This window comes from Sceloporus occidentalis, unplaced genomic scaffold (genome assembly GCF_023333645.1).
Source record: "Sceloporus occidentalis isolate IW3139 unplaced genomic scaffold, rSceOcc1.0.p SCAF_72, whole genome shotgun sequence".
In the NCBI taxonomy this organism is placed as follows: domain Eukaryota; kingdom Metazoa; phylum Chordata; class Lepidosauria; order Squamata; family Phrynosomatidae; genus Sceloporus; species Sceloporus occidentalis.
The window spans coordinates 323,586-395,674 of record NW_028317052.1 but is presented as its reverse complement, the minus strand read 5'-3'; the positions used below and the strand labels follow the sequence as shown (position 1 = coordinate 395,674).

The 72,089-nt window shown below is 39.3% G+C and overlaps 4 protein-coding genes across 4 annotated transcripts in view; all 4 read left to right on the top strand.

Moving 5' to 3' along the window:
• Nucleotides 1-24,398, top strand: part of LOC149286047 (pirin-like) — a 25,689-nt gene extending 1,291 nt beyond the window's left edge. The window contains exons 2-9 of the mRNA XM_089494490.1: nucleotides 3,958-4,050; nucleotides 13,949-14,032; nucleotides 14,325-14,531; nucleotides 15,292-15,376; nucleotides 21,161-21,205; nucleotides 21,834-21,916; nucleotides 22,614-22,680; nucleotides 24,283-24,398. Of these exons, the coding sequence (XP_089350616.1) occupies nucleotides 3,958-4,050; nucleotides 13,949-14,032; nucleotides 14,325-14,531; nucleotides 15,292-15,376; nucleotides 21,161-21,205; nucleotides 21,834-21,916; nucleotides 22,614-22,680; nucleotides 24,283-24,398 (780 nt within the window). The remainder of the gene's footprint in view (nucleotides 1-3,957; nucleotides 4,051-13,948; nucleotides 14,033-14,324; nucleotides 14,532-15,291; nucleotides 15,377-21,160; nucleotides 21,206-21,833; nucleotides 21,917-22,613; nucleotides 22,681-24,282) is intronic.
• A 9,699-nt stretch (nucleotides 24,399-34,097) lies between these two features.
• On the top strand, nucleotides 34,098-48,301 carry LOC149286046 (vascular endothelial growth factor D-like). Its single transcript, XM_089494396.1, has 7 exons — nucleotides 34,098-34,175; nucleotides 39,384-39,585; nucleotides 43,334-43,524; nucleotides 44,076-44,221; nucleotides 46,749-46,852; nucleotides 47,217-47,388; nucleotides 48,175-48,301. The coding sequence occupies exons 1-7, from the start codon at nucleotides 34,098-34,100 to the stop codon at nucleotides 48,299-48,301; spliced, it is 1,020 nt and encodes a 339-aa protein (XP_089350522.1).
• Nucleotides 48,302-55,838: 7,537 nt separating this feature from the next.
• On the top strand, nucleotides 55,839-66,765 carry LOC149286045 (phosphatidylinositol N-acetylglucosaminyltransferase subunit A-like). Its single transcript, XM_089494395.1, has 7 exons — nucleotides 55,839-55,870; nucleotides 58,120-58,280; nucleotides 60,096-60,842; nucleotides 62,005-62,137; nucleotides 62,667-62,799; nucleotides 63,436-63,642; nucleotides 66,496-66,765. Exons 1-7 carry the CDS (start codon nucleotides 55,839-55,841, stop codon nucleotides 66,763-66,765), a joined length of 1,683 nt encoding a protein of 560 aa, XP_089350521.1.
• Nucleotides 66,766-70,240: 3,475 nt separating this feature from the next.
• The window catches only part of LOC149286044 (ankyrin repeat and SOCS box protein 11-like), an 8,808-nt gene continuing 6,959 nt past the window's right edge, over nucleotides 70,241-72,089 (top strand). Inside the window, exon 1 of the mRNA XM_089494388.1 lies at nucleotides 70,241-70,418. Coding sequence (XP_089350514.1) covers nucleotides 70,241-70,418 — 178 coding nt within the window. The remainder of the gene's footprint in view (nucleotides 70,419-72,089) is intronic.

Here is a 72,089-nt window from a genome sequence, read left to right as displayed (position 1 = left end):
CCCCGCAGCAATGCAGGGGACCTGGATCCTCCTGTGTTATGCCCCCCCAACTTACCTGTGCCTCTGAGTTCCCGGTGCTTAGTCCGTGCAGCGTGTAGAGCTCTACGTGATTCGCATAGACAACTTCCGCTGCAGCCGGGAGGAGGTGCGGTTAGCAGCGCAGGTTGTCTGCGTCCATCGCGCATCGGAAGTTGTCTACCCGAATTGCGCAGAGCTCTACACGCTGCCCAGACTAAGCACCGGGATTTAGAAGCACCGGTAAGTTTGGAGGAGGGAGGGAACTGAAATGCCTTATACCTCCCTATATGCCACTGTGCCCAATAATATGCCCTTTAAAAACCCCTAAATGCCATATAAGGCAATTCTGGAGGCAGAGTGGCACATAGGGGGTTAAAAGGCATATCATGGGGCACAGTGGCATTTAAAGGGTTAAAAGGCATATCCTGGGGCACAGTGGCATATAGGGGGTATAAGGCATTTCTGGGGCAGAGTGGCAAGCCTGGGGGCAGATGTGCATAACTGGGGGGGCAGGTTGAAAAAAAAGGAAATAAAAACAAAATATTTTTCTCAATCATAGCTTTTATTAAAAAAAAAAATAGTTGACAGTTTACATGAATTAACATTTACTGTTAACTTTTTTCCTATAGGGTCGTCTTATATTCAGGCTTTTTCTTTTTTTTTTCATAAATAAATATTCAGATTTTGGGGGGTTGTCTTATAATCAAGCAAATACGGTACATGCCTGGGGTGAACGTACCAGTCACAGTAGTTTAACAGTTTGGGAATTGAAAACAATTGAAATTATCTTTTAATGAGTATCCCTATAAATGGGCATGCTCCTTTCTTTCTTCATATAAAGTGGGTCAGATGGTCCGAGACTTCTGACCTCCTTTTTGCACGTCTAATTTAGGCTTAATAGTTTTTTTCACTTTCTCCCACCTTTAGATCTTTGAATACAATAGATTAGTTATAATAAAAGCTGTAAATGTGACTTTCACCCCATAATTTTGTACCAAGTGGCATATCTGTGTTCTGCTCTTTAAATCATCTGGGTGTAGAAAGGGAGTGGGACACCAGTGCGTTGCTATCAAACTTCAGCAGAACCTTTAACTCCATACATTCGTCCTATACAAACAGCACTTAACCCCCGTGTATATGGTATACACACCATTAACACATTAAGACCCTATGCACACTGCTTTTACCCCGCATATTATGGCCACCCCAACAGATTCCTCACGGGTCAAAAATCTGGAAGCTATTCTTGGGGATGTTTCCCAATTGTTGGGCAGAATTCTCTGCTTGCTGGAGACCTTATCTCTGTTCCAGGACGCTTGGTATGTATGAATTCAGGTGTCTCCAGGTGTGAGTGCCGCAGGGGACCTGGATCCTCCTCTCTGCTGCTGCCGGCACTTCCTCTGGGGGCTTCTATGACGGAGCGCAGGCGTCACATGACCTTCCGGTGCTCCACCATAGAAGCCCCGGTGAAAGTGCCGGCAGCACTGGCTACCCCACTAGATGCCAGGGAGTCTGAAGCACAGGTAACAAGACAAGGGATACACTGGTAAGTCGAAGGGAGGTTAAGAGTGGCATGGGGGGGATCAATGGTTTTCTGGAGGCAGAGTGGCATATAAGGGGTTAAAAGGCATTTCAGGGAGGCACAGTGGCATATAGGGGGTATAAGGCATATCTGGGGGGTGGCAAATAAAAGAAAAACGGGGGGAAAAATCCTTTTTTTTTCAATCGTAGTTTTTATTAAATATGAAAAAATAGTTTACATGTGAATTAATATGTACTAGTAAAACTTTTTCATATAGGGTAGTCTTATATTCAGGCTTTTTCTTTTTTTTCCTAAATATTCAAATTTTGAGGGTCGTCTTATAATTGAGCAAATACGGTATATATGAAGATCGCCTACAGAAAAAGGCGAGAAGAGCCCTGCTGTAATGTCATGCATAACCACTTGGAAGCCTAGATAATGTCACTTGCTATGGGACATCTATTAATGTAAGTGCAGTAACAGTGCGGGGTATGACTTTCCATGTTTTTATGAAGTGGGAGAGGACTGACAAGAAGCTTCAAACACGCCCTGTTGTCCTTGCATAACCTCACGTATTTCGTGCTTGTTTTTGTAGGCTCTAATAGTATTTTAGCTGTTCATGCGAGTGGCGTTCTGCCAGCTGCTTGTGCTCAGCAGGAAATTCTCTTTTCCGTGTGTGCTTGTAGGAAACAGATCTACTTAAATACTCGTAAGTTATGCAGATAGAAGAAACAAACAAAAATACCTGACTTATTAATGACAATGAATGATTATCCAAACAATATCACACACAAGGACATACAATAACCAGATAACAGTGTAAAGTGCTGGCCTGCGGTATGTGGAACATATCATTAGTTACTGATTTCCTTCTGTGAGCTTATACATCCTACATACTGCAGGGCAGCACTTTAAATGTACCGCTCACGAAGCACGTGAAATGCATATGTGTTTTAGAAATAAATGATCAAGTGACAAGCCGTGGGATGACGGCCCACGACAGTGCCCTTCAGCTGTTACCATAAGAGGGTGTGTATGTGTATGTACAAAGAAAACTACTATAATCAAAGCAATGTAAATATTTAAGTATTCCATGAGTATTTTAATATGCATGATTCAACCCGTTAATAATAATACAATTGACCGCTGCCCTTGCTGCTGGGTGCCAAATCCCAACACTCAGTCTCTTAATGGCGCTCATGGGTACGGTGTGCTATGGAGGCATGTGTAAATGGATGAGGTGTAACTATTGCAATAGGATAATCTGCCCCCAGACCTACTGGCTTTGGCCAGAATACACCACTGTCTTGTAGGTTGTAGTGGACCCCCCCAACCCAGGAGAAAACCAGACTGTAATATCCATGGAGACCAAAACATATCCTTTCTTCGGCCAGTATAATGTGATCTTCAACATGAGCCACCATAACCTGGATGCAATTTATGATGCCCATTATTATCTTTTATTTATATAGCGCCAACAATGTACACAGCACTTAATACAATACATAAATTCAAGGGATATGACAAGATCAGAATTGACAGACTAAGACAAACCAATACATCAGGTGGAGAGAGCCCGGCTCGCAAGCTTACAATCTTGAGGGAATGGGGTGACAAACATAAGGCACAGAGAAGGGGTGAGCGGTAGTGTGTTGGTCGTATCAATGACAAGGAAGATCTAGCAGCTGAGACGGCTTCACTGAAGAAGTGGGTTTTTAGATGTTTCTTGAATGTCGGGAGGGAGGGTGAATGCGGAAGGTTCGTTGGGAGTAGATTCCAGAGATATGGGGCAGCCCAAAGGAAATTTTGTAGATGGGAAAACTAAGAGGTGATAAGTAAGGAGGAGAGCCTTAGCCCATGGGAAGAACGTAAGGATCAAGTAGGGGAGTATTTGTTTATGAGGTCAGAAATGTATGGAGGAGCAGTATTATGAATGGCCTTATATGTTAGTACCAGGATTTTAAATTTAATTCTAAAGGTAATATGGAGCTGGTGGAGGGTTTCACAGAGTGGGGAAGCAGGAGAGGAGCGGCGTGCAAGGAAGATAAGCCTGGCACCAGCATTTAGGACAGACTGCAGAGGAGAGAGTTGAGACAGTGGAATGCCGACAGAAGTGTTGCAGTAGTCAAGATGGGAAATAAGTAATATAATAATGAACCATTTTTACGTATAAGTGCTTCCACTCAGGCTGCTAGAAAATATCACACATCAACTGTAAGACATCTCACAATTTACTTAATGATTATATGTGTAGAACATGTGTGCACATTGTGATATCTTAAGACTTCCTCTGTTTATCGGTGCTTTCCACGCGGGAGAAGTGCGTGTAATATACTAAAATATGAATATAGTATAATCTTATAAAAACTCATATTTTAAGGATATTTGTTGTTAATCACATTTCTTTTTTTTCATAGCTTAGAAATTTGGATCCATTCTTGATGTTGGATGAATTTAAAGGTGGAAAACCAGCTGGCTTCCCAGATCACCCTCACAGAGGATTTGAAACGGTGAGTATCCGCACGTTATGGATTTTGGGACAGGCATAGTCATAATGATAAAATAACGAAGCACTGCTTTTATACAAGGCTTGGGTTCAAGTTTGATATCTAGCACACGTTTTGTACATCGCCCAAACTGGATTATTTCAGACATCGATATATAGCCTGCACGATACAACTTGCTACATCAAGTAATAGCCTACCCAAAACTTTGAGAAGAGTTGAAATCCCTCTGCCAAGTGTCAGAATCTGGATTAGATTTTTAAAACAAACAATGTTGTCCGACATGTAGACTTTTACATCTAGCGAGCCTGCTTTGCATAACAAATGAGCGTGTACAAAAACACGTTTCCCCTGTGAACATCTCGTGTTGGAATAACTTATAATAACTATGTCTACTGTGTGTATTTGCAAAATGCTGCTAGTATGCACGGGTGGAACCTGAGTTTGAAATAACCATTACTTATCTCACTTATGTAAATGGGATGGGTTTCTACATGTTTTATTCTTGCAATCAGATTTCTTGAAGTTTCTACACCGTATCATTATTTCTCTTGTAATTTCTGATGAAAGTAATCAGTCATTCTTTTGCTTAAAACCCACAAAAGTTCTGTTAAGTACTTGCATAGCTTTGCGGTCAATGGCCACACCTGAGCTATAAATGTTATCTTCTTAATGTAGATTAGCTACTTTGTCCCAGCCCCACTAAAGAGACATGCAAATTGTGTGTGTGTGTGTGTGTGTGCTGGAAAAAAGTACAATAAAAATATTAAATTAATAAAACTCAACATATTCGCTGATACTTGGTATGCAATTTCTTTCCAATTCATTTTTGTTTTACTTATCAATTTTTTATTATTATATATATATGAATGTTAGTGCTAATATAAATTGCCTCACCCACGATATATATATTTGTTTATTACCGGTATGTAACAAAAGCAGGCTTTCTGCTATTTCAGAGTCTTATAAGGTTTGCACAGGATATTTGTTGAAAACTTCATTGTGAAATAGGTGCCTTGTATTTATTTGGTACATAATATAATGCCGGGATAACCTTGTTTTAAAAGGCAGCCATTCAGATGCGGCAAGCATGAGAAAAATTGGAACGTTGATGCAGCCGTTCCCAGGGTATATAGCTGTAGCGGTGAACTCCAACTCATACATCATTTCTATTGGTGAACTGAATGGATATTTAGCGCACTCTAGTGGTTGCATTTATATACAGCAGCAGAAAATACAATGGTATATTATACTTTTTGGTCAGACCGCCAGGGTTTCAACTTGTTGACTAGTACATCGGAAACGTCTAAGAAAATTGCGTAACAAGTTTAATGCATACCAGTTATCCACAATTCTAAGTAGAGTCTGTCCCAGACATTATGCAAACTTTATATAACACTCTGTGCAGTAGTATCTGCGTTTGGCACTAGTTGGCGATTGTCAGGCTCTTCAAGTCATAATGGATACTTGATAACATTTCACTTGCCTAGAGGGACAACCTGTGGTTTGATGCAGGACTGGGGGAAGGACCAACCTACCTTCTGAGTCCAGTCAGCTTGTGATGTATTGAAGCATAGTGTCTGGATATGATGTCACATGGTAGCCCTTTGCACGTTGGTGCTGTGATTGCAAAAACATAGACCTCAATCAATTTTAAAGTCGGGGGAGATCTTCTGATTTCCGCAAACAGCCTGTGATCGGCATTTTCTGCAAAAATGGGACATTGGGGTAGCTCAGTGGGACAGTGCCTGGAAATCAGAACTGTCCACCTTAAAACGGGTTACTTAGAAGTTATATACAGTATAGCAGTTTGAGTAATGGATTACACTTTAGGTTAAAGTATTTAAATTAAATATTTGCAAGACAAATTCCCTGATTAAAAAAACAAACGTCAAGCTATAGCTTTCCTTTCCTTTTCTAAAGTGTAAAGTGCTGCTATACGTTCTTGGGTAAATGGCTGGCTGCATCAGTTCTGTTTTCCACCAATTTACTTTAACCTTGCAGTATTGAGGTTCCATGGTAATTAAGCCCCAATTTAGTAAGGGATCAATGACTGTGCAGCCTGTTAACCAGCTGATATTGCCTATGAAATAAATCCTATATAAATTATACTTTTGTTTTTTTTTAGCTTATGTAAAACACAAACAAAACCTGCTCATTAACAGTAACTTAGCTTCTATAAATATGTCCACGCCTGCCCATATGTGCAAATAAGGCATTCTAATTTTTAGAGGGTTATTTTTTATTACATTTTTTTGACCGGCCGCATCTGACCCCCAGAGCTCACAATGCCCTGCCCTACTTCTGAAAATGTTCTTATTTTCCAGATAAGGGGTTATACGTGTATACGCAGGATGTTATGATGAGTTATATATGACATATTTACATAACTAGTCTATTTGTGCATTGTGTGCTGTAAATATATAAATCTGAGCATGTGTAATGAATCTAAAGGTCTACCCTATTACCTGCACTTCAGTGTATTTGTTCAACTTGCATACAAAGCTTATATCCACTTGTATGAGGGGTTGACAAATTTGATTTGGTTCTAGGAGCCAGACAAAAAAGTTAAGATCCAGCTTTTTTTTTTTTCTTCCCCCAATCTTGCTTTTATTTTCCTATATTACCCAACCTGATGCCTGAGGCTTGTTAAGCCTTGTCATACACTAACACACATTTACACACTCTTAACACCATCCAGTAACACACACGCTAACATTCTATGCTCACAAATATAAATTTTCACAAAGTCTGCTACCTCAGTTTAGATGATGGCAATTTGCTTAATCCCCCCCAAAAAAAATAAATTTCCACTGCATTTCAGTCTTGCCCCAAAAGGACTCACAGGTAAGAGTGTTGATGTAGACAAGGCTGGTTCTGCTGATTGTTAGAATAACTAAAAGGAGGGTGGTGCTTGAAATCATTGTTCTTCCTCTGTAAGGAATCACGTCCTGTCATCATTGCTTTGCACAAAAAGGGCCAGTAACATTGCACCTAAATCAACCGTTTATCGGATCATCAAGAACTTCAAGGAGAGAGGTTTGATTGTTGTGAAGAATGCTTCAGGGCACCTAAGAAAGTCCAGCAAGCACCAGGACTGTCTCCTAAAGTTGATTCAGCTGTGGGATCAGGGCACCACCAGTGCAGAGCTTGTTTGGCAGCAGGCAGGTATGAGTGCATCTGCACATACAGTGAGGCGAAGACCTTTGGAAGATGGCCTGGTGTCAAGAAGAGCAGCAAAGAAGCCACTTCTCTCCAGGAAAAACATCAGGGACAGACTGATATTCTGCAAAAGGTATAGAGATTGGACTGCTGAGGACTGGGGTAAAGTCATTTTATCTGATTAATCCTCTTTCCAATTGTTTGGGGCACACAGAAAAAAAGCTTATCCGGAGAAGACAGTCCTGTCATGCCAGCTGTAAAGAATCCTGAGACCATTCATGTGTGGAGCTGCTTCTTAGGCAAAATTGTGAGTGAGCCCACTCCCTTGGCTAAGAACACAGCAATGAATAAAGAATGGTACCTACACACCCTTCAAGAGCAACTTGTCTCAACCATCCAAGAACAGTTTGGTGACAAACAATGCTTTTTCCAGCATGATAGAGCACCTTGTCATAAGGCAAAAGTGACAACTAAGTGCCTGGTGGAACAAAACATCGAAATTTTGGGTCCATGGCCAGGAACTCCCCAGACCTCAATCCCATTGAGAATTTGTGGTCAATCCTCAAGAGGCTGGTGGACAAACAAAAGCCCACAAATTATGACATTCCAAGCATTGATTATTCAATAATGGGCTGCCATCAGTCAGGATGTGGCCCAGAAGTTAATTGACAGCAGGCCAGGGCAGATTGCAGAGGTCTTGAGAAAGAAGGGTCAACACTGCAAATATTGACTCTTTGCTTAATGTAATTGTCAATCCAAGCCTTTGACACTTATGAAATGCTTGTAATTATACTTCAGTATGCCATGGTAACATCTGACAAAAAATATCTAAGAACACTGAAGCAGCAAACTCTATGAAGACCAATACTTGTGTCATTCTCAAAACTTTTGGCCACGACTGTACACACCATACACTAATACACACACACTCTCTCTAACACTATTTGCTGACATACATACCCATGCTTATCCCATACTGTAACATAAACATCACCATAAACACTAGCACCACACTCTTATACACATGCACACACACACACACACACACACAGACACACACACGCTAACAATATATATATATATATATATACTGTATTAGACATACTGGCAGTATACATTTACACAAACCCACTGACTCTAGCATTATAGATATAGCGCACATACACACTGATACTACAGTATACACACACACTCACAGACTGACTCCAGCACTATACATTACAGAAACCTCAAGTATTCTTGGAAGGGCATACAACTCGCCATATGTCAAGAGAAAATGCGTTCGATTATTTAAGGAAAATTGTTGTATATTAAAACCAAGGTATGTGTAATAGTTATAAAAATACAAAGACAGTTTTTTTTTTTTTTAATTGAGCGTGAATGAAGTCATAAGGCTACCCACCTTCCAGCACGAGACATAACGCCAGGTCTAAAATGGGAAGCCAGATGTTGTCCATTGTTAATGGATAATAGATGATTGAGGATGATTCATGTTATTCAATCCTTTGTGTTTGTGATATAAATCCAATGAGATCATTGTCAGATACGCTAAAGGATTTTAAGCATATTTCCAATGATAAGAGGCCAATACAGATGTATTGTACTATATGCACTGATTATTAAATATCATACTCGTAAAACCCCCTCCAATGCATAAATTAGAAAATAATAATTCATAAAGACAAAGCTCCTCTGAAAAGTATGTGACTTTTAAAGATAAACATGTGTTTTTGTGCATGCTAGGATTTATTGTACCATGTCTGAGGAATTAGTATTGGTATGCTCCCAAATTCCTGGGTTACTACGCATGGACTGTTACATAAACTCTAAAAGCAATGTGCTGCATAATTTATCCACTATTAAAAGTGACTTTATTTTATACAGGATTATATGTAGTCTTCAGTTTAATCCAAAAGCATGCTTGTTCATTTGTCACCGACTAGGTTGCCAATGTAATAAGTGCCTCAGGTATTTAAATAAAGATAATCTAAAAAGTGCAGTTCTGTCTCCCTTTTTACAAATTTCTGCAGATTCTGTATTATTATCATACAAAATACGAGGGACGTTCGAAAAGTTTCTGTATTTTTTTTTAACTATTTATTTAAAAAAAAAATTACATCACTTTTCAACATAGTCTCCTTCCTTTGCGATGCAATCTTCCCAACATCGTACAAACTTTTCCCCAGAAGACGGTCAACATCAACTTTCCTGCCGACGGTTGCGTCTTGAATTTTTGGTTACAGGAGATGATGGATGCTTCCACTACTCTGCCGGTTACTTTCGGGCTCATAATGGTGGACCCATGTTTCATCAGCTATCTTCTGCAGGAAATCTTCACCTTCTTCACAATAACAGGCCATGTGCTGGGAACAGACGTCCATTCCAGGGTTCTTCCTTCATTCCCCGTGGTTGTGGTTGTAGCTGGACATCCAGAGCGCTCTGCCTCCATCACCAGTACGGCCATATTTGAGCTTTTCAATCCACTCATACAGGACTCTACGAGAGAGAAATGTCTCCCCATACTGAGCACACATGCAAAGATGAATTTGTCCTCCCAGCACACCTTCTGCCCACAAAAAGCTTATGACAGTACACTGTTCCTCTTTGGCGCAATTTATACGTTTCGCAGCCATCTTCACCGCAGGGTGAAAACTCTTATACTAAACTGCAAAGGCAGCCGGCTTGCCAGACACAACTAGTCACATGACTCGCTAAGACACAACCAATTACTACTCTCCCGCCTTCATTGTTTCCAACAAAAATATAAAAGTGCGGAAACTTTTGGAACGTCCTTTGTACCTTAAGTTGGAATGAAAGTGGGATAAGTGCCCCACAACCCATTCCATGCGCAGAAACAACAACAGAGGAAAATGAAGCACATGCATGCAGTAAAGAAAATACCCCATCCTCTTTCAAATTCTAAAAATTTAGTTTTTTTCTTTCTCTTAGCAGTTAGAAACTAATTCACCAGAGGTCGCTATCGTCTTAGATTAAAAATGCAAATTTTTGGTGTTTGGCTTATAAAACACAAATAATGCCATAAGTCAGGCATGTCCAAACTTTTTTCGAAGAGTGCCAGATTTGATGAAGTGAACATGTGCGAGGGCCGACCATTTTGCCTGACATTCTTTGAACCATTAAAAATAAATGCAAATTAACTATTTTATGCAAAGTTTATTGAAAACGGCATACTTTTCATTTTGTGACTTGGATGACAAATCTAACCAGGTGTTAAATCACTCTGCCTTTAATATATATAAAAAAACAGATCTATATTTGGGCAACTTATCTGTGGGGCCTTATCAGTCCAGAACGCGGGCCGCAATTGGCCCTCGGGCCGGACTTTGGACATGCCTGCCATAAGTAGTGCATTTTCTTATATTTTAAAATATTTTTGAGTCTCTTCAATATGGACAGTGTGGGGGGAAAAATACAAACTAGTAGTGGAAATAGGACTAACATGTAATACTTACTGTAAATTCTGTTTCTCTACATATTATGTCCTATTTACTCATTGCACAACACTATGGAAAATGCTAGTGCTATGAAAATGAATGTACAATAATAATGTTGTCAATGGGAAGTGTTGGGCATGCGTGGCGAGGCTTAAAGTCCAGCGCACTATTAAGAACCTTTGCTGTATGCATCACTCAACATTACCAATAGTTTGCAATGAACCTGTGTGAGATAGTATAGTGTCTGAAGAGAGAGACTGCCACATCTTTGTGTGCAAAGAACAGAGGTGCTGCTCAATTGTGTTTTGTGTGGAAGGGATTTGCATAATGTTGGAGAAGGGTTCTGGATGCCTTGTGGAACAGAGAAAGGTTGCAATGTAGTGGTGTTTGCAGGGAGGGAAAAGGTTTGCCTGATGTTGTGTTATGGTGGGGGCTGTTAAATTTAATCAGCAGGGGGTGCTCGTTGTGTGCAGGAGAGGGAGCAATAAAACAGAGAAGAAAATGGAGTGAGATGAAAGGGAGAGTAAAGAGAGTGCATGCCATGGAGCGTAGAGACAAGAAGGGAGGGAGTGCACATCACATGGATAGAAAATAGTGTACCATTTAAATGGCTGGCACGCTAGTAATAGTAAATTCATGCCCAGATATGGATGCAAGAAAAATTATCCAGTATGAGGGAAAGGTCTCCTCCCATAGCTGCTGCATAATGTTCGCTGAAACAAAAGCTGTGCTACTGCAGCAGCATCATTGACTAGCGTTTGTTTCCTGGACCCTGATTTTCTGTAATCCAAGCATCGTTTCACTGAGAGAGACTGATATATTACTTACCCAGCAGCAGGCATCGTTTATGCAAATAACAAACTGCATACCATCGTCTGTGCACACAAGTAGTATTAAAGTGATGAGCACCTTGTGACATTCTGTCCTATAACAATTTTTTCTTACACATGTCAACCACATGGGTTCGCAACTTGAGCCATGTTGCTCCAATTTAAATCCAAAGTGGTGTTATTTTGCTAGGCTCTATTTGACATCAAAAGGGAGAGTTCCTAGAACCACCTCAATAAGTGTCATTATGTAATTTGTGTCTTGGCTGTCAGTTTAAGGTTACAAAGTTCCTCAGTCTGTATACCTCCTCTGTCTACAACCTTAAAGTGCATTTATTATTACCATTAGGATGTAAGAGTACCTCCAGCGGAAAAGACTATGGTGCGTTGCTGTCCACCCACCGTCCAGTGCCAATCTAATAGAGATTGCATGCATTCACGTGACAAAGCACATTTTCTGAAACGTGAGTTTTCGTGGCGGGTATTTCCCTAATAGGGGTTTCCCCACTGCCTCCAAAAGTAGACCACAGAAACAATGCAGAGTGTGTTTATACAAAACAAAACAAAAAGAAGTAGAAAATACTTTTTCAGAAACTACGCAGAACTTCTCCATATGCACTTGCCTCTTTCACTGCCCCCCAGTGCGCGGGAGATGTTTGGTGGAGCCCACTGTGTTATGGAATATAAACTTGGATTACCAAGATATGTTGATAACTTTATCCTAACAATTCTATACATGCATGCATACATACATACAATGCTGTGGAAGTATTTACTCCCTGATTTCTTCTATTAAAATCTTAAATGTTTCTGATCATGGACTAAGGGGTTGAAACCACAACTCACTTGCAAACTCTGGTTCCAACTCTCCCTTTGACAAAAAAAACCCATTGACGCTACTAAACAAATAAGTAAACACAAAATACATTTTTTTGGTTTATGATTTCATGTACGGAAGAAAAAAGTTATCCAACCCTTCCTGGCCTGTGTGAAAAAGTAATTGCCATCTTAGATACTAAATGAACCAATTAACCAAATGTAATTGATTTTTTATTTCACTAGACACACCCAGGCATGACTGCAGTCAGTCCTGTTGAATCTAAACATTGAAGTAGGCTAAAATGTCTTAAAAGCAGAACATAATGTTGCAATCTAAAGAAAATTCAAGAACACATAAGAAACACAGTTATTGACATCAGTCAGTCTGGAAATGGTTACAAAGCCAATCTTAAGGCCCTGGGACTCCAGTGAAACATGATGAGAGCCATTATCTACAAATGGAGAAAAAATGGAACTGTGGCGAACCTTCGCAGAAGTGGACGGCCTGCAAAAATTAATTCTCATCAAAATAACCCAGACTAACTTGCCTCAGTTAAGGTTAGTATTCACAATTCCACAATAAGAAGGAGACTGTACAAAATGGCATCCATGGGAGAGCTGCAAGGCGAAAACAACTGCCGAACAAGAAGATCACTTGACTAATATTTGCCCAATAAAAACGGTGTAATACATAGTTAAAACACTAAGTTTTATTTCCCCAAATGCTCCTCCTCACTCATTATTCAGGGCCAGCTAAGCCATCCAAGCTGGAGAAGCCTGTTGGCGTTAGTCCTTCCTAATGAATAATGAACTGAGGGGTTGAAACCACAACTCACTTGCAAACTCTAATTCCATCTCTCCCTTTGGCGAATAGACCCCATTGATACAACTAATTTGCATAAAATCCAAAAATGCCGGTGGTATTTCCAAGTAAAATAGCATATTTTTTTTCTATTACTGATTTTTCCACCACAATAACATCTGTTTGCAAGAGATTAAGTTTTACCCAGCCAAACTCAACACACTGCAATTAAGAGCTCTTTCCAGATGTCTAACATTCTGCAGGCAAGGACCTTCTATGTTTTTGTGTCTGTAACAATGCGATTTGTAACAACCAATAAAGTAATGATTTAGTCTTTCTGTTCTTATTTATATTAATTCAAGATTTTTAAAGTAATGCTTGGCGGTTTTGCTTGGTGCAGATTTGACGATATAAAGATGTTTATACATAACTTTCAGTTGGATTGTTGTTTTTTTGCTTATTCTTAAAAAAACAGTATACCCAATATTAACAAAAATAAATAAATAAAGTAGCACCAGTTGACCTTTGTTGGGAGGAGAAGGGCATGGCCAAAATAAGGTATAGAGAAAGAAAGAAATGAGCAAACAGTGCCTCATTCGGGGAGTCCAGGTCCAACCCAGAGAGGTCCCAGCCATGCGTATGACCATATGCTCTCACTGTATGTACAGACACTTGGCACCTTCAACAAAAAGTCTACCATGTACCTGCAGTCAGCTGGGGAACAGCTGGTGTTTTCATGGCTGTTCAAGTTCATTGTTTTCAACATGTTAGTTTTGTCAATTCTTGCTGATCTACTGGGTTGCTTAAAAGAAGCAATAACTGAATGAAATATTTTCCAGGTGTCTTATTTGTTAGATGGAGGATCGATGGCACATGAGGACTTTTGTGGGCACGTTGGTAGATTGGACCCTGGTGACTTGCAGGTAACCAGTGTGAAAAATAATGGGAAATTAGTATCTGCAAAATCTGTGAATGGACCTGAGCCATTTTTTGCTGCCAAATAAACTTTCACTATCGTATTTTGTTGTCTTTGGGCCTAAAACAAAGCAACATGCAAATATATATCACATATGTTAATTTTTAATAGTGCTGGCAGTATTTTTAAATGACATAATGCAAAGATAACTTAGGTCTATCTAGGAATAAGTGATCATATACACTTAAAGTGGCCCTTGGATACTGTATTCTGTTACCATATAGTCAATGTAATTACAGTGGATGACGGCTGGCCGTGGAATAGTTCATGCAGAGATGCCCTGCACAGAGGAGCCGGCGCATGGATTGCAACTTTGGGTTAACCTGAGAAGTTCAGATAAAATGATTCCTCCTCAGTACCAAGAACTGAAGAGTGCCGATATACCCAAGCCATCAAAAGATGGCGTCACCGTAGCGGTTATTTCTGGAGAGTCGATGGGTGTCAAGGTAAATGTTTTTAATTAGTGTTTGGTTTGGTTGAAAAAAGTGGTCTAGTTTTCGGAATCGTATTTAATAAAGTCTAGAAAAAGCATAATAAAATACTATACAAGGTAACAGCAGAATTGCAAACAAATGTACAGGTAAAATGTTACAGTAACAATATCAATCTACAATGCGGCATCATTTATTTAAGAAATGACTAGGAGACCATTTTAACGGATTTAAAATGTACAGATTTTTTCCCTTTTTTATATTTAAGCGAACATCTGATTCCTGCGTAATGCGGCGTATCAGAAAACAAATTATGCTTTGTCAGCTTGTGCCACAACCTCGAAGCCCTAGGCTATTTTTTTTTAGTTCCATTGGTAAAAGCTATGCATAAAATGTACCTCCTGCATTGTTTAAACCAGAGAGGGGGTGCATTCAGGTATGTAGTATACTTCTTTATGTGAACACATCTGCATGTGCTTTCAATAGATATTATAGGTGGTTTAAGATATTCATCGGCATTTTCCAATGTGGCGTTAGCTTTATCTTCAGTAGCCAGCTGCCCTCTTCTCTTTCTTTATGTAACATCGCCAACCTAACACCAGTTAGACAGGAAGCTGTCTCTTATCGCCATGGCAACCTGGCATTGGGGATTCTTGTCAATCCCTGGCTTTAACAATGACGAAAGTTTTCTTTACTCTTAAACTAACTAGATTTTTGCATTGATTGTTATAACTTGTTATAGTATGAGTAAGACATCCTTCTTTTTTAATTGCAGTCCAAAGTTTATACCCGGACACCTACCCTGTATCTTGACTTCAAAATGGAGAAGGGGTCCAAATTCACTCAGCTTGTTCCTAAAGGTAAGCCGTGGCATAAAAGAGACAAGTGGAATATTATGCCACAAACATATGATCACTGCAGAGAACAAGTGCACAAAAGTAGAGATGAAGGAAAAAAATATGTTCTTTTTGAGAGCAATTGATTTGCACGAAATGAATCTAAGGCAGAGAACCGATTCTTTTCTAAGTAGGTAGCAGCAGAACCGCTTTTAATAACATCAGGTAGTAATACAGATAATGTACCAAATTGTCATACTAACATACATATGCACATATACTGATTGCACTTGAGTGCAATGTTAAGAAAATGATCAGGTTTGTACTGATTAGTGAGGTTTGCTATTTAGATGTAGATGTTAGATCATGGTCTGACAGGGCTACACAAATGGTAGCGGTGTTCTTGCTGTTTTGGGTATTTTAAGTGTATGCCTTTAATCTTTTTGTAATACATGTGTCCCTTTACAACTACATGTGCCAAATCAGCTCATTTGATCTGCACATATCTTTCATTCCTGTACACCCTAGCATTGTGTCAGATTCTTGCGTTATTGACAAGCCTTGACGGTTTTTGCACTGAGAAACATGTCCACCAAACAGCTGTATGGACTTGTCCTTTGGTTCCACCTGCTGTCTGACACCAGATGCTCTCCTATTTACTTGAAGCTTGGGTAATGTCTTAATGGCTGACTATCCCCAGAACGGTAAATTAGCTTGTTGGCTCTTTGCTTGGGGATGTCTCTGGCTAGCTGAGATGCTCAGACCTTGGCTCGGTTCTGCTTGCCAAACAGAAATGAGTTTATCATCAACATTTATACAGTTTAGTACATTATGTGCAGATACATTTCCTAACATGCAACACAACATAATAAATCATTATTGTTAAACTGCATGCTCTGAATATGTCATGACAGGCAGATGTGGCAGGTCTCCATGGAGGGTAACATCTGTACTTGAGGAATCCTTTCTTAATTATTATTTTTACAAACAATTGATTTTTAGGAGGGTGAATAGGAGAATGTTTAGCCTTATTATGTAGGTATGTGGACAAGCAGAGGAAATGTATTTTGGGCTTGCTCTAAATGTTTGGTACTTATAAACCTGATTCCCGATCAAAGTCTTGGTACCAGATGTTGGACGATATTTAGTCGATTACCATTTGTGTTTCAGATAGAGCTTTTGTTTCTGCAAAGTTCCAATCCTATATATTTTGCATTGGAAGAGTGAGAATTTGAAAGATTGCAGAGCATAAAAGATTTTGGCAGGCTGATCGAACCTAACACACACGTATGACGATCAGACATTCTGCACACTGCATAATTAAACATGTGGTTTATATATAAAGTCAAAAATCTTTGTACCGTTTAGACGCACATAAAAACCACAAGACATGTTATGTTTCTGGATAAACACATTGATCGATTGCTTTATAATTAGTTCTTGTACTTAGCCTTTCTTCTAGAGACGATCTGCTAAAGCTAACACTTTAACTAACAATTTTAAAAAAAAATGTAGCAGCCAGCAAAAGAACAATACCATTGTTGCTATGTCTTCCATACATGTTCCGTATTAGTATCCTCATCCCCAGTAAAGTACCCATGTAATGCAAAGGGGATCATTCATTCTGCTATTAGTACAGCATCATATGTGTTAAACCATGGTCCCTGCCAAAGTGGAGTTTAATGGATGATCGATGTTGCTGATCATGACTATTGGATGCCCAAAATTCTAACTCCTAACCCCTTCTATTTTTTTAACCCCTTAAGGACAACGGGTTGTCCTTAAGCCCATTAATGACAATGCATTGTGAGCCCGTACATGACGGGCTTTGTCGTGAGGGGGGTTAATCATCATTATTACAGTGAGCTCTGTAATAACACAATTCTATGAATAGAGACCGGTTCTTACTAATTCTCACTCGTCTCACTGCATCTGACCTTCCACATATTAAATAGTGATAAAGTGGCCAATAAACCCCCAGAGGCTTAGCTGTTTTATTCCCTGAATAAAGCAAAGAAACTTAATTTCTAACATATAGAAGAGCATAGGGTAATGAGTCCTTGCTAAGTTATCCATACATTTTACTGATGCCTTTAATATCACTTATCAGTATAGTGGGGACTATTAAGTAATTCATGGGCATATAATGCTGTATGCAGCTGTTTCATTTATAAACCTGTCTAAAGATCATATCTTTTAAAGCAAATACAGCTAAAGGATCTTGCTGTGGAAGTCTACCTAAATACAAATACACGTATATAACTCACATGAATAAATCCAGGACAGGACAAACCTAAGCAGAATTTTGGAGCAGCGGTGAAAATTTTAAGAGAGAGCAATAAATACTTCCTTAGAGAGCAAAGTAATATAAATATAGCACAAAATGTTTGGTGTCAAATTTTAGGATCCATGACTACTTAGCTCTCAGGATTTGTCCAGCCCTGGGCAAATCCATGGTATGACAAGAATATGACAAGTAATATTTTTTGTTTGGCATTTGCTATGATAAGTTATTGCATGGTTTGCTAAATATTATTACACTTTAGCAATAAACTTTTGCTATGTGACTTTATATGTACCTTGTATTACTGGGGGACAAACAAAATCCGTGAGGCTGTTATTGTGTATTTTAAGGTTAGTAACATAAAAATAAATGGTCAGCTGTTTGTTTTTTTTGTTATATTTGTCCAAGATGTGTACCAAATGGGCACAAACTAACATTGAAAACTAAATAGATTGTGTGTAAATAGATTGTTTAGGTTAAGAGAGCTTGATATCCAGATTAGCGTTTACGTCCCATTCCATTTTTATTTAGAACACCAACATATTCCATAGCGCTATTATAATATGGCACAATGAACATTAACAATAACTTTAAAATTAAAAATATAATATTTAACAGTAGGATTAATACAGGTTAAGGCATAATGGCTCAGAATGAGAATCCATCCTGCATAGAAAACATGAGGGTTTTTTTATGTTTTTATGTAAATGGTTCTTTGATGCGTTCTTATTTGCTTAGAGCTGTACTATATTGGCCATAGAAAGAAAAAGAGAACATCTGGCAAAAAAATAACAATATATATATACCTTTTATTGGGTAACTAATTGATTGCAAACTCTTGAGACTACCTTAGTCTCTTCTTCAGGTATAATATGCCAGAAGGAGAGAGCTACATAATCTCAAAAGGTTGCAATTTAGTCCAGGTAACCGTATCTCCCCCAGAATGCAGCTGTTGCAGCCTAGAGACCAGTGATCCATTGTCCCTGGGCTGTATTCTGATGCAGCCTGTAGCCATTATTTTGTTAATGCCTAAAATTCCTAATATTTTCTACTTTTTCCTATGGATAATCTCACCAGTTCTCCCCAGTCCTGATAACTGTTTGAATAAGGACATTGAACGCTTGTATGTACTGACAATAGAAGTTATTTATTAGCTCAAAAGTAGCTGCACAGTGCTCATGGCTGCTGGCCTCATATACATGGCCATGTGCGCCGGGCTGAATATACATGGAGCTCAAGTGCTGCACCCCAGTGCTCATGGCTGCCGGCCGTGTGCTCTGGAGCTAAAAGAGTAATAGCCGTTTGCTGTTCCCCAGTGACGGGCACAACCACACAACCAGTTTCCACCTTTATACAACCAACCTGCCGGCTACACCACCTTTCAGCGCCCTAATTATGCCCAACACCCACCTAAAGGTTGTTGCCACCAAGAGGGGACGCCCACCAACAACTAGGCCAACCAACTCTCAACTTCGTCCTGTAATGTATTGTTGAAGATATCCAAAGTATTACGAGGAAGTAACCTCCTAGGTAGATTTGGAAAGAGGAAAAAAAAGTGCCTATCTCCAAAAATGGGTACAAAGTAGCATTGTTGCCCAAGGGAAATACACAGAGTAAATACTTCCGTGCCTGCATTTCTTTTGCGCATCATAAAGAGCCACAAAAGAATTGCATAGATGATTAGCCCGTGGAATGCTTTGGTGGATGGTGTACTTTGAGAACACCATAGAACTGAGCTGCATTCCATTATAAAAAAAGAAAAAACTGTTTTATACACAATAGTCTTATTTTGAATTCCTTGAAAAAATGTGAATATGTCACAGATGTGCCAGTCTGTTTGCTTAAGCAAATAATGTATTTGATTCCTTCATGTGTTTCATTTATAAAACATGAGATTCCATACTTCACAAAAATAACACTAGCTGGTATTCACAAATTAATTTATATCTGTATGTCTCGTGTAAGACGCCATTCCACAAAGCCATCGCATTTTCTGAGATTTACCGTTAAGTAATCACTTCAAAGTGTCATTGGGTTTGGGCCAGGCGCTCAGTTGGATCTCTGCGGTATGGTTTAACCTTTGAGTGGGCAGATGTGGCACTTGGCTCCACCCACTCCCTGCCAAGGTTCTGCCCACTCCCACAACCTTCAATCCTCTAGGGATAGGATTTTGGCATAAGAGGAATAAATATGTCTGTGTGAATTGTATTACCTGTGTATTATAGTGGCTGGCCTTCCACCATACACAGAAATATAGGATGCAAGTCCGGACATTAAAAAACAATTAGTAAAACAAACTAGAAATTACAAGCAAGTAAAGCAATAGAAGTATAGAACAGGAGTTCGGGAATAAGCTTGAAGTCATACAGATGGGCATCTGAGGGGTCCTTCGTTCTGTTGATCACTACATGAACACTTGTCTACCTGCACTGCACACTAGGTGCCCATAGGCATCAATTCCATGCACAAGCCTTGCCACAAGCCCTTATAGGTGTCTCTGTGGCACTTTGCCTACTCTCGTGAGACGGGAAGATCATTATTTTACCAGTGATGTTATATATATAATGTATTGACCTCCTCATTGACATGTTTTAATAGTTTTTTGGTAGTTTAAATTAGTTATCAAGTCCAGTTTTGTTTTATATAAAGCATGATAACGGCAATGGGAGAGGGGAAGTTACATTAGAATCTCAGTATGTTTTGAAAACAATCGAGTCAAGAGGAAGGTATATAAGAAAAAAAGGATATTAAGGGAGGCAATGAGTTGATGGTGGATGAAAGCACTACTTCACATGCAGTACTACTAGACATAAAATTGACTTGGGTCAGTTGGCTCGTATCTGTCACCATGGTATGTTTTTATATTGTGTGATATTGCGTTTCTTGTCTGTTTAGCTTTTTTCCCATGAGACTTTTCAGTCTTTGCTTACAGACCTATGAGTGCCAGTTTAGGATTGTGTAGCTTGTTGGGCGTTTCAGCTTTTCTGTAGGCTGACATTTTATTTAATCTTAGTCTGTACCTTTAAGTGTAGAATGGTGGGGTTAGTTATCCTCCAGCTGCCATATCCTGTGAACTTTATACAGAATAAAGTGTTTGATAATATGAATGAATTGCTTACCACCTTGCAGTCTAATGTTCCTGACACCTCTCTGCATATTAAGATACTCTGTGAGTTCTTGCAAAAGGAAGAAATAAAGCACTTTCCCGACACATTAGAGGGAGTCCTCTTTCTCTATCATCAGACTATACTTATCACTTATTGACTGCCTAAAAAAATGAAAGGAAGGACTTTCCACACATGTTCACTGGAGTCTGAACAGACCCCGGCATGCAGCATTCCCCAAGCCAGCGCTGGAGCTGACTCTATGCACATGATGGCATTAGTGGCCCATCTGAGGTTAGACTGGGGATTTCACAAAGTCAAAAAGGCCTCCATTCATCCCCTTAACTAATATTTAATCTAGACATATACTTAAACCGGACGTATACCATGACAATACAATATATATATTTTTTTTCTTAGGATGGACTGCATTCATCTATACGCTGTCTGGTTTTATCTATGTTGGTAAGTTGCAGACCTTTTATACTAACGAGCTGTGTTTTGACAAGTTATAGTATTGCATTCCCCTTGGCATCCCCAGTTATCCCCACTTCTATGTCCATGTCAGGCCAATCTGTAAATCACAAAAACTTGTTCTTTTTTTGTTGACCGACTAAATCCTCTTTCCAGTATTCCTGACCCGGCAGCTCTGTTCTGTGAGAGCCCACTGTTATGTATATACTACACATGTGCAAATGAGATAAAAATGATTACATTTTTCGGTTTACTTTTGTCCCATTCGTTTTTGGGCAATGAGTTACGTTCCCTGCCCATTCGGTTCAGACGAAAATCTCGGGAGAATTTTTAATTCGGGAACAAAATTCCTTGCCCGGTGCCCACATTCGCTCTCCAACTGTTTCCCTACCTTCTCTGACGACCACTTCAGCATCTTCTTGTTCTTCAACTTCTCTTTTCTATCTTCCCTCTTTTTTTATTTGTATCCTATCTTCGTCCAAATCTCCAGGGACATAACCTGACGTGATCTTTCTCCATAATGGTGCCTGTAGCTCAGTGATAATGTTTTAGAAGTCAATGGATCCATTGACGCTTGCAAAACTTGTTCTTTAATGTAAAAATATGATCTCCTTTAAAGGACCGCCTGATGGCCAACAAAAGATTGAGGCTCACCATACTGCAGTGTTGGATGATGGTGACCAGGCCCACTTTGAAAATAAGGTATAGTTCTTGCTTTTTTTTTATGACGTTTTTTTGTATTCGGATATAATACACCATTTCATTCTTGCCTATTACACATTTTAATTTATTTTTATTATTGCTCATTTTGTAAACACCACAAGTAAATCTGTCCATCCCCTGGTTCATGAGTTTGCAAATATACGGTATATTTATAAATGTTATAAGAGTTTGGATATTGTGCACAGACTTGGTATTAGAATATGTTCCGCAGGCCTCTCTAAGGGCTGCTTGGCCAATTTACTTGATTCTGGCATGTTTATCTTGTAAAGTATTATCTATCGCACTGTGTGTTTGAGTCTTGGCACCTGCAGACTTCTCGTTAATCTGAATTTATGATTAATGACGCCAATTCAACATACAAATGGAGAAAAAGTTCATTCTTGTTAAAATGTACTTGGTGCCTTTAGATATAAAACAGACATATTTGGATAATGCTGGGGTTTATTCACCAAACTGTAATGTGGAGTAAACAGTCGCCAGGGAATCGACATAGGGCAAGCTACTTATGTGTTGTCTAAACTCAGTTGAGCTAGTGTCGTACATTATTGTAGAATACTCTATACCTCGATCCATCTGTCTATTAATCTTTGTTATCTGCTCTATTGGATTGAGAACTACCTTACTTATAGATTGCATAAAGTGTTCTACTAACCTGACGTTTAATTTTATCCCGTAGGATTCTCAACTGAGCCATTTTGTTTTGGTTGCTGGTGAACCAATAAAGGAGCCTGTTGTGCAACATGGTAAGGAATATATGTGTGTTTTTCCATATTCATTCATAACCGGAACAACTGAACTTCCTCAAGCCTCGGGTACTTAGTCTATTGCTGCTAACAAATATTTTACACACAGTCAGGTTTATTGAGTGAAGCTGGCGTTGAAAGTATAGAGTTCTGCTTTCAAACCTTTAATTCACTAGGCAAGAAATGGTTGAGCTGGCCCTGCGTAGTGCATGCGGTGAGGTTACTCGGTCCTGCTGATTTAACTGTACATTATACAGGGCCATCACACCTTTTCCTACAGCCGAACCTCACTGAGGTTGACCCTTAATAATATAAAGTGGAGATGAAACTGCAACTCTCCTATCTGCCAACCTCATCTTTAGTAAAGAATCTTTATTGCGAAGAGGGGCATCTAGCCTACCCGAAGTCGCCCACTGGTTGGTTCCATTCATTCAGCTTCTTTAAGAAGGGATTATTCTCTGGTTTATCCATACCATGTGGTGTCAAAATGTATTTTTTTTTGTTCAGTTGTCCCTGTTAATTGTTATTTGAGAGAGGCAGTAAATGGCAAAGGTCACAATCCTAGCACAATCTGAAATGAATCCCAGGAGATGTTATTACTGGCTGGCTGTTTATCCAGGGCGCAAGGTTAATAGCAGGCTTCGTAGCTGTCTGACATGCTTTTATGTTTAAGGTCACAGTTGTCACAATGACTGGCATCCTAACCTTTCCATAATGTTGTTAAAACACATTCTGAGGAAAGCACGGAATTTACCTAGATCTGTGCAACACCATTCACACTAAAACTCCTGGTGGCGTAAAACATGCCACGCATAAAACCTTAAACCATGAACTGTAAACGTTATATACTTCAGCTGAATGAAAACAAGGTATCTTTTGATTGTAAGCCGCCCAAAATGCATCTGCACATAACAACTAACAATGAATTGGGATACGGGAGCAGGAGTGAAATAACGTCTAATTGCTGTGATAAGCTGTCTCGTATGACCGCAGTACACGCATCGTTATGACGGGGATGGAAAACCCCTTGGCCTCCGAGCGAATCACTCATCCACTCATACCCTCGTATGAGCACAATAACTCTTCTGTTCCATATGGTACCAGTCCTAACTCAAAACGGAGTTCTACAATAAAGCTTTGTAATGCAGTTAAATGGACAGACATATTAATTGGTTTAATTAATAAGACACTTAAAAAAGACATTTAAACTACTTACTGTTAACAAACCGAGGAAGGTGACTTCAGTGAACCAACCAACGTCACAAGCCTGGTACAGACACTTTGCCTACCTTGGCCAAGAAATATTTTACATATTACACACATGTGGACTTGTGGTTCCAATTTTTCCGAATTAGGAATGCATTATAAAGGCTTGCTGTTGGCAAATTTCTCTTCATGGAGGGCTGAATAGGCCCTGCATTACGCATCAATCGGTGAGAAGACTATATATGCTTCATACATGGCCAGTCAAGCTATTCTTTTATGGGGTGACTTGACGCAGTAGGAAAGATTTGTGCTGTGACCACAGTACTAAAGCTCATGTTTGTTCGATGTAAGTATATTACATGTGGCAATAAACATGTTTTCTTTTTTACTTGCAAGGTCCATTTGTGATGAACACGCAGGAAGAAATCTCAAAAACCATTGAAGATTACAACTTTTCGAAAAATGGATTTGAAAATGCTAAAACATGGAAGTCCAAGATTGGAAACAAATGAAGAATCTTAATTTTCTTAATCTTAAAAAACAAGTTTTTAAAAATAAATAAATATATATATATATATAAATTTGACTCAAAATATGGTGTCATCATAGACTTATCAGATGCCATTTATTACCATTAAAATAAGATATAGTAATGAAAACATAATTTTCCATAGATAAGGGTGCAACATCTTATAGGGGTTGCTGTTTACTAGTATTCTGTGTTACAAACTTGACATTGCTACATAGTAAAAAAAAATATATATATATATATATATATATACATACTATATACATACATATACATATATTATCATACAGATGAGTATATCCTTTGGGAAACTATAGACTGTGTTAGACATGGTTGTTCATGTTTTAGATGTTATTTCATTATCATTATTTGCTTTATTTCCGCCATGTATTCTTCTCTCCTCCCTACTACTAAGGGATTTTTTATATTATATCTCGTTGATCATGTGCTGTAACCTCTCAAATTCATTACTTTAGTTACTCGCAAAACATACTGTCTTCAGTTGTAATAAAAGCAAAATAAAAATAAACCAAAATTGACTGTCCATATAAAGTTGTAGATTCTGCTTTGAAATAAGAATCTGACTGATAAATGTTGAAATACTGATCGAGGATTGTTTTTGTATTCCTTTGAAAATTAACACCTTATTTTTTTTTTCCAAAGACCTAAAAAAAAAAGCCGTGTTTTTTTTGGTGTCCCTTTTTATTTATGTATTAAAGCTGTCTTGTGAAAATGTCTGACTTGAGATAATAACCATCAGCAGTACATTGTTTAGTTGAATACCATGAAGCTATTGGTCGTGGTGATCAGCTAAGGACGAGCATGGGAGAGGAGCCAAAGTTTGTCTGGCTGGTCTGCCAAGGTCTGTATCACATTTAAGACACATGCTTTCTTGAAGGTTGTGAAGAGAGTTTGAAAACGGGCTTGGATTGCTACATTTTCCTGCTAAAAATACCAGATTCTCTCACATCACGGAAATAATTCTGTAACTTCTGATGCAGTTTTCGAGCTTATTTCTGGAAGCTGGAGAAAGCATTGACGACGCGGCAGATACATTCAGTTATAGAATCCCCTTTAACAGTCTATGATCTGGATGTAGGATCTTTTGCATTATTCTCAAAAAGTACGGAAACCTCTGAAAATCAACAAGCGTTGACCGGACACTAATTTGTTTTTGGAACAGTTATTGAAGTGGAGTTGGCTTTCCATGATACTTCTTAATCACCATGTACATTAAATTAGGCATTTACAGCTGTACCCTCTCCAGTGCATAGTAACTGGTATTACTGGATGTCAATATGGTCAGATTTTGGACTGTGGCAAAACTTTGTGTTTTGTGCTTACATTTCCTTAGCGGATTGGCTTACAATGATAAGGGTATAAAGGTAAGGATATATTATATATTTATAAAGTTAACACTTTGGCCTTGTAGTATTAAAACACATAATGTAGCGCTTAAACTTAAGTAATTTGGTAACAAATAGTGCAACCTGCTTATTTTTGTATTTTATTAATTTCTTTTTAAGTGGGCACTCAGATTTACACTGCATGTTGTTTTATCTTAAATCCACTTGATTTTGGGGTATTTTAAGGTGTAATTCTACATAATGAAATAATATGGGTCTTTAATGTAGCAATTTTACTATAACAACCTGATGATTGATGAGCACATAATTGAATTAATTGTGTGAGAGTGGATAACCTGGCTATTAATTTATTGTATTTCATTTTTTTTTTTGCTTTATTTGCTTAATTTCTTCGGGTTTAATATTAATTTAATATTGGTCCAAGAGCTTAATCAGACAGTAGTAGTAGTAGTAGTAGTAGTAACTAGTAGTAGTATTTTTATCATTATTATTTAAACAGTGTTTCTTACTAAAACTAAAATTGACAGACTAAGATAAACTGATATATTAGTTCAAGAGGGCCCGGCTCACAAGCTTACACTCTAGAGAATAATATAAAATGATTTTTTTTTTAAAAAAAAGAGGCACTATAGAAATATTTCAGAACAGTCACAAAGTATGTACATAACTTGCCTGGGTTTTGACAGTATGATGATCCTCTGTTTCTACATTAAATGGCCGACCACTAGAATTATCTATGATCCTTTTTGTGTTAAGAATTTGCCATTTCCCAATGTTAAGATGATCAGGGAGCCTTGGTGGTTGGGCTAATATTTGCAGCTTTTTTTGCTATTACTGTAAGTGCTTTATAAATGATGTATTTTGTGCACAAGACTGTTGACAAGTGAAATCTGAGATTGCCTTGAAAGACACACATATTGCAACTACCCTAACATCTGGGACAGTAAACATTCCACACTTGAGCATCTGGCCGTCCCACACATTACCAGACACAGTTTGTGCTAATGGAAGACACTTGTGGCTCATTAGAACTTTTTATTTATTTATTTTTTATATATTCCGCAGAGAGTTACAGAATTGTGCATTACAACTTGTGTAATATTTTATCACCTTATAAGATGCAGACCAGAATTGTATCGTTATATTGTGTTCCCAGCACCAGCTGAGATCATGCTGTCTTTGGGCTCTTCCTCCACTATTCATTAAAAGGAGAATTGGGGTTTCTACTCCTTCACTCACTATTCAATTACTCAACATTGGCAAGTTTCTCCAGCGTTGGGCAGAGCTGGCCCTGAATAATGCATAACTTAATGTTTGAGGTGTCCTTGAAGAATCTCACTGACTTAACTATATGTTCTATATACAAAGCCAGCTAAGCAAATTGGGGATGGGCCTTCCCAATTCTATAGTGAAGTCAATGGGGGTTTATTCACTAAAGGGGGTGTTGGTAAGAGAGTTGTGGTTTCAACTCGTTCATTTCATTATAAAGGGCTAACACCGGCAGGCTTCTTCAGGAAGAAAGGCTGAGCCAGCCCTATATAATGCATCATTTAATAGGTGAGGAGACTTGGAAGAAACCTCACTGATTTAACTATGCATAACATGGGGCAGCCAAGAATTTCGTGCAGCAGTAGCTCGCTGGGTTGAACCCACAAGTGAATAGACCCCAAGGTCTTGAAACTACATCTCTCCTGCAACGTTTCGCTTTAGTGACTAAACCCCTTTAGGTTTCATTCATTAAAATGGACAATCGTATAATTTATCTGCAAGAAGAGATCAGTTGGCCCTATATTATGGATATTTCAATTGGTAAGGTGGCTCACTGATTAAAATATACATTGTACAGGGCTAGCCAAGCTATTCTTGAAGCTGAGGCTCAGTAGGGTTGTCCGTTCCTAATAAAGCAGTGGAGATGAAACCGCAATTTTCCTGCATATGAAACTGCAACTCTCCTGCAGTGAAAAAACCCTCTTGTCTTGTTAGTTTTGCGCTAGTAGGCAGTGTTATATTTATGTGGGGTGCTGCCCAATGCCTGACCAGAGGCAGTTCCCCCAGCCACTTCTCAGGACCTACCTCTGACAAGTACCGTATTTGCTCGATTATAAGACGACCCTGATCATAAGACGACCCCCAAAATCAAAATATTTCATTTAGGAAAAAAACAAAAAGCCTGAATGTAAGACTACCCTATAGGAAAAAAGTTTTACTAGTAAATTTGAATTCATGTAAACTAATTTTCATATTTAATAAAAGCTATGATTGAGAAAAATATATTTTTTACTTCCTTTTATTTGCCAACCTGCCCCCCCCCAGGTATGCACATCTGCCCCCCCAGTTATGCACATCTGCCCCCAGGCTTGGCACTCTGCCCCCAGAAATGCCTTATACCCCCCTATTTGCCACTCTGCCCCATGATGTGCCTTTTAACCCTCTATATGCCACTCTGCCTCCAGAAATGTCTTATACCCTCCTATATGCCACTGTGCCCGATGGTATGCCTTTTAACCCCCTATATGCCCCTCTGCCCCATGATATGCCTTATACCCCTATATGCCACTCTGGCATATAGGGGGTTAAAAGGCATATCATGGGGCTGAGTGGCATATAAGGGGTTAAAATGCATTTCTGGAGGTATATATATATATATATATAACTGCTAACAGTAATCACACTCCTATCAAGCCAAGGCAGCCAGTACATGCTGGAACCTGGGGATGATAGTAGTGTGATTACAGCCTCCCTATGCCATGCTACCACCCCCCCCCCCTTACACATCCATGCTTTCACACACACACTCATTCACAAACATTTAAATACTCATTCATTCCATTAATCACACATACTTGCTCAAGGGGCCCGGCTGTGCGAGCAACTTCTCTGGCCCCGCCCCCAGAGGAAGGAGGGGGGAGGTAGAGTTATGTGAGGACTGTGCTAGCTTCCTGTTCTCCTGCTGCTCGCGACCTAAGCCCGGTAAGCAGCACGGACTATAAGACGAGGGGTATTTTTCAGAGCATACCTCGTCTTATAATCGAGCAAATATGGTATTCATGTTCCTGGGTGTCCTCTGTGCAGAGTACCAGGACATATATCTCAGTGCTCCATTATGGAAAGACTCATGGGGGAAGAGATGCTACAGAAGCTATGCCAGCAAGACACATCTCCACTGTAAATGGGCCAGTTACAATGGGGAACTGTGGTCTTCTCAACTGTTGAGCAATGGTGCATTGAAGGGCCTGGGCCAAAATATGCCGCTGTTGGTGGGGACAGAGCGTTCTATTCACTTAACAGGGAGTTTGCAGGATAGTTCATCTGTATAATGTTTAGTTAAATCAGTAAAGAGAGTTTTAGGAACTGCCCTACATTACCTATCTGCTCAGGCCTTATTGCATGTGAAGCTCACTGCTTTTGATAATGAAGAGTGATATCAGAGAATTGAAGTTGCCAACTGTCCTGCAAACTCCCTCTTTAGTGAATAGACCCTAAAAGCCCGTCTCGTGCTTTGCTATGAACATAATCCCATGTGGTCTGTGGCGTTCATAGGATTGATCATGAAAGAATTATATTCTTTTTATATGATTTAAATTTATATTAATCATCAGTCAGATGACACAAAGTAGTTTATTCACTAAATGAATTGTTGGCAGGAGAGTTTACATGATAATGGCTGTTTTAACTCATTTAGTTTGCTTCATTATAAAGGGTCAAAACTAGCAGGTTCCTCCAGCAAGTCAAACTGGGCTGGTCCTGCATAATGAATAATGAATGGTTGAGAAGAGATCTTGATGATTTAACTTTACATTATACAGGGCCAACCAAGCTCTTCCTGCCACAGAAGCTCCCAGGGGTTGGCTCATCACAAGTATAGTGAAGTGAAGGAGCTAAAACACAACTCTCGCAGACTGCCCTCTCAACTCTCCCTTTAGTGAACAGAGCCCAAAAGTGTCCATCATTGGCCATTTCAAATGTCGTTGTGATGTTTCCAGACAGCAGTTGGGGTATCTCACCTCTCCTATATCCTTCGAGACTAATCAATCTTTAAGCAGCTTATATGGCCTTAACATGTTTTCCTGGGACTTGTGACATCCACACGACATACAATATCTGTGTTTATAGTATTCTGGTTATGATCTGGGTATATGTTAATGCCAGTTGGTACTTCAGTTTAGCTTAAATAAAATCCATGGCGCCCAGCAATTGTATTGATGGTTGAATAGGACTTTAAAGTTTATCACAGTTTCTTTGATGTCCTCTGCACAAATATCTCAAAGTGCTGGATTATTTACGTAGGCTGTAGGCTCACATGTTTTGGCATTAGAGGTGCTCCATCGTGGCAAGATTGATGAGCGTTCCTTTATCTTATAATAATATTTAAGTCTTCTCTTTGCTTTGTGATAATAGATTCAGAAGTTTCAAGAATGTTGCCATAATTTGTTACACTTGGTTCTCATTTTTTTTTTATTTACGCAAGGCAAGCATCTAGTAAAATGACTATATATAAAGTCAATATGCTAACACTTTAATGGACAATACAGAGGTTTTACAGACATGTTTAAATATCTTTTTTTCTGTCGATGTATCGCAGTCACTATCCTGTTCCTTCCCGATTGTCTGCTCATCTATCCAACATTTGTATTTATAGAGTATAATTTTTGGTGCAGATAGTAGATAGAATGAAGTCGAGAAAGTAGAGTGAAACCTTAAAATATGCCATGTTTTGAATTTAATTTCCCTTTAAATGGAATGCTTAATGTAGTCTCTCCAGTGCATTACTATGATCTATTGGGTGTTAAATGGGCTATTATCTGTACGCTGATAATGATCTCTTTAATCATGGACAGGGTGAGAAAAAATAATGTCAAACTGTGGTGTAAGATTGAAACTGACTGGAATCAGTAGGTTCGACATAAACTACATGCTTATAAAACATCTTGGCAATTAAAAAAAAAACAAACATCTGTAATTAGCTGGTCCGAGTCATTCAAATAACACACAGAAAACATGAATTCTCCACCGGTTGAAATTCACACAGAATCAAAGGATTGTGGTGCAACTCCCTGTTGACTTTTTGTTCAAGACAATGGCAAGGATATTAAATGTAGACCTAAATAATGTGTTTTAGATAAAATATCTGCATTGGCAGTGAATTTGCAAGATGGCAACAGATTCTTAAATAGAGCTTTAGGATTTTGTATTGGAGTCAGTAGTGCTAACTTTTGCCTTTTGTTATGTCAATCTACAAAAAAAAGATGTTAACTCATAAGCTTTTGATGTCCAATGTCAATTCTTGTTATGGGATTGTCTAAAATGCACACAGAGTGAATAGAATGAGACAGTGGCTGATGAGACTAATATGAAAAAATAGTCCTTGGAAGTGTGGACAGGGATATGGGATTAGTGGAGCCAAAAAAGTACTCACAGGTAAAGGGTGTGAACAAAATGTGATTACAGAAATTCATAATCTGACATAGAACCACAATGTTGGTTTAATCCATTTCTCCTGGAGCCGAAGATGTTGATTCAAATTCCTCATCAATTTCCCTCACTGATTGGCCCTTTTGGGTGAAGAATTCACAAACATAAGGTGCAAATGTGTTGCGTTGCCTTATATTTCAGTGGGTTTCTTCTATTAATAGTTGTGATTATGCCATCATCCGTGATGCTAGTTGTGGTGTATTGAAGGTTGAAATACTCGGTGGTGTAATCTAGGGCGATTATAACAGCTGGGTGACACAGGTTACATTTGTTGTGGAAATACAAACATCTATAAGACATGTCTCTCCTGTAGTCCAGAGCTATATAGTATTATGGGAACGTGTGTGTCTCTATAGTTGTTCCAGTTATTTGCAGGAAATGGTTTTCATTGAAGGTGAAGTCATTATGTTTGAGGATTTATCAGTTGTAGTATAGTGTTGTTAGGGAAATGCTCCAAGTCTTCCTTCCCAGATAGATATTTCCGGAAAGTGCCTTTACAATCCTGGTGTAGAGGGAAGTGGCCAGGGGAGGGCTGGCAGCCTAAGGCCTGGGGGGCAAGTCTAGTCAACTGGCCCGTTGCACCATCAAATGTCAGAGCGACATTGAAAGCGGCCGTCGTGCGGCAGTCACTCCACCAGCGCCTAATGAAATTAAAGTGGCCGGCGTGCACGCACCGCATGCCTCAGCTCTTCATCACACCACTTTTAAGACGTGGGAAGAGGAGCTGAGGCATGGCCATTGGGTCTGACAGCCGCATGATGCAGGGGGGTACCTAGAGTATTTGGCACCTGTGGCAGACCCTGTATGTGGCACCCCCCCCACACACACACACTTTAAAACTGCATAGTTTCTATGGTTAGGCAAACATTGACAGGGGTACAGCATATTTGTTATCATTATATGCTTAGGGATTATGCGGTACCACCGTCAATGTGTGCCTATACATTGAGCCAGACACTGACAACCCCTATCACTATATACTAAGCCAAACATTGATGTGGTGTAGGCTTACCACTTTAGTGACTGGCATAGTATATAGTAGGGATGCAACGAAATGAAAATTCTGGACTGAAACTAAAAATTCAGCATTCACTTGGCCAAAACTGAAAAAAAAAACTTTAAAATACTTTATTAAAAGTAACACCAAAATTAGACAAAAAAATCAACAACAATATTAACATATATATACACACAAACACACATATATATATAACAACAATCACAATCCTATCATGCCCAGGTTCTAGCATGTGCTGGCTGACTTAGCATGATAGGAGTGTGATTGCTGTTTGCAATTATATATATATATATATATATATATATATTAATACTGTCATTGAATTATTCTGTCCAATAAAAGTGTTAACACACCGAAGTTGGACCAAAAAATAATTTATAACAGCAATCACACTCCTATCATGCCTAGGCAGCCACTACATGCTGGAATCTGGGCATGAAAGGAATGTGATTACGGACTCCCTATGCCAAGCTATCCCCCAACACTTACACATCCATGCCATCTGAAACCCTCATTCACAAACATTCAGCATAACACCCATCACTCTCACACACTTACATTCAGCATAACACCCATCACTCTCACACACTTACATTCAGCATAACACCCATCACTCTCACACACTTACATTCAGCATAACACCCATAACTCTCACACACTTACATTCAGCATAACACCCATCACTCTCACACACTTACATTCAGCATAACACCCATCACTCTCACACACTTACATTCAGCATAACACCCATCACTCTCACACACTTACATTCAGCATAACACCCATCACTCTCACACACTTACATTCAGCATAACACCCATCACTCTCACACACTTACATTCAGCATAACACCCATCACTCTCACACACTTACATTCAGCATAACACCCATAACTCTCACACACTTACATTCAGCATAACACCCATCACTCTCACACACTTACATTCAGCATAACACCCATCACTCTCACACACTTACTAATCCACTCTTTCCTACCTTTTCTTCTTTCACTCTCACTTTTCCTCCTCCTCCTCTTCTTCTTCTTCCTGTCCTTCCGGTGCACTGAGCGCGGAAGACGGTGGGCGTGGCTTCAATGTTGTGCCGCGCGCATCGTTTCTGAAGGCGTGCCGGCATGGTGGCACCCCTCAGATGAGCGGAAGCCGGGGCGGACCGCCCCCCTCCCCCCCACGCCAGGTACGCATGACGGCCACATTCAATCCTGCTCGCGGCCGCTTAGTTTTTAACTTTGCGGCCGCAGCCGCATTGAATGCTCGTCTGCCGGTCGTCCGTCCGGCCCACCGGCCCGGATTTAGGGCGGCCTGGGGGGCAATTGCCCCCCTGCCCCCCGGCCCAGTCCGCCCCTGGAAGTGGCATCTATAGTCGTCTCATGTTAAATATCACTAGTTTGACATGAATTACCGTATGCCACATGGTAATGTGAAACAAGCATAACTACCAAAGGCAACTTTATATGTGTATTATACTCAATAAACTGTTCATGGTTATAATTCTTCCCATCACTGGTATGAAGCACTAAATGGAGCATTGTTTCGAGAGATTCGTGAAAGCACAGACTAACCTCTCGTTAGCTTTATGATGTTGGCAAATCCTTAAGATATCTTATGTTATTACCAAGAAGAATCTTTCACCCAGTGAATGGGTGAACAGTCTGCAACGTGATACATTACTGGCCTCTTTGGCACGTGAGAAGTTAAATAGATGACATGCTTCATGGCACATTTTTCTCTAACTACTTTCCTCAAGTAAATGGTATTCTTCCAGGAATACAATTATAAAGGTCATATGAGACATCTTAACATTTCAAATGGTTTTCAGCTTTCCTAATGTAGAACTTGTCAATACATCGATTGAAAAACGTAAATTCATAAAGGGATTTAACAAGGTAAAGAAGGGAGGTCTACAAACGAATATTGCCCTAGGCCCCCCAACTTTACCAACCTACCTGATCAGATGAACTGGACACTGCCCTTCAGGGAAGGGCTTGCACCTTTTGGCCAAAACCACACACTTAAACTCAAATTTATATACTTATGCTCATGCTAATAAACACATGTTAACATGCACACTTACATATAACACTTGTTTACACATACACACATATGCACACACAAATTTAGACATACACTCATCCTAACACACACACATGCTCACATGTTTAAATTAGGACAGTATCAAATATTCTATACTCTGCCCTTGGGTTTTTATGCCCGGGTGCATCATTTGCCATTTGGCTTTGTAACGATTGGATGAGGAGGACCCCGGATGGTGCAGTGAAATCAGGAACCAGGAGTAGCCAGGAGAGCTGGAACCGAGAATCAGGTCTGGTAACCAGTAAAGCAGGAAGCCGAATCAAATCCAGAAGAGTAGTCAAACAAGCCGAGTCAATACCAACGATCAGAGAGCAGGAGCCAAATCAGAAAACAGGAGCAAAGTCAGCAAGCCGGGTCAAACGAAGAAATAGTCACAGCAACTCGCACAGGAAAACAGCAGAATACACCAACCAAGGGTGACCCAGAAGAGGAAGTCCAGGTATAAATAGGGAAAGGTGGTGGTGTGTCCTGCATTAAGGAGGTCACCCGAGGTTATAAAAACACGTTACAGATGTGTGCTACCTGTTTGCCACGTGGTCGGCCTTTTAATAACTTGGGCTGTATCCCATCAGGCCCATTCAACTTATTTGTCAGCCCATTGACAACTGAAGTAGAGCCGCCTCCTCGATAAACTCATATGTATCAAATGACTTTTTTTTCCTAACTGAGGTCCCTTTCCTTAATTTTCAACTGCAAAAACTGAACAGAAATATTGAGGCTGCCTAGTACTTTATCTTCTTCTACACATCTCCATTCTTTCCTTTCTTAATATTAGACAAAACACAGGGCCGTCTTGATATTGTCTGTTGTGTTACGCAGAAGTCAAACAGCTTGTTTCTCTCTTTCAATACACAGATGAAGTGTTGTTAAAGTAGCACATGAGACAGGCACATTATTGTTATGTGATATCAAACATCTTAAAGAAATATCATGAAGACTGTAGGCTCTAGCAATGAAGGATTTCATCGCCTTGTGAGTAAGTGTTTATATTTGGACGGCCACCAATTGCCTTCCTGAATAATATTATGTAATAGTTTGGCTTTTAATAAACATTACATAATGGCTTAATGATCAGTGCGTGGATTAGCAAGAACACAAGAAGCTGGCTTAAAGGGGAAGTCTCATAAAAAAAAAAATCCTTTAATGCACATAATGGCTGTGAGGTCCCCTTAGATCAGGGGTGTCCAAGTTTTTTCTGCAGTGGGCCCATTAATCAGAATTGTATACGTGCGCGGGCCGCACTCATTTTTCACTGTGACAAAAAATATGGCCTTTAATAAAATATGCAGATTAAAATAAAGTAAAATGACACAAAGCCTTTACTCTTCCTCTCACTGATTTCTGGGCCTTGAAAGTTTTGCGACTACAAATTCAGGATTCCCTAGATTTATTCTAGGGATGCACTAAAATGAAAATTCTGGACCAAAACATTCAGGGTTCACTTAGCCAAAACCGAAAATGACCCCCACCTTTAAAAATAATAATAAAACTCACATGTTTAATAAAAGTAGGCAACACACAATTGGACAAAATTATCAATATGACTTGGCATGATAGGAGTGTGATTGCTAACAGCAATCACACTCCTATCATACCCAGGCAACCAGTAAATGCTGGTACCTAGGCATGATGGGACTGTGCTCGCTGTGCTTGCTGTTAGCAATCACACTCCTATCATGCCAAGTCAGCCAGTACATGCTGGTACAGGGTGGCTGTAAGTGATGTGCAGACCCCATACTGCTGGCAGCATCACTACACAAGGGGGGCAGCTAGCTAGGTTTCAGCATGTACTGGCTGACTTGGCATGATAGGAGTGTGATTGCTAACAGTAGTCACAGTCCCATCATGCCTAGGTTCCAGCACTTACACATCCATCCAGCAAATGCTGGAACCTAGGCATGATGGGACTGTGATTGCTGTTAGCAATCACACTCCTATCATGCCAAGTCAGCCAATACATGCTGGTACAGGGTGGCTGTAAGTGATGTGCAGACCCTATACTGCTGGCAGCATCAATACACAAGGGGGGCAGCTAGCCAGGTTTCAGCATGTACTGGCTGACTTGGCATGATAGGAGTGTGATTGCTAACAGCAATCACAGTCCCATCATGCCTAGGTTCCAGCACTTACACATCCATGCTATCACACACACACACTCATTTATTCATCTAATCATTCATTCACAGATTCTTTCCCTCAATCACACACACTCATTCAAACACCCTCCCCACCCCCTTACCTGCACTGCAACTCCTCGATGCCGCTCACAGACTTCAGCAGGGGGCGCGGCCTCCCTCTGCCTTCTCTGCTAAAGCACAGAGGAGGTAGGATGTCACGTGAACTCCGCTTCCTCTGTGCAGTCCAGAAGACCCTCCCACAAGTAAGTAGCAGGGCTTGAGGTGCGGCTCGCGTAAGATCGGTTGCCCTGGCTGCGGGCCGCATGTTGGACGCCCCTGCCTTAGATGTATGTGATATTTCCCTTGCAAATACATGGGGAGGATTTACCCATATTAATTTACCCATTTGTCCACCTTTGGCTATGTTCTGTGCTGGAGATGTGTTTGGTTGAACTTTTTTTTAATTTTATTTTGTTCCAGTATTCTTCCTTTATCTTAACCTCTTGCTTGTGTGATGGGATACTTTCCTCTACAGGCTTTCATTAGTCGTTGTCAGTATCAGGGTAATTAAGACTGAGCAGTGGCGTATCCAGCTTTCATATTTCATATATTTATATTAGCCCCTTCTGCTTATATATATTACTATTACCCCCTGTTGACAATATATATAAATATTAGCCCCTGGTGCCAATATATAAATAATAGACCCTGTTGCCAAAATATTTTATATTGAAAAAAGTGGACCCTAGGAAAGCTTTTTCTTTGGGCCCAGCTCCACACTCCCTAGCATGCAATCCCTCCCCCCACTACCACACAAAAAAAATTTGCCACACTGACTGCAGATTAGGGGAAGACTGAGAGTCAGTGCAGTCTACCCTCTTTCTGACCCTACCGTGACAATGAGAGGTCCTCCCCCCGTTATCATCCCTAGAGTCACTTTGTCCCCTCATTCACTAAACCACACCTCCCTTTTACTTACTCCCTGTAGTTCAGTTATAGATGAAATAAATAACAGATGTAAACAGCACTTGCATGTTTAGATCAACTGAATAAGACATACAAACTCTGTATTTGCAGGTATACATAAATAATGTATGGAAACATAGCATAGCAGATATGGATCAACAGAATAACACCAAAACCCATTGCAGGAATAAATCAATTAGAATAGGTAGAAGATAAAAGGTATAGATAAAACTCACTAAATTACAGGCATAGATCACAGGTTGCACACCCCAAAGGCCACCCCTGGCGATCACTTTGCCAACATAGAACCTGACCAGCACCCAAATTACACATATAGGACTTGTTATCATTGTCCCCAAACAGCCCAGCATGAGTCAACTTTGTCCCTAAACAGCCTGCCCTGTGCCATCTTGGTCCCATTAACACCCTGCATGTGCCATCTTGGTCCCCAAGGCTTAAACACCATGCTTGTGCCATCTTTGCCTTTGCACAAATCAATTATACATCTATGATACACACAAACACTTTTAAAGTCACTCACTTTCACTTATTCACACTTTCATTCACACAATCATTTATTCTTACTCTTTCACACAAATTATTTACACATATTCATTAATGCATTCTCACAAATGCATTCATTATCTCACTCATTCACACAATTCATCCACACAGTAATTCATACTCTAACTCATTCACACAATTCAGCCACACATTAATTTATTAATTCTCTCATTCATTTTAATTTATTTCAATATAGTTTAATATAAATATATATTAGTACCCTCCTTTCTCACTATCTACCCCTCTCCCCTTTTCTCACAACCCCCTATCCCTCTTCTCACTACCTACCCCCTCTCTCCCTTCTCACTATCTATTCCCTCTCTCCCATCTCACTAGTAGTAAAAGGGTAATGTGATGGCTGTAGTACTACAAAACTGACTAATAGTACTGTCAGGACACGTGGGCAGATCTGGAGACTGTTCATCATATACCTAATATGTACCTATCTAATTTGTGAATAGAAGAGTTTAGGAAAGTAAAATGGTGGCCCTGATTGCTATTAACTAACAATACTAACACACTGGTGGCATAGGGCCGGAAAGCCAGGTGTCTGTAAAATGGGGTTCAGTGTACCAAATCAGACACACTAGCATTCACCAGAAGATGCTGTATGAAAACATCAGCATAATTACCTAGTGCTATCTATGAATAATATAAAAAATAATAATAATGATAAATCAAAGGTAGTCAATGTGCACCTTCCTGGTTGTTGTTGAACTGCATCTCCTACCATTCAGCTGGTCAAAACAAGGGAATAACCTTAGTTGTGATTCAAGTCAAGCCACTATTGTGACCATGATTATCTTAGCAGACTTGGGTATGAGACAGTAGCATAGCTTTTCTTTCATGGGGTTTGATGACTCCTCCATAGTTGCTAGATGCATATACTTATTATTATTCTACTACATTCTCAGTTATCATTTCTAAAATATGAAAGATGAGGTTACTTAAGATTAAATATTTCTGTTAATTTACAGGATACCTGTGTAATGATAATATCAGCACCATGGACAGGGTGTGATATAAGGACTAGTAGGTTTGATAGCCCATTGTTGTGATATGCATACCTGTACTTGATAGATTGCTATGAAAAGCTATGTACTGCTGCTCTTTCATAACACAAATTCACCAAGTAATATGGAAGAAAGCGTTGTCCTGGTCCCCTGAGTTTCTTGAAGGAGCTGCCATGAGGTTCCCTCTTATGTTAACAATAATGCAATAAATGCATGTAACAATCTAGAAATTGGGTCTGCCCTGTCTACATCTGTTGAACATCTTACTCGTTTTCCATGTCAGTGAGTATGTTCTCCATCACTAGAATGTTTCAATAACGTTTGCCTCGTTTACCCACAGGGAGCACCACAGAATGATTTAGAGCTGAAAATCAGATCAGCTGCCAATCTTGAGGAGCTTCTTCATATCACTCACCCTACAGAATTAAAGCTGTGGCGATGCAGGTCGAAACTCAGATCTTACATAAACACAGACTCCAGGTCAACACCTCAGCGTTTCACCAGATTTGCAGCTGCTTTCTATGACATTGAAATTCTAAAAGGTAGGGAATATATGGCATGTATAATAATGTGTAGACAGGCATGTGATAAGTCTCTAAGGGGAGTAATCTTGGGCTTGTACCTTCACTGCACTTGTGCCAGACCTGATCACTTTTACTACAAATGAAAAAGTGGAATCTGGCCGGTGGACAGCAGGGACCTTCTCTAGGGTTTTTGAGTTACCTTAAAGCATTTTCCAGTCTCACACCCTCTTCCCTGATAAAACAAGTATGCGTATGCTGTATTACTACACCATGGGTGGTTCCTTAATGGCATCTTCTTCTGCAAGCAGTAATAGAGTTATCCCTAGTTTCATTAATAGAACTTTATAAGTTTACCAATTATCACATAGTTCAAGTTTAAAAATGTGGTGTATAACAATGCCTATTAAATATATTACATTGCAATGTATTTACTTATACCGGTAATTAGATGTGTTGTAGTGAACTGTAGCATCGGGTTATTCATAAAACATAACCTTTAGGAGAAGCTGCAGTTCAGTGGTCCAGTTTTCAAATCACTGACAACCCCCCCCCGAAGAAGAATCCCTCCCAACATCTAAAGGGACCACTCAGCAATCACACGCATTTCATTGCAAACAATGTCTGCTATGTCCCTTTAAACAATGCTTTGTGCAAGGCCAGAATTACTCATTATCACCCTGTGACCCGGCATTAGGAATGTTTCCACTCACCTTAACTTACCAACAACTTTTGGTTTACTAAATAAACCCCAGTGTGACATCAGAAACATCTATTTCTGTTCAAGTTAAAATACTGCTATCTCTCAAGTAAAGGGGTTTTCCGAAATCACTTAATTTTCTCAGATGTTCTAATGCTTGGTTTAAAAAAATTATTCCATTCCCTAGAATACAAACAATCTAAACAAATGAGACGATATCTAGCATGAGAACCACATAGCGATAGTGTAACCATCGTGAGAACCATAGATGTTTGATCTAAACAGCTATGTGAATAATGATGTCTGCTGATAATGTGAGTTATGAGAGACATAGTGTGACTGCATGCCAAATGTTTTCACATGCTAAACTAATGTAAACCAAGACTATACTCAACAAAAAAGTCGGAGTGCATTAGACTTATCTAAATTAATTAAGGAGAAACTTCAAAAGCATAGCATAGTGACACTTTATGCACGTCATGTAACATTGCCACTTATAATTTAAGAATATGTTCAATGTTTGTATGCAGAAATTAGGTGGTTCATACTTCTCAACAGTCCCAGTTTTCAGCAGCGGGGATGGTGGACTAGTTGGAGAGATCCTCAGATCTCCCCTGACCAGCCCAGGCAGCCCAGGCCTCCATTGTAACCCCGTTTGCCTCCTTGTGATGCTCTAAAGCTACGCGCTGCTAGGTGTCTCTTCAGTTATGGCGGATGGGTGGGTGGCTATAGCTCTCTTGCCACAGCCCAAAACACGTGTCCTGATTAGGACACCTGAAACGTTGAGTGTATGAAATACGTAGATTAGATAGATACTAAACTTACCTGTCCAAAAAATAAATGTTCAATAACAGAAAATGGTTTCAAGAACGGATCATTTGTAAATAAAGACTGCATTTTTTTAATATAAGTAGGTGAAGGACATAATAATGGAGAATTCATCATACGCTCCCACATTGGGAACTCTGCCAAACTTTCAAATTATTGAATTTAACCCAAATACTGCTAGTGCTCCCTAATCTGAAATTAATTAAATTAATAATAAATTAAATTGACACTTAATTATCTTTTTATATCGCTGCCTCCCCTGGTGACTCAAGCAACTCCCTGCTGTCTCTGCTACATTTGCATGTTGTAAAACCAAAAGTCTATGAGCAAGAATTAGGTTCCGGATTAAAAGATGATATACAAAAGAAAACATTATAAATGCATAATTTTCACCAATAAAAGTAAAAAAAAATGATATTACCTTATTACCCTATCAAGATATTACCCTTTGAATAAAATAAACCTTAATATAGTGATTATGATATTTTACTACTAAATGATCAAACTATATATATATATATATATATATATATACATAAACATACACACACTATCAGACTATAAAATCCTTGAATAACTGTTACTCTGGCCTGGTAGTGGTGCCAACACACTTCATAAAACATGGAGTTTCTTTCTTAGTTTAATTGCTTTCGTTTTACAATGCATTTTTGCTGGGATAACTTCCATATTTGAGCAATTTATTGGAAAAGAAATCAACATGACCTCACAGGGTTTTTTTGTCTATCACATTTATCCTAAAATGTTTTAGAATGCAAGACTCATTTATTCTGGAAAAGTGTAATACAATGTGGATCAAACCCCCTTTATTATAAAAGTTTATGACGCAAGTCTAGGAGAGACACTTTATATTTGGGAAACATATGGCTACCTTCCTCCATCTATAGCATTATGATGTTTGATCTACAGAACTACGCCAAACCATTACATTGTTGTTATATGGCAGCATGTCCCTCGTGTACAAAACTAGGTTTTCTTAGAACTTAAAGTTGTAATGGTAGTTACTGAGCCACTGAAAAACATAGTTACACTCGATACACCCCTAGGCACATGTACAGTATAGTTCCCAAGTGTCCCTCTGTTGATGTCCCTCTTTTCTTTGAGCGAGGGGAAGGCTGGCAATGGAAGAATCATGGTGGGGCAATTGGCCCTGGACAGCCCTGATATGAAGATATTGGCCCATTACCAAAAGCATCTTCATGGGTATTAATTCCACATAATGTCACGTGCGTCTCTAGAGGTACAAGGACTAAAGGCAGCATTGCCCCTGGACTGAGTCCTTTTTGTGCTTTTTTGTATGTGTTTCCTATGCAGTCTCTTTTGGTGTGTGTTTTGGTGTAGTCTCTTTTTTGTCATATGTGTAGGGAATGCCTGGATAGCACCCACTGAGTACATTTATTGCCACCGAAGGCGCTTTGCCAGCTTTTGATAAAGCGCCTTCGGTGTGAAACGCGTTAAGCAGTTTCTCTGTCCTTGAGGCTGGTATGTTATTTATGGTATATTTCTTTCTGTTTTCTTTTTTTATACATACTTTTGAATATATTTTTTCATATATATATATATTTTTAATACGGGATAAAGTATCCAAATAAAGGACATATTTATTAACTGTGTGCCGGTGTTTCTATCCTTGTTCGGTTTCAGACTTGGAGTGGATGCTCCCTTGCGCTTGAGCACCCTTGAGAGACTGTTTCGTCCGCCTTGTAATCTATAAATATATGGTCTGAGCTTGCGTTTCATTTGCTCTGCTAGAATTGTAGAAGTCGCTTGGCCTATCTTATTGTCGCTGCATCGAATAAAAATTCTACATGTTTATTATTACATGGAACAGCTAGTGAATAAATACTTATATATACTTTTTTATTAGGCGTGTTACTAAAAGAAGTCCAAAACAGGTGAATATGTTTTCTCAAAAAATGTTCTTAGAATGTCTTCCTATAATATTCCATAAGCATCAATAAAAATAGGATTTCTTTAAACAGGTCTCTGAATTAGAGTTGTCCAATATCCAGCCTCTTTTATTTTATAATATTGAAATTATGCCTTAATTTATTTTGGTTTTAATGTAATGCCCATAACTACTCTCTGTCTCACTCTATACGAATCCTGTGAATCAATGTACAGTGCTACAGAATATGATGGTACTATTAATAAAAAATAATAATAATATAAGATGGCTTTCTTTGGGGCATGTTGCAAGTTGAGACCATTTTTACCCTGCAGTAATTGATGAGGAGTGGCAGAAGACTCAGTGCATGCCCAGGGAAACCTGCGTGGATGTTGGAAAAGACCTTGGCACATCCACCAGTACTTTCTACAAACCCCCCTGTGTCTCAGTGTATAGATGTGGGGGATGCTGCAATGAAGAGGGAGCTGCCTGTGTTAATACCAGCACGTCTTACGTATTAAAAACGGTAAGTGGAATACCTTTCCGTTAAGGTCCAAATGGTAACAATCATGGTAGTATCCATCGCGTATCCATCCCGTTGATGTCAAGCCACAGTCCTGGAGGGGCGCAAGCTTCCATGTGATTTAATATGTATCATTTTAAAAATAATTTGATCTGAAATCTGAATTCTTTCTAGTAACTTCTCAAATATGTAGTATGAAAAAAATGTCTAACTTTTCGCCTTTTGCAAAATTGTGAATCAGGTGGTGGTTCCAGAGAAACCAATAAAAGAATGAATATATGTACAGCTTGGCACCCCCCAGAAACACTCAAGCCCTAGGCAGATGGCTATGTTGCCAGGTGGATGAACCAGCTCTGTATATACAGAGACCTGGGTACTATAAAAATAATAATAAACATATATATATAATAAACATATATCTTATGTATCCTAAATCAACAATATTTGATTTAGTAAATATATTTCACAGTAAATATTTCCCTCTTTTGAACCATGACAATCCATATGTAATAAAAGTAATCTAAATAATATAAATTGATTGTTTCCTTCTTTAGCTTTTCCAAATTTCAGTTCCATTGACACAAGCTCCAGAACCTACAATTCTCAGAATTGCCAATCACACAAGCTGCAAATGCATATCAGGTTCTTCCCGCCACCCATACGCCATTATAAGAAGATCTCTTCCCTATCCAGAGTACGGGTAACAATTTTTTAATATCTTCTTGTTCATTCATAATTTGTATATTGCATATAGTATGAAGTACATTAATTCAATGCTTTTTCCAAGAGTTACATTTTATCAACATGATTCTCAGAAAAAAACTGCCTTAGTATCTAGTCTTCATTATAAATGTTGTGCCCTGCATTTATTGCCATAATATCTTGTACATAACTATATATATATATATATATATATATATATATATATATATATATATATATATATATGCGTGTATATATATATCTATATATATATATATCTATAAATCTATAGATATATATAGATAGATAGATATAGATATATACACACATATATAAGGCATGTCATGGATATTCCAGCTTGTCAGGGGGCATATTCTATGGAAAAGAATGCAATTGTTTCCCCTGATGATACATTCCATTCTATGTCTGTGCATGAAGAGAAACAAGCTGTTGACCGCATGTCTGACTAACAAGGGGTTTCATACCACACAGAACATTAATACTGAGTGTTTCACATTATCAAGTTCAGCTCTGTCCAGCTGGATGTCTGCTGTTTGAGTATTCCGTATTGCCCAAAATAATATTTTTATGCTCATGTCAAATCCTAGTTCTCATCTACCAACACAATGAAGACCATAAATAATGTCATTACCTCAATACCCAGGGATGGGTTACAGCTCTGTGAAGACCAAGGCAGGGCTACCCTTATGATTTATGGGGTCCAGGGCAATAAATATGTATAGGGCCCCTACCACTTCTCTCACACTCTACTAGTGCCTTATCTCTCCTCCTGCTCTCCCTCATGGGCTCTGAAAGTCTGAGAGCTGTGGAGTGCTGGGATGAGACATCAAACTTCTGCTCAGAGGGCCTAGAAGAGGCCTTAGGAGAAAGACCAAAAGGGCAGGAGAAGAGGAGAGAAAGAAAGACTGCGCTAGTTGCAAGATGGAGTGCTAAAGGTGGTACTGATGGGTGATTGCTGATAGATACTGTGGGACCTGAAGTGAGGTCCCTACTTGCCCTGCTTAAGGGTGGTCCTGGACCAAGGTGCTAAATTAGGAACCTTTCTTTCTTACACTCAATTGCTGGTATGTGAATAAAAGAGTTAAAATTGATTTTATAAATAATGTATATTTATTCAAACACACTTCCAATGCTAGATCGCACTTGGTTACTTCCCTGGAGAATACATACAATTTGGTCTGTGTTTATCAACCTTGCCAATTTTGGACTAAATAGTTTAAACATTTTGGCCCATTTTGCATCTTATATTTCATCCATTATTGGAATATACCGTACATGTGAGAATTTTTACAATATTATACAAATGAGATGCTTGTTTTTCCTAAACTAGTTGGAGATCAAACAAAATCCATATCTCTTACTTTAATCAGTGTTCACTTGAATAATCCAAATTACACAGCTTTTCTCTGATCTCCATTCTTTCCATTTCTCTTATCTCCTATTTGCTTCCTCTGACCTGAAAAGTCTTTTTAATAATAAAACGTCAAGAATCCAATTAAATAATTTCTCTATGTTCAGAAGCACAAATATGTCTAAATAGGAAATTCTCTCAATAAATATGTTTAGAATTGAGACACATATGCTAAATATTTGTCCAAAGTAACAAAACCATGTGTGTCTAATGTTGTGTTACAAAAAAAGCAATTGTATCTTGCTTAAAACCAGCCATAGCGTCTGCATTCCTGAACACATATGTCTGTAACGTGAAACACCAAGGGGGTAGCTGTTTTGCATCCTAAAGTCCTGAGGTTTCATGAAGTAAACATCAATTTGAGTTCAATACATTTTACATTGTATTTTGCAAGAAGCCATGGCGGACAATGGTATGCACGCAATGGAAAATGAAGGATTTTATTCTTTTTTTTCCAAATAAAATTTTATTAATTTTGGAAAGTGAGACATTGCAATTTTCCACATTAGTTTTAAAAAATACAGCGTTGGTCTGCTGTTCAATAAAGAGAACATTCCCCAAGACAGGGAACTAGGAAAGAAATCCACAGAAAAAAAGGCAAAGAAAACAGCCAGATATGTATACTAATCAAAGAACTAAAAGAAATATGTATGGCATACCACCTATACACATTTCCATAACCTTGTGCATATAGACTTATGTCTCCCCAACCTTCCCATCTCCATGACAAAGGGGGCATCTGCCCACAAAGCCACAAATCACATCCCCTGACCTCTGAGAGCACACTTATACACTTATAAAATAGCATTTTGGCAATATTTACAGAGAGGATAATTCCTTACTTGTCATCTAAGGGGTCCAAACCTTAGAATATTGTGTGGGAGATGGGATGACCAATGTGGCATTTTCTTCCATGACTCTATGGCCCTTCATGGTCAGAAGAACCTTCACAGGTTCGGGGGGAGTAACCACCTTCAATTTATGGCATGATTCGGTTTATATCCAGTACTTATCAAATTGGCCTATATTAATATTCTCTACTGCTACCACTATTAATAATAATAATAGTAATCCTTTTGCTTGTTTTTTGCAGCTGCTCTCAAGAGAATAGGCTTTGTTCTAGCGGATGGCAGTGGGATAGTACCCAATGTGAATGTGTGCTAGAAAAGGAGTCAGTAGCCTACAGAAGAAGGGAAGGTATCTGTAAATAAATAAATATCATTAGCCAAATAATGAACACTTACTCAACACTACCTATCCCTCAACATCAATACAAATATTAGACAAGAATCTGAAGAACACCCCAACAAATTGACTTTGTCGTGAACTATTAGTCTCTGGCAGAGCCATAACTAAGCCTGACTGGGGCCAGATTGGAGGTCCTGCCCAATGCTGACATTACATCCACTTTTGGAAGCCAAAGGGGGTCCGGGGTCATTGCTACTTGTGGCTGAAGTGTGCCCCTCACCTTGCGGTGATGAAAGTTTTGGCCTCGCTTTCTGGTTCTGCTTCTCTTTTTTCTGAGGATCCTTTTTAAGATGTATTTTTATTTTTTGCGTAGAGTTGGCTATATGCGGAGAGCATATGGAGTTTGAAGATAGCTGTGAATGTGTTTGTCGTCGTACGTGTCCTGAGAACTACATTCTCAACTCTGAAAATTGCAGCTGTGAGTGCAAAGAGAATGTGGATAGCTGTTCCCAGAAAAAGAAAATATTCCATCCTAAAACCTGCAGGTAGGAACTCTGGAATAATAGGGATGTCCAGGTGCTGAATATGCAGGCTTATTCTTTTGAGATCTACAATATATTCCAGGGGTGTCCAAGTTTTTTGTGCAGTGGGCCACTTCATCAGAATTGTATACGTGCGCGGGCCGCACTCATTTTTCACTGTGACAAAAAATATGGCCTTTAATAAAATATGCAGATTAAAATAAAGTAAAATGACACAAAACCTTTACTCTTCCTCTCACTGATTTCTGGGCCTTGAAAGTTTTGCGACTACAAATTCAGGATTCCCTAGATTTATTCTAGGGATGAACTAAAATCACAGTCCCATCATGCCTAGGTTCCAGCACTTACACATCCATGCTATCACACACACACTCATTTATTCATATAATCATTCATTCACAGATTCATTCCCTCAATCACAAACACCCTCCCCACCCCCTTACCTGCACTGCAGCTCCTCGATGCCGCTCACAGACTTCAGCAGGGGGCGCGGCCTCCCTCTGCCTTCTCTGCTAAAGCACAGAGGAAGTAGGATGTCACGTGAACTCCGCTTCCTCTGTGCAGTCCAGAAGACCCTCCCACAAGTAAGTAGCAGGGCTTGAGGTGCGGCTCGCGTAAGATCTGTTGCCCTGGCTGCCGATCTTACGCGGGCCGCACCTCGAGGTCTCGCGGGCCGCAATTTGCCCGCGGGCCGCATGTTGGACGCCCCTGATATATTCTATTTAACAAAACGTGTAAAATTTAAAACTATATATATTGTACAATGCCTTGTAATTTTCTTTCTCACAGTTGTGAAGACGAGTGTCCTTTCCCAATCAAAGTCTGTCCATTTGGGAAGCAAGTGTGTGCCAAACATTTCCGCTGTCCAAAAGAGAAAAGGGGATCACATTCATCTACAATACGGGAAAATCCTTGAACAGTCCCTCTGGAAAACCCCCAAAGGTCCCTTTCCAAAATGATGCAGTTCTCCAATGATGTACTCAAACATATTTAAATATACAATTAAAAGGACACCAGAAGTTTTGCTGAATTCATATATTAACCTTCTCAGTGTCAACGGTTATGAACAAATTGATTGTGTGCTTACATGGTGCACTGCACTTTGGGCATCAAAGTTTGATGGCATTAAATGGGCTGTGGTCATGGACAATGTTTGGGGAAAAGAAGATTCCCAGTTTTCAATATGAACTAATGTGGAATATTCTATCACACTTTTTGGTTCGCATGGGTGTGATGCAGTAGCATATGTACTGGACTTTAAATAAAGACATATTAAATAACACGTTCATCTATGTTAAACCAAGAACACGAAAAAGAACATTGAGTACAAATAAAAGCAGACACTCAAAACTTTACCGGCCTGTTCCATCGAAAAGAACCATTAATACTACCTGTCAAGACCCGATATGCAACAACTGTGGCCTGTCTGCAAACCTGAAGACCTGGGCTTAAAATTAGTGCTCTACAAAATCATTAAATTAAAGTCATTTATACAAATACACAGTAATGTTGTGCTCTGCTGTCAGATATCAGGGTTGCTACCATGGCACTTGCTTAAAGCAACTATAAAGCATTGGACATATAAAGGCTCACAAAAGTAAGCCATGACATTGTCTTGTGGTGCCAAGAATGATGTGGTGTAAACACTGTAAGGTGGAAGTGAATTTTTTCCTGTTGGCGATTGGAATAAATATTTAATTAGTATTACAAAGGTAGATGAGTTTCTCAAAATGTAGTTGAATGAAGCAGCAAGTTGTGAAACTGGATGGAGGCTATAGCTATTGGCTACTGTGTTAAATGAAATGGGTAGTGACATGTGGTGGGAATGGCTTTAGGTTTTGGTAATATTGGAGTTGCCTGTTTTTTTTGTTTTCAGAAAGCCACACATTTGATGGGAAATCACCAGGCTGATCACTGGGTCTCCGGGGCAGAGTTTGATCTTCGGGTGGGAAGAGGTGGCATTAGGCTCCTCCCACCCAGATTCTAGTTACTCCTCACCTGTCATGATCCTACCCAGGCTGCGGAGCTGCATATCTCACTCTTGTTTCAGTTTCCCTGTTTTGCTTGAATCCATTCCTGGATTTCCTTTTGCTTTGTTCTGATCTCCCATTCCTTGCTTCTGCTTCAGCTCTTTGCTTCAGCTCTGTTTCCTTTATAAGGTGTGCCCCTCCCGTGTGTTCTGTTTGTCTCAGTCTGCAGTCTAAGGTATGTCTCCGTGCTATGTGTTTGGTTTACATGTTTAGTTTGTTTCGTACCTCTGTCAGCAGGGATTAGCGTTAGGACCCACCGTCATTGGAGTACTTTGGCGTAGTGGTGGGCTAAGCATACTATGGCCATAAGATGTGACGGAATCTCCAATAGTTATCAACCAGTCCTAGGCTAGTTTCTGTATTTTTGTGTATCAGTCTGTCCCTTTTCCCCGGTAGAGGGGTGTCCTGTCCTGTTCATGTCTTGTTCCATGTAGTGCCCTGTATCATGTATATCTTGCCTATTATGTTTCTTGCCTGGTCTCCCTATCCCTTGCTTGTTATGTTTCTTCTATAACCTCTGCTTAGCTTCCACACTCCCAGCCTGCAGCATCCTGCACATGAGTCTTGTGTAATGTTTCATGCATGTTCCAGGGAGCCTGCAGGATTTAACTTCGTTCTGGACTACATCCGCTGCTATATCTGGGCGCTGGTGTGTGGCTGCACAACCCTAGATGCTCATCACCCGTGCGAGTGCAGTCGTCCCGCACCAGGCCCTGTCCTGAGACTCCGCTACTGCATACTGAACTCCATCTTTGGGCGCGCTGGGTCATTACAGTCGTCCGTATGGACCCAGTTTCCTGACATCACCCCATATAAGTCCATTAAAGGCTAGCCCCACCTCTTTACTCAGCCACACCTCTTTCCTGCCTATTATAAGGAGCAAAAGAGTGGAACTTAGCAATTAGTCTTCAGTAGCTAAGATTTGTCTACTTGGCATCTATAGAGGTTGTATATAAAGAGCATTCCTGGAGTCGTGTAAAAGTGATGTAATAACCACACCTTTCTTCTGATTTTTTTCGGGATCATCTTTATAAATATGTTGCAATGCATTAATAATTTAATGCCACTTTATATCAGAATCAAATAACATTAAAGGGTTTCCAGATACAACTGTTTTAACCTGTGGATTTAATTATACGTTATGAGTTCCTTCTGTGAGCTAGCATGGGCAGATAGTGGACTAAGTGACCTTCAAGAAATCGAATTAATTTAGATACGTAATATTTAGGACCATTACGTTTTTCTTACAGTAGACATGCACCGAGACCGGTCCTCCATAGTGCAGACTGAAATTAGTTAAAATTGGAGTTCTCCAACAAATCACTTTCTGGCAATGAACATATATCGATCAATAGCTGCAATAATTATACCGGTACTTTATTCATATCAAGGGTATTATTGTTAGATACTCTGCGATAAATGTACTACATTTTCATGATGTGCTCTCTGTAAAGTTCACTTTAAGGGATGTTCCAATGCACCCACCACCAAATAATGTTTAATAATGTAATTTGTGCATTAATATGTATTCTTTACCTTCAGACTGAAAGGCTACAACTCACCATTGCCTCCACTATCTCCGTTTAAGCTGCCAATCGCTTTAAGCGGCCAATCACTGGTAGGAAAGTGGTCCTTTTCAAATCAAATCAAAAAGAGAGATGTTTTTCCAAGATAAATGTATTTTGGAATAATTAGATATGTCATGTAAATTATGTATGAATTATGAGTTCCATGCAAGGTGATATGTAGCATCTTAAAAATCTGAGAAATATTTGAAAAATAATATTGTGTAGGAAGTTATACTTTAAAGATTTACATAATCTGTAATATAATGTATCATGAAATACTATGAATGTTAAATCCAGAATATACCATCCAATATATTTACTTATTTAGTATATTAAAACCTATAGAGTGCAATTATAAACAAATCAATGGAAGACTTTTTATTTGACTATTTTATTTCATTTCAAATGTCTGGTTCAACCTTGTGCACTGATTTTGTTTTATTTATGTAGACTTTGATAAATAAAGATTGCTCAGTTTTCATTAAATATCTGTGTTTATTACAGTGCCTTAAATTCTGCTATTATAATATAATATAGCAACCTTTTTTTCTGGGGACTTCATGTGTGATGCTGTGTGTATATGATCTAGTTGTGTTATCATACCCCAATCTACAAGACAAACATTCAGAATCCTTATTATACTGTCTCGTGGGAAATAGAATGACTCAATATCATTGCCCTAATGAATCAGCAGAGTGTGGTGCATAAACAGGGAATGTCACCCAAAACGCCACACGATTGTCTTTAGTGGAGAGTTTAAGGAAGTTTATGGGGACAAAATGCATTAAGTCTTCTCTTTTAGACTACACACCCATCAGCCATAACATTCTGACCATTGACAGGTGAAGTGATAATCTTGTTATCATGGCGCCTGTCAGAGGGTGGGGGATGTATTAGGCAGCAAGTGAACATTTCTTCCTCAAAGTTAATGTGTTAGTAGCAGGAAAAATGGGCAAATGTAAGGATCTGAGTGACTTTGACAAGGCCCAACTTGTGATGGCTAGACAACTGGGTCAGATCATCTCCAAAACTGCAGCTTCTGTGGGTGGTACTAGTCTGCAGTGGTAAGTACCTATCAAAAGTGCCCCAAGGAAGGAAAAGAGGTGAACCGGCGATAGGGCAGCCAAAGCTCATTTAAGCAGGCGGGGGGGAGGCTGACCCGTGTGGTCAAATCCAACATACAAGCTTCTGTTGCTCAAATTGCTGAAAAAGTTAATGCTGGTTCTGATAGAAAGGTGTCAGAACACAAATTGCATCGCATGCCTATAATGGGCATGTGAGCATTAGAACTGGACCACGAAGCAATGGAAGAAGGCGGCCTGGTCTGATGAATCACGTTTTATTTTACATCACATGGATGGCCGGCTGCGCGTGCATCACTTACCTGAAGAACACATGGTACCAGGATGCATCCATGGAGGCCCCATGTCGCAACTTACAGGACTTAAAGGATCTGCTACTAACGTCTTGGCAGAGGCGTATATAGGGTATGGCAGCCATGGCACGTGCCATGGGCGCCATCCCAAGGGGGGCGCCGGTGAGCGGCTTTTAAATGCCGCTCACCGGCATTTTTTTATTTTTTTTGATGCGGAGGAGAGAGAGGGGCGCCTAGCAACCGCTCGGCGCCCCTCATTCTCCTCCACGAGCCCTCTACCCCCATCCCGGTGCCGGCATTTCATGCAGAGCGCCGCAATATGCATTCTATTTTTACTCACCACGATTGCGGATTATCATAGCGGATGACATCAATTGATATTTATTTCTCCTGAGGAAGCCCAGTGAGCGGCGAAACGCGTTGAGAAGTTTTTTAATCTGCATGTTCCTGATCCACTACAATGGACATTTAGTTTGAATAGCGACTTGAATTCAACCATCCTAGATTTTAAAGAATAAAGAACAGTCTTCATACCTCAGACGAGCCTGTTGTGCTGGCACTGTTTGTGAGTGCATTTCACACCTTTTACATAGCTTCTTGTTCTTGACAATATTACACTATAAGATTATTTCTTTTTTCTATGTACACATGCGCCCCGAATTTTGCTGGTTACGTGTTTGAACGCCGAGAGGAGCGTTCTGGTTGGGCTGCGGCAGTGATACATTAGAGAAGTAATTTTTGGTTCCTATTCTTTTACCATCACCTTACACGTGTTTTTTGGGTGTTTTTAGTTTTTCGTTTTGCGGCGCTCTGCATGAAATGCCGGCACCAGCGAGCGGCTTTTAAACACTGATGCGGAGGAGATAGAGGGGCGCCGAGCGGTTGCTAGGCGCCCCTCTATCTCCTCCGCATCAGTATTTAAAAGCCGCTCGCTGGTGCCCGCTGCTTCACTGCTGGGCGCCGAAATATGACGTCATATTACGGCGCTCAGCAGTGAAGCAGCGGGCACCAGCGAGCGGTGCAGGAAGACAGCAACATCGTGCTCCCGTCACTGGACTTCAAGGTGAGAGGGGGGGGTTAAAAAGTGATGAGGGAGGGGGGTTAAAAAGTGGTGAGGGAGGGGGGTTAAAAAGTGGTAAGGGAGGGAGGGGGGTTAAAAAGTGTGGGGGGGGTAAAAAGTGGTAAGGGAGGGGGGTTAAAAAGTGGTGAGGGAGGGGGGTAAAAAGTGGTAAGGGAGGGGGGTAAAAAGTGGTAAGGGAGGGAGGGAGGTGGGTAAAAAGTGGTAAGGGAGGGAGGGAGGTGGGTAAAAAGTGGTGAGGGAGGGAGGGGGGTAAAAAGTGGTGAGGGAGGGAGGGGGGTAAAAAGTGGTAAGGGAGGGAGGGAGGGGGTTAAAAAGTGGTAAGGGAGGGAGGGGGTTAAAAAGTGGTGAGGGAGGGAGGGAGGGGGTTAAAAAGTGGTGAGGGAGGGAGGGGGTGGGTTAAAAAGTGATGAGGGAGGGGGTTAGATATAAGTAAAGAGTGTGCATTAATGTGTGGATGCATTGAGTGAATGAGAGAGAGCATGAGTTAATGTGTGGATGAGTTGTCTGAATGAGGGCGAGCATGAGTTAATATGTGAATGTATTGTCTGAATGAGGGAGAGCATGAGTTAATGTGTGGATGAATTGTCTGAATGAGGGAGAGCATGAGTTAATGTGTGGATGAGTTCTCTGAATTAAAGTGTGAATTAGTGAGTGACTGTAAAAGTGTTTGTGTGTATCATAGATGTATAATTGTGGAAGGGCAAAGATGGCACTAGCAGGAGGTTTGAGCCTTGGGGACCGAGATGGCACAGGCAGGGTGTATATGGGACAAAGATGGCACTGGCCGGACTATTTGGGGACAAAGTTGACTTGTGGTGGGCTATTTGGGGACAAAGATGGCAAATCTTATGTGTGTAATCTGGGTGCTGGCCAGGTTCCATGTCGGCAGTGTGGACGCCAGGGCTGGCTTTGCGGTGTGCAACCTGTGATCTATGCCTGTAATTTAGGGGGTTTTAAATATACCTTTAATGCCGTGTTTTTATGTGAATTCCAATTGATCTTTACCTGCAAAGCTGGGTTTTTGTGTTATGCTGTAGATCCATATCTGCTATGCTATGTTTCCATACATTATTTATGTGTACCTGCAAATACAGGGTTAATAGGTCTTATTCAGTTGATCTATACCTGCGATGCTACGTTTCATATATTATTATTGTATACCTGCAAATACAGGACTTGTATGTCTGATTCTGTTTATTTGATATATACCTTCAGTGCTGAGATCACAAGTGAATTTCAATTGATCTGGGTTTGCGTGTTGATCTATACCCGCTATCGACAGCAGGGACTAATATATATATATATATATGCAGCAGGGGCTAGTAAATGGGTTTTTATTTGGACAGGGGCGCAATTTCAGTGCTTGCCATAGGCGCTATTTTCAGTAGATACGCCTCTGCGTCTTGGTGCCAGATACCACACCACAACTTCAGAGGTCTAGTAGAGTCCATGTCTCAACGGGTCCGGACTGTTTTGGCGGCAAAAGGGAGACCTACACAATGTTAGGCAGGTGGTCATAATGTTATGGCTGATCGGTGTATAGCAAGGAGGTCCATCCACCAAACAGTAATAGCTATTGGTGTTTTTGCTAGCTTTTCACTTGAGGATAACGAGCTTTTCTGGCTTTTCTATGATTAAGATACACAGATTCCTTCATATGTGTGCCGGTTAGGGTTAACTATATGTACAAGAAACCTGGCTACACTCATGAAGCGTAATACGTGCTACAATGTTGATTGACTAAAAGTCACACATTCCTTGCGTAGTTACCAGGTACAGCACCAAGTATTCTCAGAAGTGGACTTGTAGAGCGTAAGGCAGAATCACCCTTCTCAAAACATTACCTACTTGGATCATGGCTACCCATTTATCAAAGCACACAACGGCATCATGAAAAATCTCTTTCCGGGAAAGGTATTACTGTCTTGAATTTAAAGCAAAGCATAGAATAATGTGCACATTCCTTACTTATATCATTGGGCAACATGCAGTTTGAAAAGATCCCTGAGTAACCGGCCAACATCTGCTTTCTTTGGAATGTCTTTGTGCTATAATTATATATCCGGATATCACAATAGTGAAAGAATTAAAATAGGGATGAAATAATTCCGCAAATGCAGAATATGCCTTTCCAAGCAAAATCTATGGAGGATTTACAAAGTCATAGAGAATTAGATGTTATACTGCTGTCATCGTGGTATGATACACAAAACCACAAGCGGTGGAACATTTATCACGGCTTTGTAAATGAGTCTCTGCAGGACAAACAGCACTGACAGACATGCAAAACTCATATGGTAAATTTCCCGACATGCTGCAAGCGGTCTATTAACCTTGTTAAAGCGAATAAGACTCGCTCTCTTGATATCTACAGCCTGACATAATGACATACCTCGTACATGTGGTTTAAAGCAAAATCTGTCAGTAGGAGGTAAGTTCTGTAATGAGTTGCATATTTTGCGAGACGGAAATATTTCAATACATCCGTTAATGAATAATACCTTTAACTCTTTCAGAGCTAGATATATGTCCATCACTATGGTAACGCTAGAAATAATATGAACAACATGCATGGTCCCAGGATTTTAGGGGGCCAGGTGCAAGATTATTTATGGGGCATATCTTAGAAACATAGAATTCCACAGCAGATAAGAACCATTTGGTCCATTTTTTCTATTAATTTTCCCTGGTGTAGAGACTTAATTCTTAATCAGTCTATATGCCTATCCCATCCATGTCTAAATAGCTTGTATTAGCCTCTACCACTTCTAATGGGAGGCTGCTGCACTTATCCACCTCTCTCTCTCTCTCTCTCTCTCTGCCTTTTAATGATTTTACTGTAAAAGCTCTAAAAATGCACCTGAAAATAAGACTTCTCAAGGTATTCTCCTTGATAAAACATTTTCTGAAGAAGTAAAAAATGTGTCTGATAGATAAGGACAAATAGTGATTGAGGACATTTCACACTTTAATGTTTTTTTTTTTCACTCTTGTTAAGGTCCCTAAGAGTCCCTTATAAATAGAGGGAAACTTGATGATGTCATGGTGACATTACAGGGGGATAAGGCTTTTTATTGCACTAAAAAATATATGAGGTTCAAGATCAAATTTCCAGGGTAGGCAAATTAATTCAGAAGCAAAGGCCCAAGCCATAGTTCAGTTTATTTAGTCTTGAAATAGTGCAGCTGTTCTTAAAAGAGGTAATTTATTGCAGAACAAGGTATTTAAATAAAAGTCATTACCTAAACAACAGTGACATCTAGTGGTCAGTTAATGGACCTGCAATGAGGCACCCATCCAAAAGAGTTCAACAACAGGGTTGAACGTTATGGACTTTTTCAGCCTAAATTACTATGTACTATTCAGCCCATCTAGTCTGCCTATTGTCACTGCTGTAACAACGCCAAAACTTATTTCATACCACCCAAGTGTCTTGGTTTTTTATGCAGTGTCCAATTTTTCCAGGCAGTGAAGTTCAAGTGCCATTTGGGGAGATAATCTTATCTATTTAAAATCATAGAAACATGAAAAAAATAATTGCTAGAGTATGTAAAAAACCTATAAAGCAATTTTCTTAGAATTTCTTCTACACAGTAGAACAATGATCGAATTTATGTTCGCCAACATTCCCTAATCACAGACATAACCCACATACATATATTTTTTTGTGTTCCAGGGGGCCACATCCATCCCTTGCATAGTAGCCTATAATGTAGTATTTTTAAGCAGTTTGGGGGTAGTGAACAGGGACAGGGTTTTGTAATTGTTACATGCAGTGCTACGGTAATCGGATGTAAGGGCTTTTATTTTTAATTTGGATAGAGATCCTTTTAGGAACATCACTGAGCTCACTTTATTGTTTATTTATTGTATTGCTCATTTTTATTTACATTTTGTTAAAAAAAATATCTTCCCTCTGGTCTCCTCTGCAATGATCACACTGTGATCAGCAAACAAGACTCCCTAGACTTCCATTGCTGATTGCAATGCATGCAATCAGCCAGCAGGAGGGCAATCGGATTTCCCAGCAGGGTCTAGACAGACCATGCTGGGTATATCTTGTCCTCCAGTGACCTTCCAGTGGGCATCAGTGATCAGGAAACGAGAGAGGTGACATGCAATAGAAACACTTAAAGGGATTTAATTGGAGGGAAGTTTATTTCAAATGAGGAGAAATGTTAGAACATTTAGAGGCATAATCTACATCTAGAGGGTCAGATGTTCAGACTTAATGTAAGGACGATTTACTTCATTGAGATGGTGGTACGTAAGTGGAAAGCCTCCCAGCAGAAGTGGTAGAGCATAATACAGCAAGGGAATTTAAATGCACACGGGAGTCGTTACATTAGGAATCATGTGCAGACTAGATGTGTGTGCATGTGTGTTTCTACAAATAATGCTTACGGTTAGATTTAATCCCTTCTGTGTACAAAGGGTTAATCAATACCAATCAATATGTATCAATCATTAAGAAACATTGCTGTGTTCCCCTCACCTCATTATTACTGAATTCACAAAATTATATGATTTTTAACCAAACACATGCTATTTTGCACATGTATTATTATTTATTATTATGTAGTCAGTTTTGACATGTGATAGCTGAGGCCGATGGGAGTTGTGATCCAGAAAAAGTTCGTCTACTTTCTGGAATGATTATGATTATTATTATTAGCCCAGAACTATAACATTCCGTACAGATCCAGAACACAAGCGAGCTGCTTCCTCCTACACACTGCTGATCCAAGCTGTTCAGCCCACAGCACCGCCCACCTCTCCAGTAACCACCAATAGCAACCTCGGTCTGCCCCCAGCGCTGACAACCAGTCCCAACCGAGACCGTATCCAGCTAATCAAAATACCCTTTACTCTTCCTTATTGTGTTTTGGACGGCGGTCTGTGATTGGTTCACTGCTTGTAGGAGGGGGTGACCAGGAAGTGCAGAGTGCATGGCGAGAACGGGAGTCTAAGGCTTCCCTGACAGCACCGCCTTGGATACAGCGCTTCGGAGGCGCATTGGGACGGGAAAGTCACAGCTATCCATAGGAATGTCTGAGAGGTGATGCGCTTCCCGTAAGTACACCTGTGGTTCATTCATTCATGCCACTGACAGAGGCAATAAACCAGGGCACCTGCGCATATTAACCCCTGCAATTCTGCCCTGGAGTATATAATCAGGAAATAAAATGACAGGGGTCTAACCATCTCAATGGCCGGGATATATTTTTATATATAACATGATATCCCCTATTCCCATAGATACTGTATCAGTATATATTAAAATACATACTGATACATACTGTATCAGTATGTATTTTAATATGTGATAATGTGATTAGATAACCAAGCTGGGATGTTTATGGAAAATGTATATTGTATACTTCACAATCTATAGATAAAGCAACCTTCTCAAGATTTTATAGGATTGACTCTGTTTAATGTGAATTTTATTCCCTTCCTTTAGTGCATATATATATCTGTGTGTGTGATATATATCACACACACAGATGATGACAGCTGTAAGTCCCAAGCCCCAGGACTGATATTCCATGTAAACTGTAAATTATTTCTAATTTGTGACGTTATGTTTGTACTTGTTATAAATGGCTTTACTGATTTCTAACCTACAAACAGTAGCTAAAAAAAAACCCCTAGCAGAATATAAGTGTGGGAGCGCAATCCCTAATAATCATACAAAAAGTAACAAAAGAGAAAAAAAGACTTAAAATCTCCATTTATTCCAAAATCTACTAAAATAAAATGAAAGTAGAAAGTGGTGGGAAATTGTCCCTGTATGGGCTATAATCAGACCAAGGGGGAAAGACCACCCCTCTCAGCCAAAAATGTATAATCCCAAATCTAAATCCCCTAAAGTGTCAACAAAATAAACTAAAGTCCTCAATTCCCTGTCTCTCCATTAGAATCACAAGGCAGCGTCCCAGTTAGACTGCTCAGTGTGGACAGAGCTTCGTTCCCAATACTTATCACAAAATATCCCTTTTCCCAAACTTAAGGGAACCCTAACCAAAATAAATAAAATATAATTGTTCAAACAATTATTGATTTCTAAAGCTTTTCTGTGGCTCACACAAGTATTTTTTCTCTAGCAGGTAGAACAAAACCATGTTAATCTAGTGACAGCAGACTTCACCGCTTAGGTAGGTCAGGTTATTATTTGTCTTTAAATATGACGTATCTTTTTTGTTTTGTTGACACCCATATGGCATTTTAGTTGCTATATTGGGCAACGTTCAGTTGATTCAGCAGCAGTGAACCCTAACTTGTTACTTAATCATATGGAATGTGTCAATATCAACTTTACAATTATGTTTTTCCCCCACTACACGACCTTGTATTTAAGAATTTTAAGGTGTGATACTTATACTAGCATGGCTGGCCCATCAGTAACAGCGGCACGTTTACCTCTTGTGTAAAACTCCCTCTAGATTGTAAGCTCATTTGAGCAGGGCCCTCCGGACCTCTTGTTTCTGTACGTCAAATTGTTATGTTATATACTACTTGTAATGTTCTGTTGACCCGTTATACAGCGCTACAGAATATGAGGTCGCTATATAAATCAATGAATAATAATTCTGTGATAACTATTAATTCAGTTGGAACTGATTTGCTAATGTTGTTATTCCTACATCCCCCAGTGAAAGGATATTCAACACATCCAGAATCTGCCATGGTTCACAAGACAGCAGATGGGGATAGGTTCTGCTCGTGCCACAATTCCTTCGGAGCTGCAGAATGCGTACGCCGGCAAGACCGTAGGACTCATAGCATTTGTATGGTCTCGGACTTTTTTTATCCAAACATGGGAGGGGTGGAAAGTCATATTTATCAACTATCCCAGTGCCTGATTGAGCGAGGACACAAAGTTATAATAGTTACTCATGCCTATGGGGACCGAAAGGGAATCCGCTACCTTACTAATGGCCTGAAAGTATATTATTTACCTCTGAAGGTCATGTATAACCAGTCGACTGCAACAACCCTCTTGCACAGCCTTCCTCTTCTCAGGTATATCTTTGTAAGGGAACGAGTCTCAATTATTCACTCGCATAGCTCATTCTCTGCTATGGCCCACGATGCTCTCTTCCACGCAAAGACTATGGGTCTCCATACGGTTTTTACGGACCATTCACTCTTTGGTTTTGCCGACGTCAGCTCTGTGCTCACCAACAAGCTTCTGACTGTGTCCCTGTGTGATACTACCCACATCGTCTGTGTCTCTTACACCAGCAAAGAAAATACGGTGCTCAGAGCAGCACTCGATCCCAAAATTGTCTCGGTAATCCCCAATGCCGTTGATCCAACAGACTTTACTCCAGATCCGCATAAGAAAATGGGCAACAAAATCACCATTGTTGTGGTCAGTAGGCTTGTATACAGAAAAGGTAAGACTTTGTGCAACTGTTTTCACTTATAAAGTTATATTCTGTTACATGCAAAAATTAGTCAGCAGATTGTAATAAAATATTCAAGCATAATATTAAAACCTGATTAATCCTGCTTTCTATTAAAATGTCTTGGGTTTTTTTTAAGAAAGGACCAATTTTGTATTTAAAATGCATATTAATATTGTTTTACATGGACTATAAAGCATCTTATTGCATGTCTATTGGTGCAGTCATTCTTAAGATTTTGGAGCAGCAGTATAAGCCGGTTGTATATGCATCCTAGCTGAATGCTGAGAATGACTGATGCCACGGTGTATGTAGAAGCAGCAAGTCAATATCTTTAAGAATTCATGCAACATTGGCTTCAATAGGCATTTTACATGAAACGCGGGCTGAGTGCTCCTTCACAAACAAGAAGAAATTAAGAGATCTGTTTTGTTCATCAGAAAATTCAGAAATGTGTCAGTATTGTTTGTTGGGAAATGACTGGTGGATCACGCGCTACTCACATTCAATGAGACTGCCAATATAGCTTATTTTGTGTGGTTAAAAGGCTCAGCAATACAGCCTACTTGTCTTATATAATGATAATACAATACTTTCTTACGCCTTTTAATTTTAATAACGTGGGCCCACCAGCAACAGGAGGCCCACCAGAGGCAGCCTTCACATGGGTCCTGGTGGGTCGAGGTTAGATCAGCCCTTTGTGAACAACTTTTGCCCAGGGCCCACCAGAGCCTTGACTCAGCCCTGGGCAGGGATGTGCTCTTAATGTTCAGGCAGCTTTTCTCTCATAGCCCTGGGCCCCTACCTGCTGCTCCAGTTTCTACCGTTTTACGGACCTTGTGCTAATATAGGCATAATAGTTCTGCTTTTATTGACTCCCACTCTAACATCAAGTCCTTGTTCAAATGCAGATAAACCCAATTCTGAGTTATTGACCTATCTAGACAAAATTAGGGCTTTTGGTAGGCTGTGACACCTCAGTGGGCCAACATAAATCCAATAAGGTCTGGAAAGCTTCGGTGTCACATTAGTCTATTTAGGCACTTTGTGTACGCTGGGTGAGTTATGTGTTAAATTCTTTAATTGTACATAATTTAGAACAGTATTTATGCAACATTTTATATTTTCTGAGTTTTTTCCCCTTTTTTTATAGGAATTGATTTGCTGGGGGGCATTATCCCTGAAATGTGTCAGAAATATCCTGAATTGCATTTCCTAATTGGAGGCGAGGGGCCCAAGCGAATCATTTTAGAAGAGGTACGAGAAAGGTACCAACTCCATGACAGGTATTCTCAATAATTCCTCTTTGCCATATGTAAAAAATTAAAGTTCCCTCCTACAATAAAACCACTGTATGAAAAATAGAAAGAGGAGGCACACTTGCAACTACTCTTGAGTGACCTGTTGAGGTCATTTTGAGTATCTATGGAGATGGAACTTGTTGTCCAACAGAAGTTAGGGTACACGTTGACCGATTTTAAATCTTTAAGTGGTCATGATTTGGTACTTGTATTAATACTTTTATACAGAAATATATAACCAGAAATGATATGCTAGAAAATGGTCCAACAAATGTCTTGTTACCCTTAAGTTCATGAATCCTATTTTTATTTGGAATTTTGTAGGGTAAACACTTAAATATGCACATGGACTATGGCAAGCCCATCATGTCTGAAGGGATTTGCCTGCTGTTCCTGCTGCAGAGTCTGTGAACAATTCATTGATATGCAAAGTTTTACTAGTATTATCTATTTATTTTATTATTGACTACACCAGGTTCTAAAAAAAAAAAATAACTTTCTGTTTTCTGTTAAGAATACAACTTTTGGGAGCTCTGGAGCATCAAGATGTACGAAATGTATTAGTAAAGGGAGATATATTTCTAAATACATCTCTAACAGAGGCTTTCTGTATGGCGATTGTTGAGGCTGCCAGCTGCGGATTACAGGTAATTCTTGTGACATTTTCTGTAATAAATAGTGATATTATAAAGTTTTTAGGAATGCTAAAACAGATTTGTTATGCAAAAAGATTCAAATGTTTGGAAGGTAACCTTAAATGGCATTGACTGCCATTATTATTATTATTATATAATTGTGTATTCAGAAGTTTTCTCAGTTTGTAGATAATGGCTCTCAGTGTTTTTCCGGAGTCCCAGACCTTTAGAAATGGCTTTGTAACCATTTCCAGACTGAAAGATGTCAATAACTTTTTCTCATGTATTCGTGAATTTCTTTAGATCGCGACATTATGTTCTGCTTTTTGAGACATTTTTAGCCTATTTCACTTTGCAAGTTCCTATTTAATTGTTTCGATTCAACAGGGCTGGCAGTAATCTATTTAGGATTCAATAACTAAATAAAAGTCTCTCTCTGGTTCATAGACTGCACACACACTTGTAGAACTTTAAAGGAAATGTTGGAAGATAAAATAAGTATAAGATCTCTGTGTTACATTAGTATGCAAAACCAAAATATTGAAGATACTTGGCATATTACAGCAAACATTTCAAGGGCTAGTTGAAAACAAAACCTTTTCCTAAAGAACTTCTACTTCTCAAAATGTCTCTTTTAAATATTGACAGGTTGTGAGCACAAAAGTAGGGGGAATTCCTGAAGTGCTACCAGAAGATCTCATTATCCTCCGTGAACCATCAGTGAAGTCGCTTTGCGATGGTTTAAAGAAAGCCATTGATAACCTGAAGTCAGGGACTTTGCCAAGTCCTGATGCAATCCACAAGAGAGTGAAAACATTTTATACTTGGAGAGATGTTGCTGAAAGGACTGAAAGGGTAAGTGGCTCTCAGGGTATATGACCTTTGTTAAAGGGGAACTGTCACCATACACTTATCCTTACTTATTCTCTTATAAATCAGATTCTGGTCTAACCAGAAAAAGTGCACATAAATGTAGTTCTCTCACAATATATATATATATATATATATATATATATATATATATATATATATATATATATATCTCTCTAGAGTATCTTAGATCTGGTACATGGTTCTCCCAGTTTCTTGTATACCCGATGGGGTAAATATTTTGATCAATTTCTACACTTGATTAAGAAAATTGTTAAATAACCTCAACAATGATTACACAAACACTTGATAGTCCTTAGATCAATCAGGAGTGTAATTCATCATTTGTAGCAGAAAAATTGAATAATGCAAAATAAGAATAAATCCACCCGGAGTGTTAGTGTTCACAGTCAATTAATTGATCCAAATCACAATTTCAAAAAACTAGTTATTAACCCCTTAAGGACCAGGCTGTGTTTTACCTATTGTACCATTGGGACCGAGGCTGTTTTAATACTTTTGCGGTGTTCGTGTTTAGATGTAATTTTCTCTTCACTCATTTAGTGAACCCACACAAATTATATGTTGTTTTTTTCAGGACAAGAAGGGCTTTCTTCAGATACCATTGTTTTAATCATATTATCTAATTTCCCATAAAAAAAATAATAAAATATGATGAAAAATGTAAAAAAAACCCACGTTTTCTGACTTTTACCCCAAAAATCTTTTACTCATCCAAAAAAGCTAATGAAAAAACCTACTAAATATATTCTACTATTTGTCCTGAGTTTAGAAATACCCAATGTTTTTATGTTTTTTTGCTTTTTTTCTGCACGTTATGGAGCATTAAGTACAGGTAGCGTTTTGCTATTTCAAAACCATTTTTTCCAAATCTGGTAATTCTTCCCCCCATGTGCCATTTCGGGTATCTTTGAAGCCGGCCAATGCAATTTACCCCATCAAATCATATATTTTTGAAAACTAGACACCCCAAGGTATTTCAAATGCTAGTATTTTAACCCTTTCCATGCATAAGATTCTACCACCAGCCTTTGCCACACTTTGTGTTAGTATTTTTTTGGTATTTTTTTTTACACAAATTGTACTTTGGGTATACATTTATAGCTCCAGGTATACGTCACTATCAAACAACACCCTAATATGTGTTCAATAACATCTCTCGAGTACAGTGATACCACCCATGCATGGGTTTGACTGCTGTTTGGGGTTAAAAGGCCACATTTGGGAAGTGCGCTTTTTTTCCCCTATTTTGGTCAGTCTGTGCCTATGCCCTATCTTTGAGCCTGGCCACTACAATTTACCTCATAAAACCATATATTTTTGAAAACTAGACACCCCAAGGTACTTAAAATGGTAGTATTTAACCCTTTCCATGCATCAGATTCTACCACCAGCCTTTGCCACACTTTGTGGTAGTATTTTTTTTTATTATTTTTTTCACACAAATTGTACTTTGGGTATAAATTTATAGCTCCAGGTATACGTCACTATCAAACAACACCCTAATATGTGTTCAGGAACATCTCCCGAGTTCATTCATACCCCACATGTATGGGTTTGTCTGGTGTTTGAGGTTAAAATGCCACATTTTGGAAGTGCGCTTTTTTCCCCCCCCATTTCGGTCAGTCTGTGCCTATGCCCTATCTTTGAGCCCGGCCACTCCAATTTACCCCATCAAACCATTCATTTTTTTAAATTAGACACCCCTTGGGTATTTGAAATGCTTTTATTTACATTTTTCCACGTCAGGATTTTTGGGAAGATACAGCGCTAATTTTAGCACTTGCTCATAATAATAAACTTTATTTTTTTATTTTATTTATTTTACTCTTTTTGGACTTTTTTTTTACATTTTGCTGGAACTGGATAGTTCCTCTAAAGCATAATAATTTTTAAATGTTACCATGTTTTTTTTAAGCTTTTTCTTTTTTTCTTTTTTTTTTTTTTATTTTTGTTCTTTTTTTTTTAAATATTTTACTAATCACATAGTGATTAGAAAGCTGGCCTCCATTGACTTGTATGGTTGAATGCAGTACCTGTATTCAACCAGCAAGTGGAGCCAGAGTTCTCTAGAAGGTCAGGAGACTGTCTAGCTAACTTTTTCAACTTTATTATTTTTTTCCCGGACCGCCGCCATCTTGCGGATGGTGAAGACTGCGTGCAGCTGCGGCTGTGACCGCTCTCCGGAGCGGTCACAGTCCATCAAGAGGTAAGTGTTTGGTGTCGCTGGATGCCTCCTGATCGAGGCATTCCAGCGACACCATTGAAGTTTAGGAGGTGATCGTTGATCGCCTCCTAAACGCTTTTAAAACGGGCGTCCGCCGCCATACAATGTATGGCGGCTGTTGACGCCCCGGGGAGGGGCCAGACATGGCCCATCATGCCGATCTCGGTGTTGCTGAATGCCTCGACATCGAGGCATTACAGCAACACCGTTTAAGCTTAGAAAGTGATCATTGATCACTTTCTAAGCTTGTTTAAGTCTGATGACGTGTCAGGCACGTCATAGGTCGTTAAGTGACCGTTTTGCATGACGTGCCTGACCCGGCAATGGACGTTAAGGGGTTAATGTTCAGAGAAAAAAGGCTAAAAAAAATTATAATCTATAAATTTATCCCAATGTTTGTGCGAATCCAATGCGTGTACAAAGTTCAGCAAAAACCGCATAATGCTTTCCTTCCATAAGAGCCAAATCCAAGAGATGCTTCTATCTTATATAAAGTGCAAGCGCGGAAATAGCAGCAGCAGAGGGGCAATTATTTCTGTCTGGATAGAATTTGACTTCTGATCCCTTGTGTTTTTTCTTCATTGTTCTAGGTTTATGATCGAGCGGCCCTTGAAACTGTATTACCCATGAACAAAAGGCTTGAGCGACTTATAGGCCACTGCGGTGTCGTCACCGGCTACGTGTTTGCCTTGTTTGCCATCGTTAGTTATATATTCCTGCTCTTTCTACGGTGGATGACGCCGGATTCTGTGATCGATGTTGCTGTAGATGCCACAGGTCCAGAAGGAGCTTGGTCAAGACAGTATTCCAATAAAAGAGAACGCCAAGAAAATAATTGTAATGTGCTGTCAAATGAGTAAACAAACGTTCATCATGTCTGTTGCTTGCTATGCCTTGGGAGATGTGTACTTTAACCCATCTTAACATAAAAACAAATGTAGAAATTGTTTAAACTATATGTTTTTATGCCTGATTTAAAAAAAAAAAATCTTTACAATTTTCTAAAAGTGAGTGATTTTTTTTGGTTTGCACAGTATTTTTACATTTCTGATTTGCTTGATAAGAATCAAGTAACCTATTTGGCCAAATGTATGGGGTGGAAACTAACCACTTGCTAGGGGTTCGGAGAACAATGCAGTGGCTGTAATGAGTCAAATTTGCATGTCAGTAGTCAGTGTGTCTTCAAATTGTTGGAATATGACCCAGATTCCATGTCTTTCAGTACTTGGAAGAGTCAAACTGCATCTGTAGGAAGCAAACCAAAATGTTCAGCCACATTCAGATTGGATGAAGCTCCAGGCCGTTCAGATTTTGGAAAAAAGTCAATCTCACATTGGTGAAACAAATCTTGTGTTTGATTTGCCCTGAAGCACCTTGTCATTAAGAAAATGCACTTCGTCTGGAACAAGTGTGTTGATATGGTCTCTTAAAAGTTTAAGCTTCCAGGATATTCTCTCTAAAATATATTCCAACCCCTGCCTCCCCTTGAGCCTTTCTTTTGCTGGGAAACAAACAAATATGTCTGTGCATATTTGAACTCACTGACCACATTCAATATCACTGATTGCAAAAAGATAATTACACACTTTCTCAAAACAAAAATAAAAAAGACTTGCACGGCTAAAAATCATTTAGTTGTCCCATGCGTGGCTGGTTCACATGTCCATGTGGTACCCTCACCACTAAAGATGAACTTGACAAGGAACAGGATTGCATCTGTAACATAGTCAATAAAAGCCAAGGCGTTGTCAAGGATGACGGGTCCCAACTGTTGTCTACCAAGCAAGGTGATAAAAATGACAGTTTTTTGGCTGTTATTATTGGTGCTGTTACGGATCCTGTTCCTTGTCAACATAAGTGAGTACTTTCAGAGCATGCAGTGGGATTTGCTGCATTGGTTATGAAGGCTATAGACCCCTAGCAAATGGATATTTGATAATACTGTATGTTGGTAAAAATCCTCTTACACTGGTAACTACCAATTTTGTTATATGAATGTGTCCTAAGCTTTATGTTGGTTTTTTGGTAAATGACACACTTAATCTTTACGCTTAGCTGGACTATATATTTCATGGGACCTATTAGCACAGTTAATTACATAACACATTTTTTAGTGTAGGTCTTGCGAACCAGCAAATTTGCCTACCTCATCATTTTAATACGATTTATTAAATCATGTTTTTATTACTAGGGAGTTAAGTTTCATAAATTGATTCTGTACCCATAAATGGGCTTTCTGTATTTTCTGACTAGTTGTAAGTATTAACAAATATCAAGCAGATGTACAAAATACCTACTACTTTCCTACCAAATCCATTTATTATAGTAAATTATAAAGCATTTCTTTGCACTTGACTCACAGCAATTAGTTTTGCATTGTCTTAAGAGCGCTATGCAGCTAACTGGGTTTATGCATAAGGAGCTATTCTGGTGTAGAGCAGCAATGAGCAAGAACAGTCTATCTGTTGCCGTGGTCATTGCCCCAATGTACCATTAGTTCTTTATATATAAACTCCCATTGTGCCCGATAACCCAGCATCGGAAATGTTAGGGTAAGTGTGCTGTCTGTGCCAGATCTAACTCTGCTTCTAATGGTAAACATTTAATCTCCATGTCTTATTGAATGACGTTCTAGGAGGGCTTGTTTAAAAGAGCACTGTTTACTTCATGTAAATACATATTTGTAATATATACTTTTCTCTGATTTCTTGTTTTCTTTTTCAGATAAGTTGTTTATTTTGATGTGCAACATTTTATACATTTCCAATAAAAAAAAATGGTAAGGGTATTTATAAATTAAGTGTGTGTGTGTATATATATATATATATATATATATATATAATATAATATAATAAAAATTCCCTTCTCACGCCTTAAGAAGGTGATTAAGATTAAGAAAAAATAAAGTGGATATAGAGGCAAAGGTGATAATTGTTAACCTTATTTGCATGCGCCTACCCAGAATCCCTTGTGGCAGCACCATGAGCTTTCTGAGGGAAAAACAAGCCTTCTGGCTTGTCTGGTGTCTGTAGATGAGTGTTTAATAATACTTCTGCTACCCCTTAAATTTAAGTGGAAGGGTCTCCATCACCTTTTACCCACCATAACGTATGTCATGAAATACACACAAATACTCTACTCTCATTGATATCAAACAAATGCAAACACAACACAGGTTTATAAAAAAAAATACAATTGTTAAATATATGTGTGGCACAATTGCCACCTCTATAAGTTCATATGAGAAAAATATATTTGAAGTATATTCCCATTGATATTTTACATTTTAGTACACCTGGGTAACTAGGAACAGGAAATAGTTCAACCATGACTTCCTCTTTCGCAGGGCTATAAATGTTTGGTAACACATAGGCCAAATTCCCTTAAGTTGTTGCGCTTCACAAAATGTGAAGTGGCTATAAGAAAATAGCATTGATGCCCATTTCCACCATCAGGGCAATTATTAAGAAGTTCCAGTCAATGAAATGTTCTGAATCATCTTGAAGAGGACGTGTGTCTATATTGTCTCAATGGACTGTGAAGAGAATGGCCAGAGTGCCCAAACAATCTCTGAGGATCACAGTTAATCACAGCTGGAGAATTGCAGAAGTTAGTTGCGTCTTAGGGGGCAGAAAGTCTCCAAAACTACAATCTGTTGTCACCAACATCAAGTGGTTTGGAAGGGTTTCAAGAAAAAGGCTCTACTCTCATCCAAAAACAAACTCAACCATCTTCAAAATACAGCCTTTTGGCAATAAACACCAGAGGTGGATTTGATGCACAGAGTGGTAGCCATATGGAAAAGTATTTTGACACCTGACCCTTACACCAACGGGGACTTTTATACCATTAATATGAAGTTGGTTCCCCCTGCGCAGCTATAACAGCTTCCACTCTTCTGGAAAGACTTTCCACAAGATTTTGGAGCCTTTCTGTCGGAATTGTGCCATTCATCCAGTGGAGCGTTTGTGTGGTCGGGCACTGATGTTGAGAATGCCTGGCTCGCAATCTCTGTATAATTTTGCCATAAAGCAAGATTCTACCACCACAGCTGTTTTTTTTTAAATAGCATGTAATACCATATTAAAAGTATATGTATAAGCATAGCATTTGGCATTTTATGTTACCTAAAACATTTGAATTGATTTTTTCATGTTAACTGACATTTTACTCTAGAACCACTTACCTTTAGTTTTATATCTGGATAGTCCTTCATCTTGCAAAAACAGTTGTTTCCGGTATTGGCATAAGGGAACTAGCAGTGGAACGTTCTAAAATAAGATTTTGTACAGCGCCAAAAATAGACAGTGAAAGCTTCTCACTCGGAGAGTTACAATGGAGGCTACTTCTGTACTCCTTGCTTTTAACAACATATATATCACAATATTTGCTTTATTTTGTTTTAAACTTTTAATCAAGGTGTCCTTGGCTCTACTTACTCACTTCTACATTGTCAGGGGAAATCGAAAAGAAGCAGCAAGAATTGCCGAAGAGATCTATGGAATAGTTCAAGGTAAAAGTATTTTAAGCAATATAAGTTATGGTAGTTTTTTCTCTCAACCATTTGTTTTTTATTTGAAAGTGTATGAACTTATTAGCTTAGCTAACAGAAGGTTTGTTGAACTCCTGATCTGCTTGTCTGGTAGCATTTGGAGTAGCCATGAGTTCTTGCTGTTTGTTTACCATGGTGTCAAATCCTGTAAAAGATTGCGTACGATAAAACTACCAAACATTCTGGTAGAAAAATGCTGCCCTTATCGAGCAAGCTGTATATATTATTTAACAACATTTGTCACAATGGGCCTCCTGCTTTGGTTGGCATTCATACTCATCTTAGTAAACTAGTAAATTGGCTTTACTTTAAAGATGTTCCTCATTTAAAAGTCCAGTCTCTAGTATGCTGAGCAAACAGACATTAGTCATTTTATTATTTGCTCTAAAAGCTTAATCAAGGCTTTTTAATCAAAAAAAGAAAATTCACCTTCAAAGACGCATACAACTTGTCTAGTAGACACACATCTTCATCCATATTTAACTATCCCTCCAGGGATCTCTGCAACCTATTTCGTAACTGAGCTACCAGCTCTGAGCAAAATAATGTCAGGAAGCATTTCTACATAATAAATTCTTCTGAAAACATCTCATAAAACAAAAGTAAAAAGTTTCAGAAACATATGTTCTAGACAGAACACAATTTATCAGTGCAGCTTTTTTTGCCCCCCCGGTGGCAAGGCCAGCAATGCAACATCTTTGCAATGTTTCTTCGAACAAGAATTTAGGAATTGTATTTTCCACTGGAAATTAAGTATTTTGTCAGATGTTTTGAAAAGTTGAGAGTTGGTGTTCACAAAGTTTTACCATGAGGAGCCCTGGGATTAAATCATCGGAAGGGGTAATTCTTTTAGGGTTCCCGTGTAGAACAGATACGCAAGTGGTGATGTGAAGACTATTAATAATAAAAATATAATTGGAACAAATGTTTGCAGCCACGGTTGCCAAACTCATAAAGGCCTCAACACGTTGTATTAGTAACAGCGCTCCAGATGGCAGCCTTGGTGTCACCCACCAATTTCACACACACACACACACACACACACACACTTTTCGCACTCCAGCGCTGACAAGGTTAACTACACACTAAATATGAATTTCAATGAAGGGGTTAAATTCAAACATATGGAAGTTTTGCTCTCCACTATCTCAGGGAGCCCCCCAAACAAATAATGCATTTGAGAGTACTATATGTGAGCGTCTGTATAACTCCAGCAATCATTTAATAGGGAGGGGTCACTTTAGGTTTACATGATGGCAAACGTTGTTGGTGGGGTCTATTGCGAGCAGGGCTCTCTCCACCAAATGTATTGGTTTGTCTTAGTCTGTCAATTCTTGTCTTGTCATATCCCTTGAATATATGTATTGTATTAAGCACTGCGTAAACTGTTGGCGCTATACAAATAAAAGATAATAATAATAATAATATTGAGACATTGTATCCAGTTTGTTGAGGGAGTAGAGGTTACCTGCTCCCTGGACTTCACTTAATGTAACAGCACTCCCTGCGAACTTACATTGCGTCTGTCGGTGAGAAGCAAGCGATGCCATCTTCTGCTGTCAGAGAGGAGACAAGGCTACAAGCTGCAAAAATACAGTCCGTCTATAGCGCCCCTTTCAGGATATTGAGATT

What these genes read in the sequence shown, in the direction of transcription:
- LOC149286046 (XM_089494396.1), top strand. Translation starts at nt 34,098, where the DNA reads ATGGTTTTCAGCTTTCCTAATGTAGAACTTGTCAATACATCGATTGAA. An exon ending in TGACATTGAAATTCTAAAAG is followed by an intron (nt 39,586 to 43,333) that starts GTAGGGAATATA and finishes TTTACCCTGCAG; the next exon opens with TAATTGATGAGGAGTGGCAG. An exon ending in AGCCTACAGAAGAAGGGAAG is followed by an intron (nt 46,853 to 47,216) that starts GTATCTGTAAAT and finishes TTTTTTGCGTAG; the next exon opens with AGTTGGCTATATGCGGAGAG.
- LOC149286045 (XM_089494395.1), top strand. Translation starts at nt 55,839, where the DNA reads ATGTGGTTTAAAGCAAAATCTGTCAGTAGGAG. An exon ending in GCAAAATCTGTCAGTAGGAG is followed by an intron (nt 55,871 to 58,119) that starts GTAAGTTCTGTA and finishes TTATTAGCCCAG; the next exon opens with AACTATAACATTCCGTACAG. An exon ending in CTGCCAGCTGCGGATTACAG is followed by an intron (nt 62,800 to 63,435) that starts GTAATTCTTGTG and finishes AAATATTGACAG; the next exon opens with GTTGTGAGCACAAAAGTAGG.